Raw genomic sequence first — 72,089 nt, 5'->3', positions numbered from 1 at the left:
TTGAAAGTCTTGAACGAGGCGTACGTGTCGCACACTATCTCCCAAGACAAGTTTGAGGGGATTGTTAGTCACATCACGGCTAATGATCACCTCACTTTCACCGATGAAGAAATCCCCGCTGAGAGACCGAATCACAACAAGCCCTTGCACATCTCTGTAAAGTGCAAGGAATATCACATCGCTAAAGTCTTGGTGGATAATGGATCTTCCTTGAATGTGATGCCAAAAAGAACGTTTGATCAAGTGGCAATCAAGGGAATCCAAATGCGCCCGAGCAACATGATCTTCCGAGCTTTCGACGGTTCTAAAAGAGAAGTGGTGGGAGAAATCAATCTTCCAATCCAAATTGGACCCACCATCTTTAATGTCGAATTTCAAGTGATGGACATTACTCCCGCGTACAGCTGTCTCCTCGGCCGACCTTAGATTCATGATGCGAAAGCTGTTCCCTCTACGCTCCACCAGAAAGTCAAATTCATAGTGGGTGACAAGCTGGTGACTGTACAAGCCGAAGATGACATACTCATCAGCAAGCCATCTGCCATACCTTACGTGGATGCAGCAGAGGAAGCTCTAGAGACCACCTTCCAAGCATTGGAGATTGCCAATGTCGAAACGTTTCCCCGGGAAATGAAGAAGGTAGCCTACATGCTCACCAAGAACGGATACTTGCCTGGACAAGGACTTGGCAAGGATTCCCAAGGAATTCCCGAGCTACCCATTATTAAGGATAATCCAGGGAAACAAGGGTTAGGATACAACCCTAATAAAGATCAAAGGACGAAGAGGAACCAAGATCCTTCTCGACGTTCTTTAAGCCAGATCTTTAGGAAGGTCGGTTCACAAGCGTCAAGGCCGGTCGTCGTCATCAAGTGCTCTTCTTCTTCCAATAGGGATGTATAGACCTGATGACTGTTAGAGATCACTCCTCGGGGACAGCCCGACCCCCGAGCCTCGATAGGGCACATGTTTCCGCTAGAATTATAATAAAATCGTTCTTTATTAGTTCTTATTGCTTCTTTTCTTGCTTGCAATAAATTTCTAGACCACATTATTTTTAACCCTGTTTGAATAAGCATGAATGAGGTTAAAATCGTCTTAATAACAATAAACCCGCATCATTTTTATGTGGAAGTGTGTGTGACAACTTGGAGCACCTTTCCTTGGCCTCGACAAGTGCCATCATGGATAAAAAAGAAATCCTTTAAGGACAAAATCCTAAAAACAAAAAAGCTCGGCAGGAAACCCAAAAAGGGGGCTGCGCAAAAATAAGAGCAAAGAACCCGCTAGGAATCCCACGAAAGGGTGACCTAGGCAAAAATTAGGGTTGCAAAAATGAACAAAAACAAAGGTCCGCTGAGACGCCACAAAGGGGTGTTTTAGGCAAAAATAAGGATAATCAAAAAGCAAAAGAAATCCATGATGGTACCATGAGTTGAATTCAAAAAGAAAGGTTCAAGGGAAACTATCTAAGTTGTCGAATCACAACGTCAATAACAAGACTTTCTTAACTTCATAAGTGTTTAATCAAACAAGCCTAAACACATGAGCCTACCTTGGCCAGCCATTCTTACAAAAACTGTTTTCAAAACAATAATAATCCCCTCTAAAACACAAACTTTTGAACAAAAATATCTTTCCTTTCTTTTCTCTTGTCCCAAAACGATTTTAGAATAATCTAGTGGAAACATAGAGATATAGTGGTCAATAGAAAGGTTGATACGTCTTCTAAAGGAAGGGAAGGATCACTGGGTTGATGACACCAATCTTGATATAACACGCATCATTCCTCGGTTACAGAAATCGGCAGCGCACAGCCCGTCTAGAGGAATGGCAAAAATCCAAGCAAAGAAACGCATCGGTTAATTCTTTTGAAAAATAAATCAAATAGAATTAGGTGCATCATACCGCATACATGCATACAGATGATAGGTGTGCTGGAAGATCACTTATTCTCTGTTTATCGAAAAAAAAAATGAACTTCAGAAAAAACAATGCGCCCGTACCATGTTCAGTACGCCCGTACTAAAATTAGGGTTATGAACAAATTTTCAACTCAATACGGGCATACTGAAATGAATACGGCCGTATTGGCCATAACGTCCACACCAATACGGGCGTATTGAATTCAATACGGCCCGTATTGACCCATTCTTTTGTACATCAACAGTAAGATCAGTACGGCCGTACTGAATTCAGTACGGGCCGTACTGACCTAATTTTTTCTATAAATACGTCCCTCCTCCTCTCATTCATCACAACATCTTCATTCCTCTGCATACTTTATCTGTGAGTGTGTTTGAGATCCCCCCGATTCCGAAAAATGGCCGAGTCTTCAAGGAAGAGGCAGAGGGTCCCTGCGCAACTTGAAATGACCGCGCGGCACCAAGAGAGGTTGGATTTCCTCGACTCATTCGTCTTCCAGCCGTCGAGGGTGCTCGACTTCAGCATCCTTTGGGCGATAGAATGGGAAGATGAGGTCAGAGGCTACATCGATGCCATAGGATGGGGGTTCCTCCTTGATCCCCACCCTAAGATCTATCCGACCGCGACAAAGGAATTTCTGGCTACCGTCGGTGTCACAGAGTCGACGAACAGCTATGGTGCAACGGTCTACTCTGTGGACTTCTGGATGAAGGGAGGATACCGCTCCCTGACACTGGATGAATTCAACGTCCAGGCTGGTTTCTTTCGGTGAGCCGATCAGTTGGAATATCGGGACGCCGTCTGTGAGTGCCCTGATAATCTGACCCCGACCGAGATGTGGAGAGAGGTCACGGGTCAGATGGATTATCACGCTGGAGTGAAGGGTACCCGGCTCCCGACTGCGCTCCGGATTTGCCACAAGCTGATCACCGGCTCCATCCACGCCAGACTGAAGAGTCCAGAGTCAGTAACGCGGCAGGATCTGCTAGCTCTTTACTGCATGGCCACCGGGCAGAAGGCCAACCCCGGATTCTTTTTTCTCGAGCATGTAAAGAATCTGGGGGCAAGAGAGGGCAGCGACGCTTAGCGAGGATACATTTTGGTCTCTACGCTCCTTTCACGACTCGCCGAGACTTGGGGGTGCCCTGATGGCGTAGATGCGGGGGAGTTGGCGCCCAAGCCTATCAATGCTGCCACCCTGCTCAATATGAAGATCATTACTAAGGCAGGGAGGCAATATGTACGTGCGACCACCCACGACACCTTCAGTGAGCTTTTCGAGAACATCGAGCTCCCGGGTGACGCGGACCCGCAGATAGAGGCCGACACTTCACAGCAAGACAGGGCCTACTTTGATGCTCATTTCGACGCGTTGCAGCAGAGCATCGACGCCCGATTCGACAATGCGCAGCACAGCATTGACGCCCTGAGACAAGATTTTGACAACCTGTCAGTCTGGCTGCATCGTCGCTTCCCAGACCCTCCACAGGATCCGCCAGTAGAGGAATGAAGACCAGCCATTTGCTGTGTTTTCCTGCTTTTTGTTTATTTTGATTGATCGGGCTGTGCCCCACTCTTGTTATCATCATTGTACAAATTTCATTCCGTTTGATTAATGAAATTTTCCACTTTCGAGTTCAAAATTCTTTAGCACTTTAATTTCTGTACAAAAAAAGCCGAAAAAGTCGAAATCGACAAAAAAGGCAAAAAATTCAGAAAATCCAACAATCGTACAGAATAACTGAGCCTGGAGAGGCTTGCCGAAATAATACTCCCCAGAGACATCTCAACTTGCACTCTTGGGCCGAATTCCCAGTGAAAGCTATCAGAGCAAGATCAGCAAGATTCCCCAATGGAAGCATGATCATCCAAACAAAATATCCGAGTCAAAGGACTTAGACTTCCTCAGTGGAAGATAGCTTTCCAACTCGAGCGACGAGTGAAGCTAAGCCTGAAGAGGCTTTCTAAATAATACTATGGGATACATAAGATCCTCAATCCCCATTCGCCTACTCAGAGGCACTCCTTCAAAAAGAGAAAATCCGAAAAGATTAATAACCATTCCCCAAGCGGAATTCGGTATTCAGCTAAACACCGAACGTCAAGATAATCCGCCTAACAGAAGAGGCCAATCAAGATCAATACGACAGAATCCCCCAGCGGATAACAGCCTACGCAGAGGCAACAAAACCAGAAAATCAAAAAAAGTCACCCGAATAAGGATAACCGGGATACTCCACCAACGTCGAAAGGACGTCAGCCAATCATAAGGCATCGCTCACCTCAGAAAGAGCATCTTTGTGTCTGCATCCCCAAGGAATCAGAATTTCCCCAGTGGGCACCAACTACGCAATGGAAAGTTGGGACACAAGAACCTATGAGTAACTGCACATCCCCTAGACGGATCCCTACGTTATCCAGCCCTCAGCGGCACCAAAATCAAAAACAACCGTCGAAGCAGCATCGTGGATTGTGGAGACAAAATCATCACAAATCCCTGGAGAGGGCAAACTCACGCTACCAAAGTGACCAGAAGCACGGAGGTATGCAACCCTGGTGAGGGAAAACCGCAGACCCTGGAGAGGGCAAACTCACGCTACCGAGGTCGTCAGAAACACCGAGGTATGCACGAGCCTGGAGAGGCGACGACTAATACTCAGCTACCGACGTCGTCAGAAACACGGAGGTATGCAGCTGCCAACGTCGTCAGAAATACGGAGGCATGCAGACCCTGGAGAGGGCAAACTCACGCTACCGAGGTCGTCAGAAACACCGAGGTATGCACGAGCCTGGAGAGGCGACGACTAATACTCAGCTACCGACGTCGTTAGAAACACGGAGGTATGCAGCTGCCAACGTCGTCAGAAACACGGAGGCATGCAGACCCTGGAGAGGGTAAACTCACGCTACCGAAGTCGTCAGAAACACCGAGGTATGCACGAGCCTGGAGAGGCGACGACTAATACTCAGCTACCGACGTCGTCAGAAACACGGAGGTATGCAGCTGCCAACATCGTCAGAAACACGGAGGCATGCAGACCCTGGAGAGGGCAAACTCACGCTACCGAGGTTGTCAGAAACACCGAGGTATGCACGAGCCTGGAGAGGTGACGACTAATACTCAGCGACCGACGTCGTCAGAAACACGGAGGTATGCAGCTGCCAACGTTGTCAGAAACACGGAGGCATGCAGACCCTGAAGAGGGCAAACTCACGCTACCGAGGTCGTCAGAAACACCGAGGTATGCACGAGCCTGGAGAGGACAAACTCAACCTGGAGAGGCTACTCAACAATTTTCTCACCTGAAGACACTACAAGTCGGAAGGATGGCTTACTCCCCGGAAATTGGGTCAACTCCTTTACTTGTCAACCGGTACACCAAAAAAAAGAGTCGTTCGACTAAGTAAAGGGGGGGCAGCTGTAGACCCCTAAAATTGTCCGGGTCGGAAATAAGACTCAAAGACTCTCGAAGACCGAAGGAAAGTCAGCCGGAAGGACTCCTGGAAGACCCTAGGATGATTCTTTGTAGGTCTAGAAGTCTTAGAGTAGCTTAGAATAAGGGTGTGTGAGGATTGGAGCTCAATACACCCTCCTAGAGGTTCAGTACGGCCGTACTGAGCCATTTAAACTACAATACGGCCGTAATGAAGTTTTTGAACTTCAGTACGGCCGTATTAAATTCAATACGGCCGTACTGTAGTTCAAAAACTCAGTACGGGCCGTATTGACCCCCTAGGCCGTATTGCGCCTCAATCCTATAAATAGGACGTCATTGGCTCGTCCTTCCACACATTTTGGAGCATTTCTCCACTCTCTGGCTGAGTATTCTTGGGTTTTTGAGCTATTCTCTGCCCTAGAAATCTCTCCGAAAGCTGATCCGACTAAGTTCTTGAGTTCATGAGCCTTTAGCTTGAGACTCGAACAAGTCGAAGGGAAATCTCTTTGATTTCCATAGTAAATATTATTTTTAGGGAAAGGAGCGAGCGAACGTGTAGTGGGAAGGAGCGCCAAAAAGCCTCCTAACTCCTTTTTGAGTATATAAAAGCCCGCTTCGAAGGTTTCTTTCCAAATCCTTTCTTTTACCGCTTTTTGATTGTTGCATTGCACGTTTAAAGCTTTCATCATGTAAATAGTTTACCTATAATCGTTCTAATAAATAGGGGTAGTTTAGTAATTTTACGCTTTTATTTATGAAATAATCCGTCATAAGGAACCCGAAAGGGGCGTTGTGGGGTGCTAACACCTTCCCCACACGTAATCGACTCCCTTACCCAACTCTGGTTGTAATGGCCAAGGTTGATTTGCGAAAATCAATTGCCTTATGTCTTTTTCCAACGTTTTGAGTAAAACATTGGTGGCGACTCCAAGAACCCCTTTTTTTGCGAAAACCACTAATCCATGGAGGGTCCCGTTTGGGATTAACATGGGTTGGTGAGAATCATTTAACAAAATTGATAGTCCGATGAGGTATCAGTTTGAGAATAAGTCGTTCTAACAATCCATCATTTTTCAAAACTAAAAGAAGAGTCCGACCATCGTCGCGAAAGCCAACATCCGTTTCGGCGGGTGGCGACAATGTTGTGCATTTGTGTTGGTTATTAGTCTGCCTAGGTGTAGCAAGTAAGTCAAATGAAGAATTAGAGAGAACCAATGAACAGTAAACCAATTACATGTTATGTTGTGAATTTGTGTTGGTTATTAGTCTCCCCAGGTGCAGCAAGTAAGTCAGTTGAAGAATTAGAGAGAACCAATGAACAGTAAACCAATTACATGTTATGTTGTGCATTTGTGTTGGTTATTAGTCTCCCAAGTGTAGCAAATAAGTCAGTTGAAGAATTAGAGAGAACCAAAGAACAGTAAAGCAATTACATGTTATGTGGTGCATTTATGTTGGTTATTAGTCTCCATAGGTGTAGCAAGTAAGTCAGTTGAAGAATTAGAGAGAACCAATGAACAGTAAACCAATTACATGTTATGTTGTGCATTTGTGTTGGTTATTAGTCTCCCCAGGTGTAGCAAGTAAGTCAGTTGAAGAGTTAGAGAGAACTAATGAACATTAAACCAATTACATGTTATGTTGTGCATTTGTGTTGGTTATTAGTCTCCCCAGGTGTAGCAAGTAAGTTAGTTGAAGAATTGGAGAGAACCAATGAACATTAAACCAATTACATGTTATGTTGTGCATTTGTGTTGGTTATTAGTCTCCCCAGGTGTAGCAAGTAAGTTAGTTGAAGAATTGGAGAGAACCAATGAACATTAAACCAATTACATGTGATGTTGTGCATTTGTGTTGGTTATTAGTCTCCCTAGGTGTAACAAGTAAGTCAGTTGAAGAATTAGAGAGAACCAATGAACAGTAAACCAATTACATGTTATGTTGTGCATTTGTGTTGGTTATTAGTCTCCCCAGGTGTAGCAAGAAAGTCAGTTGAAGAGTTAGAGAGAACTAATGAACATTAAACCAATTACATGTTATGTTGTGCATTTGTGTTGGTTATTAGTCTCCCCAGGTGTAGCAAGTAAGTTAGTTGAAGAATTGGAGAGAACCAATGAACATTAAACCAATTACATGTTATGTTGTGCATTTGTGTTGGTTATTAGTCTCCCCAGGTGTAGCAAGTAAGTTAGTTGAAGAATTGGAGAGAACCAATGAACATTAAACCAATTACATGTGATGTTGTGCATTTGTGTTGGTTATTAGTCTCCCTAGGTGTAACAAGTAAGTCAGTTGAAGAATTAGAGAGAACCAATGAACATTAAACCAATTACATGTTATGTTGTGCATTTGTGTTGATTATTAGTCTCCCAAGGTGTAGCAACTAAGTTAGATGAACAATTAGAGAGAACCAACGAACAGTAAACCAATTACATGTTATGTTGTGCATTTTTGTTGGTTATTAGTCTGCCCATGTGTAGCAAGTAAGTCATTTGAAGAATTAGAGGGAACCAATGAACAGTAAACCAATTACATGTTATGTTGTGCATTTGTGTTGGTTATTAGTCTGCCCAGGTGTAGCAAGTAAGTCAGTTAAAGAATTAAATAGAACCAATGAACAGTAAACCAATTACATGTTATGTTGTGCATTTGTGTTTGTTATTAGTCTCCCCAGGTGTGACAAGTAAGTCAGTTCAAGAATTAAATAGAACCAATGAACAGGAAACCAATTACATGTTATGTTGTGCATTTGTGTTGGTTATTAGTCTCCCCAGCTGTAGCAAGTAACTCAGTTGAAGATATAGAGAAAACCAATGAACAGTAAACCAATTACATGTTATGTTGTGCATTTGTGTTGGTTATTAGTCTCCCCAGGTGTAGCAAGTAAGTTAGTTGAAGAATTAGAGAGAACCAATGAACAGTAAACCAATTACATGTTATGTTGTGCATTTGTGTTGGTTATTAGTCTCCCCAGGTGTAGCAAGTAAGTTAGTTGAAGAATTGGAGAAAACCAATGAACATTAAACCAATTACATGTTATGTTGTGCATTTGTGTTGGTTATTAGTCTCCCCAGGTGTAGCAAGTATGTCAGATGAAGAATTAGAGAGAACCAATGAACAGTAAACTAATTACATGTTATGTTGTCCATTTGGGTTGGTTATTAGTCTCCCCAGGTGTAGCAAGTAAGTCAGATGAAGAATTAGAGAGAACCAATGAACAGGAAACCAATTACATGTTATGGTGTGCATTTTTGTTGGTTATTAGTCTGCACATGCGTACCAAGTAAGTCAGTTGAAGATTTAGAGAGAACCAATGAACAGTAAACCAATTACATGTTATGTTGTGCATTTGTGTTGGTTATTAGTCTGCCCAGGTGTAGCAAGTAAGTCAGTTGAAGAATTGGAGAAAACCAATGAACATTAAACCAATTACATGTTATGTTGTGCATTTGTGTTGGTTATTAGTCTCCCCAGGTGTAGCAAGTATGTCAGATGAAGAATTAGAGAGAACCAATGAACAGTAAACCAATTACATGTTATGTTGTCCATTTGGGTTGGTTATTAGTCTCCCAGGAGTAGAAAGTAAGTCAGTTGAAGAATTAGAGGGAACCAATGAACAGTAAACCAATTACATGTTATGTTGTGCATTTGTGTTGGTTATTAGTCTGCCCAGGTGTAGCAAGTAAGTCAGTTAAAGAATTAAATAGAACCAATGAACAGTAAACCAATTATATGTTATGTTGTGCATTTGTGTTTGTTATTAGTCTCCCCAGGTGTGACAAGTAAGTCAGTTCAAGAATTAAATAGAACCAATGAACAGGAAACCAATTACATGTTATGTTGTGCATTTGTGTTGGTTATTAGTCTCCCCAGGTGTAGCAAGTATGTCAGATGAAGAATTAGAGAGAACCAATGAACAGTAAACCAATTACATGTTATGTTGTCCATTTGGGTTGGTTATTAGTCTCCCCAGGTGTAGCAAGTAAGTCAGATGAAGAATTAGAGAGAACCAATGAACAGGAAACCAATTACATGTTATGGTGTGCATTTTTGTTGGTTATTTGTCTGCCCATGCGTACCAAGTAAGTCAGTTGAAGATTTAGAGAGAACCAATGAACAGTAAACCAATTACATGTTATGTTGTGCATTTGTGTTGGTTATTAGTCTGCCCAGGTGTAGCAAGTAAGTCAGTTGAAGAATTAGAGATATCCAATGAACAGTAAACCAATTACATGTTGTGTTGTGCATTTGTGTTGGTTATCAGTCTCCCCAGGTGTAGCAAGTAAGTCAGTTGAAGAGTTAGAAAGAATCGATGAACAGTAAACCAATTGCATGTTATGTTGTGCATTTGTGTTGGTTATTAGTCTCCCCAGGTGTAGCAAGTAAGTCAGTTGAAAAATTAGAGATATCCAATGAACAGTAAACCAATTACATGTTGTGTTGTGCATTTGTGTTGGTTATCAGTCTCCCCAGGTGTAGCAAGAAAGTCAGTTGAAGAATTAGAAAGAACCGATGAACAGTAAACCAATTGCATGTTATGTTGTGCATTTGTGTTGGTTATTAGTCTCCCCAGGTGTAGCAAATAAGTCAATTGAAGAATTAGAGATAACCAATGAACAGTAAACTAATTACATTTTGTGTTGTGCATTTGTGTTGGTTATTCGTCTCCCCAGGTATAGCAAGTAAGTCAGTTAAAGAATTAGAGAGAACCAATGAACAGTAAACCAATTACATGTTGTGTTGTGCATTTGTGTTGGTTATTAGTCTTCCCAGGTGTAGCAAGTAAGTCAGTTGAAGAATTAGAGAGAACCAATGAACAGTAAACCAATTACATGTTATGTTGTACATTTGTGTTGGTTATTAGTCTTCCCAGGTGTAGCAAGTAAGTCAGTTGAAGAAGTAGAGAGAACCAATGAACAGTAAACCACTTACATGTTATGTTGTGCATTTGTGTTGGTTCTTAGTCTCCCCAGGTGTAGCAAGTAAGTCAGTTGAAGAATTAGAGAGAACCAATGAACAGTAAACCAATTACATGTTGTGTTGTGCATTTGTGTTGGTTATTAGTCTCTCCAGGTGTAGCAAGTAAGTCAGTTGAAGAATTAGAGCGAACCAATGAACAATAAAACAATTACTTGTTGTGTTGTGCTTTTGTGTTGGTTATTAGTCTCCCCTGGAGTAGCAAGTATGTCAGTTGAAGAATTAGAGAGAACGAATAAATAGTAAACCAATTACTTGTTGTGTTGTGCATTTGTGTTGGTTATTAGTCTCCCATAGAGTAGCAAGTACGTTAGTTGAAGAATTAGAGAGAACGAATAAACAGTAAACCAATTACTTGTTGTGTTGTGCATTTGTGTTGGTTATTTGTCTCCCCAGGTGTAGCAAGTAAGTCAGTTGAAGAATTAGAGAGAACCAATGAACAGTAAACCAATTACATGTTGTGTTGTGCATTTGTGTTCGTTATTAGTCTCCCCAGGTGTAGCAAGTAAGTCAGTTGAAGAATTAGAGATAACCAATGAACAGTAAACCAATTACATGTTGTGTTGTGCATTTGTGTTGGTTATCAGTCTCCCCAGGTGTAGCAAGTAAGTCAGTTGAAGAATTAGAAAGAACCGATGAACAGTAAACCAATTGCATGTTATGTTGTGCATTTGTGTTGGTTATTAGTCTCCCCAGGTGTAGCAAATAAGTCAGTTGTAGAATTAGAGATAACCAATGAATAGTAAACTAATTACTTTTTGTGTTGTGCATTTGTGTTGGTTATTCGTCTCCCCAGGTATAGCAAGTAAGTCAGTTAAAGAATTAGAGAGAACCAATGAACAGTAAACGAATTACATGTTGTGTTCTGCATTTGTGTTGGCTATCAGTCTCCCCAGGTGTACCAAGTAAGTCAGTTGAAGAATTAGAGATAACCAATGAACAGTAAACCAATTACATGTTGTGTTGTGCATTTGTGTTGGATATTAGTCTCCCCAGGTGTAGCAAGTAAGTCAGTTGAAGAATTAGAGAAAACCAACGAACAATAAACCAATTACTTGTTGTGTTGTGCATTTGTGTTGGTTATTAGTCGCCCCTGGAGTAGCAAGAAGGTCAGTTGAAGAATTAGAGAGAACGAATAAACAGAAAACCAATTACTTGTTGTGTTGTGCATTTGTGTTGGTTATTAGTCTCCCCAGGTGTAGGAAGTAAGTCAGTTCAAGAATTAAAGAGAACCAATGAACAGTAAACCAATTACTTGTTGTGTTGTGCATTTGTGTTGGTTATTAGTCTCCCTAGGTGTAGCAAGTAAGTCAGTTGAAGAATTAGAGAGAACTAACGAACAGTAAACCAATTACATGTTGTGTTGTGCATTTGTGCTGGTTATTAGTCTTCCCAGGTGAAGCAAGTAAGTCAGTTGAAGAATTAGAGAGAACCAATGAACAGTAAACCAATTACATGTTATGTTGTACATTTGTGTTGGTTATTAGTCTTCCCAGGTGTAGCAAGTAAGTCAGTTGAAGAAGTAGAGAGAACCAATGAACAGTAAACCACTTACATGTTATGTTGTGCATTTGTGTTGGTTCTTAGTCTCCCCAGGTGTAGCAAGTAAGTCATTTGAAGAATTAGAGAGAACCAATGAACAGTAAACCAATTACTTGTTGTGTTGTGCATTTGTGTTGGTTATTAGTCTCCCCTGGAGTAGCAAGTATGTCAGTTGAAGAATTAGAGAGAACGAATAAACAGTAAACCAATTACTTGTTGTGTTGTGCATTTGTGTTGGTTATTAGTCTCCCCTGGAGTAGCAAGTATGTTAGTTGAAGAATTAGAGAGAACGAATAAACAGTAAACCAATTACATGTTGTGTTGTGCATTTGTGTTGGTTATTAGTCTCCCCAGGTGTAGCAAGTAAGTCAGTTGAAGAATTAGAGAGAACCAATGAACAGTAAACCAGTTACATGTTGTGTTATGAAATTTTGTTGGTTATTAGTCTGCACATGCGTACCAAGTAAGTCAGTTGAAGATTTAGAGAGAACCAATGAACAGTAAACCAATTACATGTTATGTTGTGCATTTGTGTTGGCTATCAGTCTCCCCAGGTGTACCAAGTAAGTCAGTTGAAGAATTAGAGATAACCAATGAACAGTAAACCAATTACATGTTGTGTTGTGCATTTGTGTTGGATATTAGTCTCCCCAGGTGTAGCAAGTAAGTCAGTTGAAGAATTAGAGAAAACCAACGAACAATAAACCAATTACTTGTTGTGTTGTGCATTTGTGTTGGTTATTAGTCGCCCCTGGAGTAGCAAGAAGGTCAGTTGAAGAATTAGAGAGAACGAATAAACAGAAAACCAATTACTTGTTGTGTTGTGCATTTGTGTTGGTTATTAGTCTCCCCAGGTGTAGGAAGTAAGTCAGTTCAAGAATTAAAGAGAACCAATGAACAGTAAACCAATTACTTGTTGTGTTGTGCATTTGTGTTGGTTATTAGTCTCCCTAGGTGTAGCAAGTAAGTCAGTTGAAGAATTAGAGAGAACTAACGAACAGTAAACCAATTACATGTTGTGTTGTGCATTTGTGCTGGTTATTAGTCTTCCCAGGTGAAGCAAGTAAGTCAGTTGAAGAATTAGAGAGAACCAATGAACAGTAAACCAATTACATGTTATGTTGTACATTTGTGTTGGTTATTAGTCTTCCCAGGTGTAGCAAGTAAGTCAGTTGAAGAAGTAGAGAGAACCAATGAACAGTAAACCACTTACATGTTATGTTGTGCATTTGTGTTGGTTCTTAGTCTCCCCAGGTGTAGCAAGTAAGTCATTTGAAGAATTAGAGAGAACCAATGAACAGTAAACCAATTACTTGTTGTGTTGTGCATTTGTGTTGGTTATTAGTCTCCCCTGGAGTAGCAAGTATGTTAGTTGAAGAATTAGAGAGAACGAATAAACAGTAAACCAATTACATGTTGTGTTGTGCATTTGTGTTGGTTATTAGTCTCCCCAGGTGTAGCAAGTAAGTCAGTTGAAGAATTAGAGAGAACCAATGAACAGTAAACCAGTTACATGTTGTGTTGTGCATTTGTGTTGGTTATTAGTCTCCCCAGGTGTAGCAAGTAAGTCAATTGAAGAATTAGAGATAACCAATGAACAGTAAACCAATTACATGTTGTGTTGTGCATTTGTGTTGGATATTAGTCTCCCCTGGAGTAGAAAATAAGTCAGTTGAAGAATTAGAGATAACCAATGAACAGTAAACTAATTACATTTTGTGTTGTGCATTTGTGTTGGTTATTCGTCTCCCCAGGTATAGCAAGTAAGTCAGTTAAAGAATTTGATGTGAATCAAGAAGAAGCAATAATGGACTAGGAATTTAAGTAGTTTGGGACTGAATAATTAATAAGTTCATTATCTTATTTTTAATGTAATTTTCGTTTTATTTTATTTTATTAAATAAATATGATAGGTTGCCTTGCCTTTTAGGTTGCTAAGGGGAAATAAATGCTAGTGGGAATTTATTGCTTAGTTAGTGGGCTAGTGAAGAGTCAATATTAAGTGTTAGTGGGAATTTATGTCATCTTGCCCATCTAAGCTTATAAATAGGAATCATTTGTAAAAGTTTGGGGAAAAAATGAATTATTCAGAATTTGGATATTTTTCCAATTGAGAGGATTTTCTCTCTCTAGGTTCTTAGGAACTACTTTTGATTCTTATCCTTGAATTTCCTAATTCAAAGTGGCGAATCTTCCTCAACTTATCAATCTTTAGGGATTGTGGCGTTGTTCTTCCATTTCTTACCTCAATCCATATTTTTTTCTTTTAATTTCTTAATTATGAGCTTTCCAACCTAGATAGATCCGTAAAACGAATCCATCCCTCTGGGTTCATATCATTTGGTATCAGAGCTTCGGCTCTGGGTTTGGAATGGAAATGGAAATTTACTATACAAGATGTTTGGTTGACGACTCTCTATTCTTGGTTGCAGTAGATGAATTTAATTTCAGAAATGTCGTGAGCAGCAGGGCGGTTGAGAAATTATGTCTGCCCACTACAAATGGACAAGCAATGATTAAATTCTCTATTGGAACATATGAAGATGAAGTTCTTTGTGATATTGCCCCCATGGAGACATGCCATATGTTATTAGGGAGGCCATGGTTGTATAATAAAATTATAAATCCTGAACGACCTTCTATTTCTTTTGTGCATGGTGGACGAAGGATTAAGTTGATATGTCTATCATCCGACGATGTACATGAGGATCAACTGAAATTGAAAATAAAGATAGAAAAAGAAAGAGAAGAGAAGAGGAGAGTAGAAGATGAGATACATAGAGAGGAAGATGACAAATCCCTAAAAAAATATGGATTGAGGTAAGAAATGGAAGAACAACCCAGTGATCAAGATTTCTGTAACCGAGGAATGATGCGTGTTATATCAAGATTGGTGTCATCAACCCAGTGATCCTTCCCTTCCTTTAGAAGACGTATCAACCTTTCTATTGACCACTATATCTCTATGTTTCCACTAGATTATTCTAAAATCGTTTTGGGACAAGAGAAAAGAAAGGAAAGATATTTTTGTTCAAAAGTTTGTGTTTTAGAGGGGATTATTATTGTTTTGAAAACAGTTTTTGTAAGAATGGCTGGCCAAGGTAGGCTCATGTGTTTAGGCTTGTTTGATTAAACACTTATGAAGTTAAGAAAGTCTTGTTATTGACGTTGTGATTCGACAACTTAGATAGTTTCCCTTGAACCTTTCTTTTTGAATTCAGCTCATGGTACCATCATGGATTTCTTTTGCTTTTTGATTGTCCTTATTTTTGCCTAAAACACCCCTTTGTGGCGTCTCAGCGGACCTTTGTTTTTGTTCATTTTTGCAACCCTAATTTTTGCCTAGGTCACCCTTTCGTGGGATTCCTAGCGGGTTCTTTGCTCTTATTTTTGCGCAGCCCCCTTTTTGGGTTTCCTGCCGAGCTTTTTTGTTTTTAGGATTTTGTCCTTAAAGGATTTCTTTTTTATCCATGATGGCACTTGTCGAGGCCAAGGAAAGGTGCTCCAAGTTGTCACACACACTTCCACATAAAAATGATGCGGGTTTATTGTTATTAAGACGATTTTAACCTCATTCATGCTTATTCAAACAGGGTTAAAAATAATGTGGTCTAGAAATTTATTGCAAGCAAGAAAAGAAGCAATAAGAACTAATAAAGAACGATTTTATTATAATTCTAGCGGAAACATGTGCCCTATCGAGGCTCGGGGGTCGGGCTGTCCCCGAGGAGTGATCTCTAACAGTCATCAGGTCTATACATCCCTATTGGAAGAAGAAGAGCACTTGATGACGACGACCGGCCTTGACGCTTGTGAACTGACCTTCCTAAAGATCTGGCTTAAAGAACATCGAGAAGGATCTTGGTTCCTCTTCGTCCTTTGATCTTTATTAGGGTTGTATCCTAACCCTTGTTTCCCTGGATTATCCTTAATAATGGGTAGCTCGGGAATTCCTTGGGAATCCTTGCCAAGTCCTTGTCCAGGCAAGTATCCGTTCTTGGTGAGCATGTAGGCTACCTTCTTCATTTCCCGGGGAAACGTTTCGACATTGGCAATCTCCAATGCTTGGAAGGTGGTCTCTAGAGCTTCCTCTGCTGCATCCACGTAAGGTATGGCAGATGGCTTGCTGATGAGTATGTCATCTTCGGCTTGTACAGTCACCAGCTTGTCACCCACTATGAATTTGACTTTCTGGTGGAGCGTAGAGGGAACAGCTTTCGCATCATGAATCTAAGGTCGGCCGAGGAGACAGCTGTACGCGGGAGTAATGTCCATCACTTGAAATTCGACATTAAAGATGGTGGGTCCAATTTGGATTGGAAGATTGATTTCTCCCACCACTTCTCTTTTAGAACCGTCGAAAGCTCGGAAGATCATGTTGCTCGGGCGCATTTGGATTCCCTTGATTGCCACTTGATCAAACGTTCTTTTTGGCATCACATTCAAGGAAGATCCATTATCCACCAAGACTTTAGCGATGTGATATTCCTTGCACTTTACAGAGATGTGCAAGGGCTTGTTGTGATTCGGTCTCTCAGCGGGGATTTCTTCATCGGTGAAAGTGAGGTGATCATTAGCCGTGATGTGACTAACAATCCCCTCAAACTTGTCTTGGGAGATAGTGTGCGACACGTACGCCTCGTTCAAGACTTTCAACAGAGCTTGCCGATGCGGTTCGGAGCTTAGGATCAACGACAACAGAGTAATCTTTGCTGGCGTCCTATGATGTTGATCCACGATGGAGTACTCGCTCTGTCGGATATATTTTAACAGCTCGTCAGTCTCCTCCTCGGATTCTTTATTTTCCTCGGTTTTCTCTTTTTCTTTTTCCTTTCCTTTATTCTTGGGAGCTTTATCATGAAGATCTTTGGGAGTGTAGATCCTGCCACTCCTAGTCATGCCCCCAAGTCCAGCGATGTTAGAGATATCGCTGTCGGTAGAAGAATGGATGTCGTATATCCATGGCACAGCTTTATTCGATTCGTAGGGAAAAGGTCTTGGAGCAGTGATCTTCAACGGTGTCGGACCTTCCCCTTTATTCGTCTTGATTACCAACAACGGAGTTGATGTGCGTTCGCTTGGCGCGGTTGTTGGCTTACAAATAACAAACGGCGTGTGATCCATTCTGAACATACGCATCAATTAATCCTTTCTTTTTATTAATGTTATTAATGAATTACTAGGAGAGATGTATGCAAATGAATGACTATGAAATGCAAAGGCAATTGAAAGATTTCATAGATCTCAAAAATTCGATTTATTAATCAAAGAAAGTGTACAACTCATTATACAATGCTTCAAAGCAAATTTTTACAAAATGAGAAAAGCCGATAGAAACCCACAGGCGGGTTCATGTTTCTTCTCCATTCAACTTCGGCTTCCTCTACATGACGGGCCATTGCTTCGGCTTGCGTATGGACCGCTTGGCTCATATGCGAAGAAAGCATCCATAGCGGCATGGTCCACTGTGTTAGCGTGAAAGGGGAATAGGACTGTCCCAAACACGGCTAACGCTAGAGTCTTGTTGAAAGCTAACCAATCTCCCTCACCAACTAAGGAAGAAAGGTGATCCTCAATCATAGCGAGCTTCCAACCTTTGATACTGCCGTTCCCCACTAAGGCAGATGATCGCGATGGTAGTTTGACTTGAGTAGCGACCCTCTCCATGGCCACATAATTACCATGAAAAACATAGAGCCCTGCTGATTTGGGCCATCGCAGCATGAGCTTGTACTCCTCGAGAGTAGGAACTAAGTCAAACTGGGGGAACTCGAAGCAATGCAAATCGAGACTCCAAAAGTGAACCAATGCTCTCAGAAAGGCCGGATCCACACATATCTTCATCAAATCGAGGACTCGTCCATATGATTTCTCGAACTCAACACGAGCCTCATGTGGCATCAAAGAACAGAGGTGGTCCAACCTCTCGGCACGGTATAACAAGAAGTCCACTTTCTTCAACTGCCCTTGCACTCCCCTAGATCCCTCCATGATCTTCGATAAGAATGCATGATATGAGATGATGGCGTTGAATATGCATGCATTGTGTTTATTCAACTAAGCATTATCATGTTTTCAGGATGCTCCTAAGATGATGCATGATATTGCTTGGTTTGGATAAATAACTTTTTTTTGGGTATTTTGTTTTTTGTATTTTTTTGGGTGAAAAGGGAAACTACCTACATGAATGTGATGAGGGTAGATGTTAACACCATGTAATGAAGATTCTTATTCCTATTTATTCTTATTCTAAAAGGGGAATGTTGTATGTTTAAAGAATGCAATGTATGCTCAAACAATGTCACATAAACAATGCACAAACAATTCACTCATCCACGAACAGTCACGAGCGAATCACGAGGTAGGGGTATCCTGCAGACAAGTGCATATTCAAGGAGGTTCTAACTGTTCTCACCGGTCTAAGGCCCCCAAGGTGCCCCCATTATAGGGACCCAATCCCTCTCGTCGTAAGTCGATGGAAAGCTCCAACGCACTATCGGACTTGAGTTCATGGTTTTCACCTTGAGTGATGCTTTCCAACAACGGTCTACGGGCACCTATAGACCCATTCGACAACCGGCCGTACTAACATCTACTCCCTATGGCTTTCCACTCATGCCCCCGGGTATAGAGGGAACTGTTGTGTGCAAAGGTTCGTGTGCAGTTTATATTTCAAACAATTGCGAAAATTTAAACATCCAACAGTTATTAAAGCCAATTAGGAAAAACATATTATCATACAAGCGAGGGGTAATGAAGTAATTTTAAACTATCATTTTAGAAATAATCCATCACTAAATGGGACTGACTCTCGAGGCTTCCCCAGTGGAGTCGCCATCTGTCGCCACCCGCCGAAACGGACGTTGGCATTCGCGATGATGGTCGGACTCTTCTTTTAATTTTGAAAAATGATGGATTGTTAGAACGACTTATTCTCAAACTGAGACCTCATCGGACTAACAATTTTGTTAAATGATTCTCACCAACCCATGTTAATCCCAAACTGGACCCTCCATGAATTAGTGGTTTTCGCAAAAAAAGGGGTTCTTGGAGTCGCCACCAATGTTTTACTCAAAACATTGGAAAAAGACATAAGGCAATTGATTTTCGCAAATCAACCTTGGCCATTACAACCAGAGTTGGGTAAGGGAGTCGATTACGTGTGTCCCCGAGGAGTGATCTCTAACAGTCATCAGGTCTATACATCCCTATTGGAAGAAGAAGAGCACTTGATGACGACGACCGGCCTTGACGCTTGTGAACCGACCTTCCTAAAGATCTGGCTTAAAGAAATTCTGAATAATTCTGAAAAATATCCAACACAAATGCACAACAAAACATGTAATTGGTTTACTGTTCGTTGGTTCTCTCTAATTCTTCAATTGACTTACTTGTTACACCTAGGGAGACTAATAACCAATACAAATGCACAACATAACATGTAATTGGTTTATTGTTCATTGGTTCTCTGATATGAACCCAGAGGGATGGATTCGTTTTACGGATCTATCTAGGTTGGAAAGCTCATAATTAAGAAATTAAAAGAAAAAAATATGGATTGAGGTAAGAAATGGAAGAACAACGCCACAATCCCTAATGATTGATAAGTTGAGGAAGATTCGCCACTTTGAATTAGGAAATTCAAGGATAAGAATCAAAAGTAGTTCCTAAGAACCTAGAGAGAGAAAATCTTCTCAATTGGAAAAATATCCAAATTCTGAATAATTCATTTTTTCCCCAAACTTTTACAAATGGTTCCTATTTATAAGCTTAGATGGGCAAGATGACATAAATTCCCACTAACACTTAATATTGACTCTTCACTAGCCCACTAACTAAGCAATAAATTCCCACTAGCATTTATTTCCCCTTAGAAACCTAAAAGGCAAGGCAACCTATCATATTTATTTAATAAAATAAAATAAAACGAAAATTACATTAAAAATAAGATAATGAACTTATTAATTATTCAGTCCCAAACTACTTAAATTCCTAGTCCATTATTGCTTCTTCTTGATTCACATCAGAATTAGAGAGAACCAATGAACAGTAAACCAATTACATGTTATGTTGTGCATTTGTGTTGGTTATTAGTCTCCCCAGGTGTAGCAAGTAAGTTAGTTGAAGAATTGGAGAAAATCAATGAACATTAAACCAATTACATGTTATGTTGTGCATTTGTGTTGGTTATTAGTCTCCCCAGGTGTAGCAAGTATGTCAGATGAAGAATTAGAGAGAACCAATGAACAGTAAACCAATTACATGTTATGTTGTCCATTTGGGTTGGTTATTAGTCTCCCAGGAGTAGCAAGTAAGTCAGTTGAAGAATTAGAGGGAACCAATGAACAGTAAACCAATTACATGTTATGTTGTGCATTTGTGTTGGTTATTAGTCTGCCCAGGTGTAGCAAGTAAGTCAGTTAAAGAATTAAATAGAACCAATGAACAGTAAACCAATTACATGTTATGTTGTGCATTTGTGTTTGTTATTAGTCTCCCCAGGTGTGACAAGTAAGTCAGTTCAAGAATTAAATAGAACCAATGAACAGGAAACCAATTACATGTTATGTTGTGCATTTGTGTTGGTTATTAGTCTCCCCAGCTGTAGCAAGTAACTCAATTGAATATATAGAGAAAACCAATGAACAGTAAACCAATTACATGTTATGTTGTGCATTTGTGTTGGTTATTAGTCTCCGCAGGTGTAGCAAGTAAGTGAGTTGAAGAATTAGAGAGAACCAATGAACAGTAAACCCATTACATGTTATGTTGTGCATTTAATGTTGGTTATTAGTCTCCCCAGGTGTAGCAAGTAAGTTAGTTGAAGAATTGGAGAAAACCAATGAACATTAAACCAATTACATGTTATGTTGTGCATTTGTGTTGGTTATTAGTCTCCCCAGGTGTAGCAAGTATGTCAGATGAAGAATTAGAGAGAACCAATGAACAATAAACCAATTACATGTTATGTTGTCCATTTGGGTTGGTTATTAGTCTCCCCAGGTGTAGCAAGTAAGTCAGATGAAGAATTAGAGAGAACCAATGAACAGGAAACCAATTACATGTTATGGTGTGCATTTTTGTTGGTTATTAGTCTGCACATGCGTACCAAGTAAGTCAGTTGAAGATTTAGAGAGAGCCAATGAACAGTAAACCAATTACATGTTATGTTGTGCATTTGTGTTGGTTATTAGTCTGCCCAGGTGTAGCAAGTAAGTCAAATGAAGAATTAGAGAGAACCATTTAACAGTAAACCAATTACATGTTATGTTATGAAATTGTGTTGGTTATTAGTCTCCCCAGGTGTGGCAAGTAAGTTAGTTGAAGAATTGGAGAGAACCAATGAACATTAAACCAATTACATGTGATGTTGTGCATTTGTGTTGGTTATTAGTCTCCCTAGGTGTAACAAGTAAGTCAGTTGAAGAATTAGAGAGAACCAATGAACATTAAACCAATTGCATGTTATGTTGTGCATTTGTGTTGATTATTCGTCTCCCAGGAGTAGCAAGTAAGTCAGTTGAAGAATTAGAGGGAACCAATGAACAGTAAACCAATTACATGTTATGTTGTGCATTTGTGTTGGTTATTAGTCTGCCCAGGTGTAGCAAGTAAGTCAGTTAAAGAATTAAATAGAACCAATGAACAGTAAACCAATTACATGTTATGTTGTGCATTTGTGTTTGTTATTAGTCTCCCCAGGTGTGACAAGTAAGTCAGTTCAAGAATTAAATAGAACCAATGAACAGGAAACCAATTACATGTTATGTTGTGCATTTGTGTTGGTTATTAGTCTCCCCAGCTGTAGCAAGTAACTCAATTGAATATATAGAGAAAACCAATGAACAGTAAACCAATTACATGTTATGTTGTGCATTTGTGTTGGTTATTAGTCTCCGCAGGTGTAGCAAGTAAGTGAGTTGAAGAATTAGAGAGAACCAATGAACAGTAAACCAATTACATGTTATGTTGTGCATTTAATGTTGGTTATTAGTCTCCCCAGGTGTAGCAAGTAAGTTAGTTGAAGAATTGGAGAAAACCAATGAACATTAAACCAATTACATGTTATGTTGTGCATTTGTGTTGGTTATTAGTCTCCCCAGGTGTAGCAAGTATGTCAGATGAAGAATTAGAGAGAACCAATGAACAGTAAACCAATTACATGTTATGTTGTCCATTTGGGTTGGTTATTAGTCTCCCCAGGTGTAGCAAGTAAATCAGATGAAGAATTAGAGAGAACCAATGAACAGGAAACCAATTACATGTTATGGTGTGCATTTTTGTTGGTTATTTGTCTACCCATGCGTACCAAGTAAGTCAGTTGAAGATTTAGAGAGAACCAATGAACAGTAAACCAATTACATGTTGTGTTGTGCATTTGTGTTGGTTATCAGTCTCCCCAAGTGTAGCAAGTAAGTCAGTTGAAGAATTAGAAAGAATCGATGAACAGTAAACCAATTGCATGTTATGTTGTGCATTTGCGTTGGTTATTAGTCTCCCCAGGTGTAGCAAGTAAGTCAGTTGAAAAATTAGAGATATCCAATGAACATTAAACCAATTACATGTTGTGTTGTGCATTTGTGTTGGTTATCAGTCTCCCCAGGTGTAGCAAGAAAGTCAGTTGAAGAATTAGAAAGAACCGATGAACAGTAAACCAATTGCATGTTATGTTGTGCATTTGTGTTGGTTATTAGTCTCCCCAGGTGTAGCAAATAAGTCAATTGAAGAATTAGAGATAACCAATGAACAGTAAACTAATTATATTTTGTTTTGTGCATTTGTGTTGGTTATTCGTCTCCCCAGGTATAGCAAGTAAGTCAGTTAAAGAATTAAAGAGAACTAATGAACAGTAAACCAATTACATGTTGTGTTGTGCATTTGTGCTGGTTATTAGTCTTCCCAGGTGAAGCAAGTAAGTCAGTTGAAGAATTAGAGAGAACCAATGATCAGTAAACCAATTACATGTTATGTTGTACATTTGTGTTGGTTATTAGTCTTCCCAGGTGTAGCAAGTAAGTCAGTTGAAGAAGTAGAGAGAACCAATGAACAGTAAACCACTTACATGTTATGTTGGGCATTTGTGTTGGTTCTTAGTCTCCCCAGGTGTAGCAAGTAAGTCATTTGAAGAATTAGAGAGAACCAATGAACAGTAAACCAATTACATGTTGTGTTGTGCATTTGTGTTGGTTCTTAGTCTCCCCAGGTGTAGCAAGTAAGTCATTTGAAGAATTAGAGAGAACCAATGAACAGTAAACCAATTACTTGTTGTGTTGTGCATTTGTGTTGGTTATTAGTCTCCCCAGGTGTAGCAAGTAAGTCAGTTGAAGAATTAGAGAGAACCATTGAATAGTAAACCAATTACATGTTGTGTTGTGCATTTGTGTTCGTTATTAGTCTCCCCAGGTGTAGCAAGTAAGTCAGTTGAAGAATTAGAGATAACCAATGAACAGTAAACCAATTACATGTTGTGTTGTGCATTTGTGTTGGTTATCAGTCTCCCCAGGTGTAGCAAGTAAGTCAGTTGAAGAATTAGAAAGAACCGATGAACAGTAAGCCAATTGCATGTTATGTTGTGCATTTGTGTTGGTTATTAGTCTCCCCAGATGTAGCAAATAAGTCAGTTGAAGAATTAGAGATAACCAATGAACAGTAAACTAATTACTTTTTGTGTTGTGCATTTGTGTTGGTTATTCGTCTCCCTAGGTATAGCAAGTAAGTCAGTTAAAGAATTAGAGAGACCCAATGAAAAGTAAACGAATTACATGTTGTGTTGTGCATTTGTGTTGGCTATCAGTCTCCCCAGGTGTACCAAGTAAGTCAGTTGAAGAATTAGAGATAACCAATCAACAGTAAACCAATTACATGTTGTGTTGTGCATTTATGTTGGATATTAGTCTCCCCAGGTGTAGCAAGTAAGTCAGTTGAAGAATTAGAGAAAACCAACGAACAATAAACCAATTACTTGTTGTGTTGTGCATTTGTGTTGGTTATTAGTCGCCCCTGGAGTAGCAAGAAGGTCAGTTGAAGAATTAGAGAGAACGAATAAACAGTAAACCAACTACTTGTTGTGTTGTGCATTTGTGTTGGTTATTAGTCTCCCCAGGTGTAGGAAGTAAGTCAGTTCAAGAATTAAAGAGAACCAATGAACAATAAACCAATTACTTGTTGTGTTGTGCATTTGTGTTGGTTATTAGTCTCCCTAGGTGTAGCAAGTAAGTCAGTTGAAGAATTAGAGAGAACTAATGAACAGTAAACCAATTACATGTTGTGTTGTGCATTTGTGCTGGTTATTAGTCTTCCCAGGTGAAGCAAGTAAGTCAGTTGAAGAATTAGAGAGAACCAATGAACAGTAAACCAATTACATGTTATGTTGTACATTTGTGTTGGTTATTAGTCTTCCCAGGTGTAGCAAGTAAGTCAGTTGAAGAAGTAGAGAGAACCAATGAACAGTAAACCACTTACATGTTATGTTGTGCATTTGTGTTGGTTCTTAGTCTCCCCAGGTGTAGCAAGTAAGTCATTTGAAGAATTAGAGAGAACCAATGAACAGTAAACCAATTACATGTTGTGTTGTGCATTTGTGTTGGATATCAGTCTCCCCAGGTGTAGCAAGTAAGTCAGTTGAAGAAGTAGAGAGAACCAATGAACAGCAAACCACTTACATGTTATGTTGTGCATTTGTGTTGGTTATTAGTCGCCCCTGGAGTAGCAAGAAGGTCGGTTGAAGAATTAGAGAGAACGAATAAACAGTAAACCAACTACTTGTTGTGTTGTGCATTTGTGTTGGTTATTAGTCTCCCCAGGTGTAGGAAGTAAGTCAGTTCAAGAATTAAAGAGAACCAATGAACAATAAACCAATTACTTGTTGTGTTGTGCATTTGTGTTGGTTATTAGTCTCCCCAGCTGTAGCAAGTAACTCAATTGAATATATAGAGAAAACCAATGAACAGTAAACCAATTACATGTTATGTTGTGCATTTGTGTTGGTTATTAGTCTCCGCAGGTGTAGCAAGTAAGTGAGTTGAAGAATTAGAGAGAACCAATGAACAGTAAACCAATTACATGTTATGTTGTGCATTTAATGTTGGTTATTAGTCTCCCCAGGTGTAGCAAGTAAGTTAGTTGAAGAATTGGAGAAAACCAATGAACATTAAACCAATTACATGTTATGTTGTGCATTTGTGTTGGTTATTAGTCTCCCCAGGTGTAGCAAGTATGTCAGATGAAGAATTAGAGAGAACCAATGAACAGTAAACCAATTACATGTTATGTTGTCCATTTGGGTTGGTTATTAGTCTCCCCAGGTGTAGCAAGTAAGTCAGATGAAGAATTAGAGAGAACCAATGAACAGGAAACCAATTACATGTTATGGTGTGCATTTTTGTTGGTTATTTGTCTACCCATGCGTACCAAGTAAGTCAGTTGAAGATTTAGAGAGAACCAATGAACAGTAAACCAATTACATGTTGTGTTGTGCATTTGTGTTGGTTATCAGTCTCCCCAAGTGTAGCAAGTAAGTCAGTTGAAGAATTAGAAAGAATCGATGAACAGTAAACCAATTGCATGTTATGTTGTGCATTTGTGTTGGTTATTAGTCTCCCCAGGTGTAGCAAGTAAGTCAGTTGAAAAATTAGAGATATCCAATGAACATTAAACCAATTACATGTTGTGTTGTGCATTTGTGTTGGTTATCAGTCTCCCCAGGTGTAGCAAGAAAGTCAGTTGAAGAATTAGAAAGAACCGATGAACAGTAAACCAATTGCATGTTATGTTGTGCATTTGTGTTGGTTATTAGTCTCCCCAGGTGTAGCAAATAAGTCAATTGAAGAATTAGAGATAACCAATGAACAGTAAACTAATTATATTTTGTTTTGTGCATTTGTGTTGGTTATTCGTCTCCCCAGGTATAGCAAGTAAGTCAGTTAAAGAATTAGAGAGAACTAATGAACAGTAAACCAATTACATGTTGTGTTGTGCATTTGTGCTGGTTATTAGTCTTCCCAGGTGAAGCAAGTAAGTCAGTTGAAGAATTAGAGAGAACCAATGATCAGTAAACCAATTACATGTTATGTTGTACATTTGTGTTGGTTATTAGTCTTCCCAGGTGTAGCAAGTAAGTCAGTTGAAGAAGTAGAGAGAACCAATGAACAGTAAACCACTTACATGTTATGTTGTGCATTTGTGTTGGTTCTTAGTCTCCCCAGGTGTAGCAAGTAAGTCATTTGAAGAATTAGAGAGAACCAATGAACAGTAAACCAATTACATGTTGTGTTGTGCATTTGTGTTGGTTCTTAGTCTCCCCAGGTGTAGCAAGTAAGTCATTTGAAGAATTAGAGAGAACCAATGAACAGTAAACCAATTACTTGTTGTGTTGTGCATTTGTGTTGGTTATTAGTCTCCCCTGGAGTAGCAAGTATGTCAGTTGAAGAATTAGAGAGAACGAATAAACAGTAAACCAATTACTTGTTGTGTTGTGCATTTGTGTTGGTTATTAGTCTCCCCTGGAGTAGCAAGTATGTTAGTTGAAGAATTAGAGAGAACGAATAAACAGTAAACCAATTACATGTTGTGTTGTGCATTTGTGTTGGTTATTAGTCTCCCCAGGTGTAGCAAGTAAGTCAGTTGAAGAATTAGAGAGAACCAATGAACAGTAAACCAGTTACATGTTGTGTTGTGCATTTGTGTTGGTTATTAGTCTCCCCAGGTGTAGCAAGTAAGTCAATTGAAGAATTAGAGATAACCAATGAACAGTAAACCAATTACATGTTGTGTTGTGCATTTGTGTTGGATATTAGTCTCCCCTGGAGTAGAAAATAAGTCAGTTGAAGAATTAGAGATAACCAATGAACAGTAAACTAATTACATTTTGTGTTGTGCATTTGTGTTGGTTATTCGTCTCCCCAGGTATAGCAAGTAAGTCAGTTAAAGAATTAGAGAGAACCAATGAACAGTAAACCAATTACATGTTATGTTGTGCATTTGTGTTGGTTATTAGTCTCCCCAGGTGTAGCAAGTAAGTTAGTTGAAGAATTGGAGAAAATCAATGAACATTAAACCAATTACATGTTATGTTGTGCATTTGTGTTGGTTATTAGTCTCCCCAGGTGTAGCAAGTATGTCAGATGAAGAATTAGAGAGAACCAATGAACAGTAAACCAATTACATGTTATGTTGTCCATTTGGGTTGGTTATTAGTCTCCCCAGGTGTAGCAAGTAAGTCAGATGAAGAATTAGAGAGAACCAATGAACAGGAAACCAATTACATGTTATGGTGTGCATTTTTGTTGGTTATTAGTCTGCACATGCGTACCAAGTAAGTCAGTTGAAGATTTAGAGAGAGCCAATGAACAGTAAACCAATTACATGTTATGTTGTGCATTTGTGTTGGTTATTAGTCTGCCCAGGTGTAGCAAGTAAGTGAAATGTAGAATTAGAGAGAACCATTTAACAGTAAACCAATTACATGTTATGTTATGAAATGGTGTTGGTTATTAGTCTCCCCAGGTGTGGCAAGTAAGTTAGTTGAAGAATTGGAGAGAACCAATGAACATTAAACCAATTACATGTGATGTTGTGCATTTGTGTTGGTTATTAGTCTCCCTAGGTGTAACAAGTAAGTTAGTTGAAGAATTAGAGAGAACCAATGAACATTAAACCAATTGCATGTTATGTTGTGCTTTTGTGTTGATTATTAGTCTCCCAGGAGTAGCAAGTAAGTCAGTTGAAGAATTAGAGGGAACCAATGAACAGTAAACCAATTACATGTTATGTTGTGCATTTGTGTTGGTTATTAGTCTGCCCAGGTGTAGCAAGTAAGTCAGTTAAAGAATTAAATAGAACCAATGAACAGTAAACCAATTACATGTTATGTTGTGCATTTGTGTTTGTTATTAGTCTCCCCAGGTGTGACAAGTAAGTCAGTTCAAGAATTAAATAGAACCAATGAACAGGAAACCAATTACATGTTATGTTGTGCATTTGTGTTGGTTATTAGTCTCCCCAGCTGTAGCAAGTAACTCAATTGAATATATAGAGAAAACCAATGAACAGTAAACCAATTACATGTTATGTTGTGCATTTGTGTTGGTTATTAGTCTCCGCAGGTGTAGCAAGTAAGTGAGTTGAAGAATTAGAGAGAACCAATGAACAGTAAACCAATTACATGTTATGTTGTGCATTTAATGTTGGTTATTAGTCTCTCCAGGTGTAGCAAGTAAGTTAGTTGAAGAATTGGAGAAAACCAATGAACATTAAACCAATTACATGTTATGTTGTGCATTTGTGTTGGTTATTAGTCTCCCCAGGTGTAGCAAGTATGTCAGATGAAGAATTAGAGAGAACCAATGAACAGTAAACCAATTACATGTTATGTTGTCCATTTGGGTTGGTTATTAGTCTCCCCAGGTGTAGCAAGTAAGTCAGATGAAGAATTAGAGAGAACCAATGAACAGGAAACCAATTACATGTTATGGTGTGCATTTTTGTTGGTTATTTGTCTGCCCATGCGTACCAAGTAAGTCAGTTGAAGATTTAGAGAGAACCAATGAACAGTAAACCAATTACATGTTATGTTGTGCATTTGTGTTGGTTATTAGTCTGCCCAGGTGTAGCATGTAAGTCAGTTGAAGAATTAGAGATATCCAATGAACAGTAAACCAATTACATGTTGTGTTGTGCATTTGTGTTGGTTATCAGTCTCCCCAGGTGTAGCAAGTAAGTCAGTTGAAGAATTAGAAAGAATCGATGAACAGTAAACCAATTGCATGTTATGTTGTGCATTTGTGTTGGTTATTAGTCTCCCCAGGTGTAGCAAGTAAGTCAGTTGAAAAATTAGAGATATCCAATGAACAGTAAACCAATTACATGTTGTGTTGTGCATTTGTGTTGGTTATCAGTCTCCCCAGGTGTAGCAAGAAAGTCAGTTGAAGAATTAGAAAGAACCGATGAACAGTAAACCAATTGCATGTTATGTTGTCCATTTGTGTTGGTTATTAGTCTCCCCAGGTGTAGCAAATAAGTCAATTGAAGAATTAGAGATAACCAATGAACAGTAAACTAATTACATTTTGTGTTGTGAATTTGTGTTGGTTATTCGTCTCCCCAGGTATAGCAAGTAAGTCAGTTAAAGAATTAGAGAGAACCAATGAACAGTAAACCAATTACATGTTGTGTTGTGCATTTGTGTTGGTTATTAGTCTTCCCAGGTGTAGCAAGTAAGTCAGTCGAAGAATTAGAGAGAACCAATGAACAGTAAACCAATTACATGTTATGTTGTACATTTGTGTTGGTTATTAGTCTTCCCAGGTGTAGCAAGTAAGTCAGTTGAAGAAGTAGAGAGAACCAATGAACAGTAAACCACTTACATGTTATGTTGTGCATTTGTGTTGGTTCTTAGTCTCCCCAGGTGTAGCAAGTAAGTCAGTTGAAGAATTAGAGAGAACCAATAAACAGTAAACCAATTACATGTTGTGTTGTGCATTTGTGTTGGTTATTAGTCTCTCCAGGTGTAGCAAGTAAGTCAGTTGAAGAATTAGAGCGAACCAATGAACAATAAACCAATTACTTGTTGTGTTGTGCTTTTGTGTTGGTTATTAGTCTCCCCTGGAGTAGCAAGTATGTCAGTTGAAGAATTAGAGAGAACGAATAAATAGTAAACCAATTACTTGTTGTGTTGTGCATTTGTGTTGGTTATTAGTCTCCCCTAGAGTAGCAAGTATGTTAGTTGAAGAATTAGAGAGAACGAATAAACAGTAAACCAATTACTTGTTGTGTTGTGCATTTGTGTTGGTTATTAGTCTCCCAGGTGTAGCAAGTAAGTCAGTTGAAGAATTAGAGAGAACCATTGAATAGTAAACCAATTACATGTTGTGTTGTGCATTTGTGTTCGTTATTAGTCTCCCCAGGTGTAGCAAGTAAGTCAGTTGAAGAATTAGAGATAACCAATGAACAGTAAACCAATTACATGTTGTGTTGTGCATTTGTGTTGGTTATCAGTCTCCCCAGGTGTAGCAAGTAAGTCAGTTGAAGAATTAGAAAGAACCGATGAACAGTAACCCAATTGCATGTTATGTTGTGCATTTGTGTTGGTTATTAGTCTCCCCAGATGTAGCAAATAAGTCAGTTGAAGAATTAGAGATAACCAATGAACAGTAAACTAATTACTTTTTGTGTTGTGCATTTGTGTTGGTTATTCGTCTCCCTAGGTATAGCAAGTAAGTCAGTTAAAGAATTAGAGAGACCCAATGAACAGTAAACGAATTACATGTTGTGTTGTGCATTTGTGTTGGCTATCAGTCTCCCCAGGTGTACCAAGTAAGTCAGTTGAAGAATTAGAGATAACCAATCAACAGTAAACCAATTACATGTTGTGTTGTGCATTTATGTTGGATATTAGTCTCCCCAGGTGTAGCAAGTAAGTCAGTTGAAGAATTAGAGAAAACCAACGAACAATAAACCAATTACTTGTTGTGTTGTGCATTTGTGTTGGTTATTAGTCGCCCCTGGAGTAGCAAGAAGGTCAGTTGAAGAATTAGAGAGAACGAATAAACAGTAAACCAACTACTTGTTGTGTTGTGCATTTGTGTTGGTTATTAGTCTCCCCAGGTGTAGGAAGTAAGTCAGTTCAAGAATTAAAGAGAACCAATGAACAATAAACCAATTACTTGTTGTGTTGTGCATTTGTGTTGGTTATTAGTCTCCCTAGGTGTAGCAAGTAAGTCAGTTGAAGAATTAGAGAGAACTAATGAACAGTAAACCAATTACATGTTGTGTTGTGCATTTGTGCTAGTTATTAGTCTTCCCAGGTGAAGCAAGTAAGTCAGTTGAAGAATTAGAGAGAACCAATGAACAGTAAACCAATTACATGTTATGTTGTACATTTGTGTTGGTTATTAGTCTTCCCAGGTGTAGCAAGTAAGTCAGTTGAAGAAGTAGAGAGAACCAATGAACAGTAAACCACTTACATGTTATGTTGTGCATTTGTGTTGGTTCTTAGTCTCCCCAGGTGTAGCAAGTAAGTCATTTGAAGAATTAGAGAGAACCAATGAACAGTAAACCAATTACATGTTGTGTTGTGCATTTGTGTTGGATATCAGTCTCCCCAGGTGTAGCAAGTAAGTCAGTTGAAGAAGTAGAGAGAACCAATGAACAGCAAACCACTTACATGTTATGTTGTGCATTTGTGTTGGTTATTAGTCGCCCCTGGAGTAGCAAGAAGGTCAGTTGAAGAATTAGAGAGAACGAATAAACAGTAAACCAACTACTTGTTGTGTTGTGCATTTGTGTTGGTTATTAGTCTCCCCAGGTGTAGGAAGTAAGTCAGTTCAAGAATTAAAGAGAACCAATGAACAATAAACCAATTACTTGTTGTGTTGTGCATTTGTGTTGGTTATTAGTCTCCCTAGGTGTAGCAAGTAAGTCAGTTGAAGAATTAGAGAGAACTAATGAACAGTAAACCAATTACATGTTGTGTTGTGCATTTGTGCTGGTTATTAGTCTTCCCAGGTGAAGCAAGTAAGTCAGTTGAAGAATTAGAGAGAACCAATGAACAGTAAACCAATTACATGTTGTGTTGTACATTTGTGTTGGTTATTAGTCTTCCCAGGTGTAGCAAGTAAGTCAGTTGAAGAAGTAGAGAGAACCAATGAACAGTAAACCACTTACATGTTATGTTGTGCATTTGTGTTGGTTATTAGTCTCCCCTGGAGTAGCAAGTATGTCAGTTGAAGAATTAGAGAGAACGAATAAACAGTAAACCAATTACTTGTTGTGTTGTGCATTTGTGTTGGTTATTAGTCTCCCCTAGAGTAGCAAGTATGTTAGTTGAAGAATTAGAGAGAACGAATAAACAGTAAACCAATTACTTGTTGTGTTGTGCATTTGTGTTCGTTATTAATCTCCCCAGGTGTACCAAGTAAGTCAGTTGAAGAATTAGAGATAACCAATGAACAGTAAACCAATTACATGTTGTGTTGTGCATTTGTGTTGGTTATCAGTCTCCCCAGGTGTAGCAAGTAAGTCAGTTGAAGAATTAGAAAGAACCGATGAACAGTAAACCAATTGCATGTTATGTTGTGCATTTGTGTTGGTTATTAGTCTCCCCAGGTGTAGCAAATAAGTCAGTTGAAGAATTAGAGATAACCAATGAACAGTAAACTAATTACTTTTTGTGTTGTGCATTTGTGTTGGTTATTCGTCTCCCCAGGTATAGCAAGTAAGTCAGTTAAAGAATTAGAGAGACCCAATGAACAGTAAACGAATTACATGTTGTGTTGTGCATTTGTGTTGGTTATTCGTCTCCCCAGGTGTAACAAGTATGTCAGTTGAAGAATTAGAGAGAACCAATGAACAGTAAATCAATTACATGTTGTGTTGTGCATTTGTGCTGGTTATTGGTCTCCCCAGGTGTAGCAAGTAAGTCAGTTGATGAATTAGAAAGAACCAATGAACAATAAACCAATTACATGTTATGTCGTGCATTTGTGTTGGTTATTAGTCTCCCCAAGGGTAGCAAGTAAGTCAGTTGAAGAATTAGAGAGAACCAACGAACAGTAAACCAACTACATGTTATGTTGTGCATTTGTGTTGGTTTTTAGTCTCCCCAGGTGTAGCAAGTAAGTCAGTTGAAGAATTAGAGAGAACCAATGAACAATAAACCAATTACATGTTATGTCGTGCATTTGTGTTGGTTATTAGTCTCCCCAGGTGTAGTAAGTAAGTCAGTTGAAGAATTAGAGAAAACCAATGAACAGTAAACCAATTACTTGTTGTGTTGTGCATTTGTGTTGGTTATTAGTCTCCCTTGGAGTAGCAAGTATGTCAGTTGAAGAATTAGAGAGAACCAATGAACAATAAACCAATTACATGTTGTGTTGTGCATTTGTGTTGGTTATTAGTCTCCCCAGGTGTAGCAAGTAAGTCAGTTGAAGAATTAGAGAGAACCAATGAACAATAAACCAATCACTTGTTGTGTTGTGCATTTGTGTTGGTTATTAGTCTCCCCTGGAGTAGCAAGTAAGTCAGTTTAAGAATTAGAGAGATCGAATAAACAGTAAACCAATTACTTGTTGTGTTGTGCATTTGTGTTGGTTATTAGTCTCCCCAGGTGTAGCAAGTAAGTCAGTTGAAGAATTAGAGAGAACCAATGAAAAGTAAACCAATTACTTGTTGTGTTGTGCATTTGTGTTGGTTATTAGTCTCCCCAGGTGTAGCAAGTAAGTCGTTGAAGAATTCGAGAGAACCAATGAATAGTAAACCAATTACATGTTGTGTTGTGCATTTGTGTTGGTTATTAGTCTCCCCAGGTGTACCAAGTAAGTCAGTTGAAGAATTAGAGATAACCAATGAACAGCAAACCAATTACATGTTGTGTTGTGCATTTGTGTTGGTTATCAGTCTCCCCAGGTGTAGCAAGTAAGTCGTTGAAGAATTCGAGAGAACCAATGAATAGTAAACCAATTACATGTTGTGTTGTGCATTTGTGTTGGTTATTAGTCTCCCCAGGTGTACCAAGTAAGTCAGTTGAAGAATTAGAGATAACCAATGAACAGCAAACCAATTACATGTTGTGTTGTGCATTTGTGTTGGTTATCAGTCTCCCCAGGTGTAGCAAGTAAGTCAGTTGAAGAATTAGAAAGAACCGATGAACAGTAAACCAATTGCATGTTATGTTGTGCATTTGTGTTGGTTATTAGTCTCCCCAGGTGTAGCAAATATGTCAGTTGAAGAATTAGAGAGAACCAATGAACAGTAAACTAATTACATGTTGTGTTGTGCATTTGTGTTGGTTATTCGTCTCCCCAGGTATAGCAAGTAAGTCAGTTGAACAATTAGAGAGACCCAATGAACAGTAAACCAATTACATGTTGTGTCGTGCATTTGTGTTGGTTATTCGTCTCCCCAGGTGTAGTAAGTAAGTCAGTTGAAGAATTAGAGAGAACCAATGAACAGTAAACCAATTACATGTTGTGTTGTGCATTTGTGCTAGTTATTAGTCTCCCCAGGTGTAGCAAGTAAGTCAGTTGATGAATTAGAAAGAACCAATGAACAGTAAACCAATTGCATGTTATGTTGTGCATTTTTATTTGTTATTAGTCTCCCCAGGTGTAGCAAGTAAGTTAGTTGATGAATTAGAAAGAACCAATGAACAGTAAACCAATTGCATGTTATGTTGTGCATTTATGTTGGTTATTAGTCTCCCCAGGAGTAGAAAGTAAGTCAGTTGAAGAATTAGAGAGAACCAATGAACAGTAAACCAATTACATGTTGTGTTGTGCATTTGTGTTGGTTATTAGTCTCCCCAGGTGTAGCAAGTAAGTCAGTTGATGAATTAGAAAGAACCAATGAACAGTAAACCAATTGCATGTTATGTTGTGCATTTGTATTTGTTATTAGTCTCCCCAGGTGTAGCAAGTAAGTTAGTTGATGAATTAGAAAGAACCAATGAATAGTAAACTAATAACATGTTATGTTGTGCATTTGTGTTGGTTATTAGTCTCCCCAGGTGTAGCAAGTAAGTCAGTTGAAGAATTAGAGAGAACCAATGAACAGTAAACCAATTACATGTTATGTTGTGCATTTATGATGGTTATTTGTCTCGCCAGGTGTAGCAAGTAAGTCAGTTGAAGAATTAGAGAGAACCAATGAACTATAAACAAATTACATGTTATGTTGTGCATTTTTGTTGGTTATTAGTCTCCCAAGGTATAGCAAGTAAATCAGTTGAAGAATTAGAGAAAACCAATGAACAGTAAACCAATTACATGTTATGTTGTGCATTTGTGTTGGTTATTAGCCTCCCCAAGTGTTTCAAGTAAGTCAGTTGAAGAATTAGAGAGAACCAATGAATAGTAAACGAATTACATGTTGAGTTGTGCATTTGTGTCGGTTATTAGTCTCCCAAGGTACAGCAAGTAAGTCAGTTGAAGAATTAGAGAGACCCAATGAACAGTAAACCAATTACATGTTGTGTTGTGCATTTGTGTTGGTTATTAGTCTCCCCAGGTGTAGCAAGTAAGTTAGTTGAAGAATTAAAGAGAACCAATGAATAGTAAACTAATTACATGTTATGTCATGCGTTTGTGTTGGCTATTAGTCTCCCTAGCTGTAGCAAGTAAGTAAGTTGAAGAATTAGAGAGAACCAATGAACAATAAACCAATTACATGTTATGTCGTGCATTTGTGTTGGTTATTAGTCTCCCCAGGTGTAGCAAGTAAGTCAGTTGAAGAATTAGAGAGAACCAACGAACAGTAAACCGATTACATGTTATGTCGTGCATTTGTGTTGGTTTTTAGTCTCCCCAGGTGTAGCAAGTAAGTCAGTTGAAGAATTAGAGAGAACTAATGAACAGTAAACCAATTACATGTTATGTCGTGCATTTGTGTTGGTTATTAGTCTCCCCAGGTGTAACAAGTACTTCAGTTGAAGAATTAGAGAGAACCAATGAACAATAAACCAATTACATGTTATGTCGTGCATTTGCGTTGGTTATTAGTCTCCCAAGGTGTAGCAAGTAAGTCAGTTGAAGAATTAGAGAGAACCAACGAACAGTAAACCGATTACATGTTATGTCGTGCATTTGTGTTGGTTTTTAGTCTCCCCAGGTGTAGCAAGTAAGTCAGTTGAAGAATTAGAGAGAACCACTGAACAATAAACCAATTACATGTTATGTCGTGCATTTGTGTTGGTTATTAGTCTCCCCAGGTGTAGCAAGTAAGTCAGTTGAAGAATTAGAGAGAACCAACGAACAGTAAACCGATTACATGTTATGTCGTGCATTTGTGTTGGTTTTTAGTCTCCCCAGGTGTAGCAAGTAAGTCAGTTGAAGAATTAGAGAGAACCAATGAACAATAAACCAATTACATGTTATGTCGTGCATTTGTGTTGGCTATTAATCTCCCCAAGTGTAGCAAGTAAGTCAGTTGAAGAATTCGAGAGAACCAATGAACAGTAAACTAATTACATGTTATGTCGTCGATTTGTGTTGGTTATTAGTCTCCCCAGGTGTAGCAAGTAAGTCAGTTGAAGAATTAGAGAGAACCAATGAACACTAAACTAATTACATGTTATGTCGCGCATTTGTGTTGGTTATTAGTCTTCCCAGGAGTAGCAAGTAAGTCAGTTGTAGAATTAGAGAGAACCAATGAACTGTAAACCAATAACATGTTATGTCGCGCATTTGTGTTGGTTATTAGTCTCCGCAGGTGTAGCAAGTAAGTTAGTTGAAGAATTAGAGAGAACCAATGAACAGTAATCCAATTACATGTTATGTCATGCGTTTGTGTTGGCTAATAGTCTCCCTAGGTGTAGCAAGTAAGTAAGTTGAAGAATTAGAGAGAACCAGTGAACAGTAAACCAATTACATGTTATGTCGTGCGTTTGTGTTGGTTATTAGTCTCCCCAGGTGTAGCAAGTAAGTCAGTTGAAGAATTAGAGAGAACCAATGAACAATAAACCAATTACATGTTATGTCGTGCATTTGTGTTGGTTATTAGTCTCCCCAGGTGTAGCAAGTAAGTCAGTTGAAGAATTAGAGAGAACTAATGAACAGTAAACCAATTACATGTTATGTCGTGCATTTGTGTTGGTTATTAGTCTCCCCAGGTGTAACAAGTACTTCAGTTGAAGAATTAGAGAGAACCAATGAACAATAAACCAATTACATGTTATGTCGTGCATTTGTGTTGGTTATTAGTCTCCCCAGATGTAGCAAGTAAGTCAGTTGAAGAATTTGAGAGAACCAATGAACAGTAAACCAATTACATGTTGTGTTGTGCATTTGTGTTGGATATTAGTCTCCCCTGGAGTAGCAAATAAGTCAGTTGAAGAATTAGAGATAACCAATGAACAGTAAACTAAATACATTTTGTGTTGTGCATTTGTGTTGGTTATTCGTCTCCCCAGGTATAGCAAGTAAGTCAGTTAAAGAATTAGAGAGACCCAATGAACAGTAAACGAATTACATGTTGTGTTGTGCATTTGTGTTGGCTATCAGTCTCCCCAGGTGTTGCAAGTAAGTCAGTTGAAGAATTAGAGATAACCAATGAACAGTAAACCAATTACATGTTGTGTTGTGCATTTGTGTTGGATATCAGTCTCCCCAGGTGTAGCAAGTAAGTCAGTTGAAGAAGTAGAGAGAACCAATGAACAGCAAACCACTTACATGTTATGTTGTGCATTTGTGTTGGTTCTTAGTCTCCCCAGGTGTAGCAAGTAAGTCATTTGAAGAATTAGAGAGAACCAATGAACAGTAAACCAATTACATGTTGTGTTGTGCATTTGTGTTGGTTATTAGTCTCCCTAGGTGTAGTAAGTAAGTCAGTTGAAGAATTAGAGAGAACCAATGAACAGTAAACCAATTACTTGTTGTGTTGTGCATTTGTGTTGGTTATTAGTCTCCCCTGGAGTAGCAAGAATGTCAGTTGAAGAATTAGAGAGAACGAATAAACAGTAAACCAATTACTTGTTGTGTTGTGCATTTGTGTTGGTTATTAGTCTCCCCTGGAGTAGCAAGTATGTTAGTTGAAGAATTAGAGAGAACGAATAAACAGTAAACCAATTACATGTTGTGTTGTGCATTTGTGTTGGTTATTAGTCTCCCCAGGTGTAGCAAGTAAGTCAGTTGAAGAATTAGAGAGAACCAATGAACAGTAAACCAGTTACATGTTGTGTTGTGCATTTGTGTTGGTTATTAGTCTCCCCAGGTGTAGCAAGTAAGTCAATTGAAGAATTAGAGATAACCAATGAACAGTAAACCAATTACATGTTGTGTTGTGCATTTGTGTTGGATATTAGTCTCCCCTGGAGTAGCAAATAAGTCAGTTGAAGAATTAGAGATAACCAATGAACAGTAAACTAAATACATTTTGTGTTGTGCATTTGTGTTGGTTATTCGTCTCCCCAGGTATATCAAGTAAGTCAGTTAAAGAATTAGAGAGAACCAATGAACAGTAAATCAATTACATGTTGTGTTGTGCATTTGTGTTGGTTATTAGTCTTCCTAGGTGTTGCAAGTAAGTCAGTTGAAGAATTAGAGAGAACCAATGAACAGTAAACCAATTACATGTTGTGTTGTACATTTGTGTTGGTTATTAGTCTTCCCAGGTGTAGCAAGTAAGTCAGTTGAAGAAGAAGAGAGAACCAATGAACAGTAAACCACTTACATGTTATGTTGTGCATTTGTGTTGGTTCTTAGTCTCCCCAGGTGTAGCAAGTAAGTCAGTTGAAGAATTAGAGATAACCAATGAACAGTAAACCAATTACATGTTGTGTTGTGCATTTGTGTTGGATATCAGTCTCCCCAGGTGTAGCAAGTAAGTCAGTTGAAGAATTAGAAAGAACCAATCAACAGTAAACCAATTGCATGTTATGTTGTGCATTTGTGTTGGTTATTAGCCTCCCCAGGTGTAGCAAGTAAGTCACTTGAAGAATTAGAGAGAACCAATGAACAATAAACAAATTACATGTGATGTTGTGCCTTTATGTTGGTTATTAGTCTCCCCAGGTGTAACAAGTATGTCAGTTGAAGAATTAGAGAGAACCAATGAACAGTAAATCAATTACATGTTGTGTTGTGCATTTGTGCTGGTTATTGGTCTCCCCAGGTGTAGCAAGTAAGTCAGTTGATGAATTAGAAAGAACCAATGAACAATAAACCAATTACATGTTATGTCGTGCATTTGTGTTGGTTATTAGTCTCCCCAAGGGTAGCAAGTAAGTCAGTTGAAGAATTAGAGAGAACCAACGAACAGTAAACCAATTACATGTTATGTTGTGCATTTGTGTTGGTTTTTAGTCTCCCCAGGTGTAGCAAGTAAGTCAGTTGAAGAATTAGAGAGAACCAATGAACAATAAACCAATTACATGTTATGTCGTGCATTTGTGTTGGTTATTAGTCTCCCCAGGTGTAGTAAGTAAGTCAGTTGAAGAATTAGAGAAAACCAATGAACAGTAAACCAATTACTTGTTGTGTTGTGCATTTGTGTTGGTTATTAGTCTCCCTTGGAGTAGCAAGTATGTCAGTTGAAGAATTAGAGAGAACCAATGAACAATAAACCAATTACATGTTGTGTTGTGCATTTGTGTTGGTTATTAGTCTCCCCAGGTGTAGCAAGTAAGTCAGTTGAAGAATTAGAGAGAACCAATGAACAATAAACCAATCACTTGTTGTGTTGTGCATTTGTGTTGGTTATTAGTCTCCCCTGGAGTAGCAAGTAAGTCAGTTTAAGAATTAGAGAGATCGAATAAACAGTAAACCAATTACTTGTTGTGTTGTGCATTTGTGTTGGTTATTAGTCTCCCCAGGTGTAGCAAGTAAGTCAGTTGAAGAATTAGAGAGAACCAATGAAAAGTAAACCAATTACTTGTTGTGTTGTGCATTTGTGTTGGTTATTAGTCTCCCCAGGTGTAGCAAGTAAGTCGTTGAAGAATTCGAGAGAACCAATGAATAGTAAACCAATTACATGTTGTGTTGTGCATTTGTGTTGGTTATTAGTCTCCCCAGGTGTACCAAGTAAGTCAGTTGAAGAATTAGAGATAACCAATGAACAGCAAACCAATTACATGTTGTGTTGTGCATTTGTGTTGGTTATCAGTCTCCCCAGGTGTAGCAAGTAAGTCAGTTGAAGAATTAGAAAGAACCGATGAACAGTAAACCAATTGCATGTTATGTTGTGCATTTGTGTTGGTTATTAGTCTCCCCAGGTGTAGCAAATATGTCAGTTGAAGAATTAGAGAGAACCAATGAACAGTAAACTAATTACATGTTGTGTTGTGCATTTGTGTTGGTTATTCGTCTCCCCAGGTATAGCAAGTAAGTCAGTTGAACAATTAGAGAGACCCAATGAACAGTAAACCAATTACATGTTGTGTCGTGCATTTGTGTTGGTTATTCGTTTCCCCAGGTGTAGTAAGTAAGTCAGTTGAAGAATTAGAGAGAACCAATGAACAGTAAACCAATTACATGTTGTGTTGTGCATTTGTGCTAGTTATTAGTCTCCCCAGGTGTAGCAAGTAAGTCAGTTGATGAATTAGAAAGAACCAATGAACAGTAAACCAATTGCATGTTATGTTGTGCATTTTTATTTGTTATTAGTCTCCCCAGGTGTAGCAAGTAAGTTAGTTGATGAATTAGAAAGAACCAATGAACAGTAAACCAATTGCATGTTATGTTGTGCATTTATGTTGGTTATTAGTCTCCCCAGGAGTAGAAAGTAAGTCAGTTGAAGAATTAGAGAGAACCAATGAACAGTAAACCAATTACATGTTGTGTTGTGCATTTGTGTTGGTTATTAGTCTCCCCAGGTGTAGCAAGTAAGTCAGTTGATGAATTAGAAAGAACCAATGAACAGTAAACCAATTGCATGTTATGTTGTGCATTTGTATTTGTTATTAGTCTCCCCAGGTGTAGCAAGTAAGTTAGTTGATGAATTAGAAAGAACCAATGAATAGTAAACTAATAACATGTTATGTTGTGCATTTGTGTTGGTTATTAGTCTCCCCAGGTGTAGCAAGTAAGTCAGTTGAAGAATTAGAGAGAACCAATGAACAGTAAACCAATTACATGTTATGTTGTGCATTTATGATGGTTATTTGTCTCGCCAGGTGTAGCAAGTAAGTCAGTTGAAGAATTAGAGAGAACCAATGAACTATAAACAAATTACATGTTATGTTGTGCATTTTTGTTGGTTATTAGTCTCCCAAGGTATAGCAAGTAAATCAGTTGAAGAATTAGAGAAAACCAATGAACAGTAAACCAATTACATGTTATGTTGTGCATTTGTGTTGGTTATTAGCCTCCCCAAGTGTTTCAAGTAAGTCAGTTGAAGAATTAGAGAGAACCAATGAATAGTAAACTAATTACATGTTGAGTTGTGCATTTGTGTCGGTTATTAGTCTCCCAAGGTACAGCAAGTAAGTCAGTTGAAGAATTAGAGAGACCCAATGAACAGTAAACCAATTACATGTTGTGTTGTGCATTTGTGTTGGTTATTAGTCTCCCCAGGTGTAGCAAGTAAGTTAGTTGAAGAATTAAAGAGAACCAATGAATAGTAAACTAATTACATGTTATGTCATGCGTTTGTGTTGGCTATTAGTCTCCCTAGGTGTAGCAAGTAAGTAAGTTGAAGAATTAGAGAGAACCAATGAACAATAAACCAATTACATGTTATGTCGTGGATTTGTGTTGGTTATTAGTCTCCCCAGGTGTAGCAAGTAAGTCAGTTGAAGAATTAGAGAGAACCAACGAACAGTAAACCGATTACATGTTATGTCGTGCATTTGTGTTGGTTTTTAGTCTCCCCAGGTGTAGCAAGTAAGTCAGTTGAAGAATTAGAGAGAACTAATGAACAGTAAACCAATTACATGTTATGTCGTGCATTTGTGTTGGTTATTAGTCTCCCCAGGTGTAACAAGTACTTCAGTTGAAGAATTAGAGAGAACCAATGAACAATAAACCAATTACATGTTATGTCGTGCATTTGCGTTGGTTATTAGTCTCCCAAGGTGTAGCAAGTAAGTCAGTTGAAGAATTAGAGAGAACCAACGAACAGTAAACCGATTGCATGTTATGTCGTGCATTTGTGTTGGTTTTTAGTCTCCCCAGGTGTAGCAAGTAAGTCAGTTGAAGAATTAGAGAGAACCAATGAACAATAAACCAATTACATGTTATGTCGTGCATTTGTGTTGTTTATTAGTCTCCCCAGGTGTAGCAAGTAAGTCAGTTGAAGAATTAGAGAGAACCAACGAACAGTAAACCGATTACATGTTATGTCGTGCATTTGTGTTGGTTTTTAGTCTCCCCAGGTGTAGCAAGTAAGTCAGTTGAAGAATTAGAGAGAACCAATGAACAATAAACCAATTACATGTTATGTCGTGCATTTGTGTTGGCTATTAATCTCCCCAGGTGTAGCAAGTAAGTCAGTTGAAGAATTCGAGAGAACCAATGAACAGTAAACTAATTACATGTTATGTCGTCGATTTGTGTTGGTTATTAGTCTCCCCAGGTGTAGCAAGTAAGTCAGTTGAAGAATTAGAGAGAACCAATGAACACTAAACCAATTACATGTTATGTCGCGCATTTGTGTTGGTTATTAGTCTTCCCAGGAGTAGCAAGTAAGTCAGTTGTAGAATTAGAGAGAACCAATGAACTGTAAACCAATAACATGTTATGTCGCGCATTTGTGTTGGTTATTAGTCTCCGCAGGTGTAGCAAGTAAGTTAGTTGAAGAATTAGAGAGAACCAATGAACAGTAATCCAATTACATGTTATGTCATGCGTTTGTGTTGGCTATTAGTCTCCCTAGGTGTAGCAAGTAAGTAAGTTGAAGAATTAGAGAGAACCAGTGAACAGTAAACCAATTACATGTTATGTCGTGCGTTTGTGTTGGTTATTAGTCTCCCCAGGTGTAGCAAGTAAGTCAGTTGAAGAATTAGAGAGAACCAATGAACAATAAACCAATTACATGTTATGTCGTGCATTTGTGTTGGTTATTAGTCTCCCCAGGTGTAGCAAGTAAGTCAGTTGAAGAATTAGAGAGAACTAATGAACAGTAAACCAATTACATGTTATGTCGTGCATTTGTGTTGGTTATTAGTCTCCCCAGGTGTAACAAGTACTTCAGTTGAAGAATTAGAGAGAACCAATGAACAATAAACCAATTACATGTTATGTCGTGCATTTGTGTTGGTTATTAGTCTCCCCAGATGTAGCAAGTAAGTCAGTTGAAGAATTTGAGAGAACCAATGAACAGTAAACCAATTACATGTTATGTTGTGCATTTGTGTTGGTTATTAGACTCCCCAGGTGTAGCAAGTAAGTCAGTTGAAGAATTAGAGAGAACCAACGAACAGTAAACCGATTACATGCTATGTTGTGCATTTGTGTTGGTTGTTAGTCTCCCCAGGTGTAGCAAGTAAGTCAGTTGAAGAATTAAAGAGAACCAATGAATAGTAAACTAATTACATGTTATGTCATGCGTTTGTGTTGGCTATTAGTCTCCCTAGGTGTATCAAGTAAGTAAGTTGAAGAATTAGAGAGAACCAATGAACAATAAACCAATTATATGTTATGTCGTGCATTTGTGTTGGTTATTAGTCTCCCCAGGGGTAGCAAGTAAGTCAGTTGAAGAATTAGAGAGAACCAATGAACACTAAACCAATTGCATGTTATGTTGTGCATTTTTATTTGTTATTAGTCTCCCCAGGTGTAGCAAGTAAGTTAGTTGATAAATTAGAAAGAACCAATGAACAGTAAACCAATTGCATGTTATGTTGTGCATTTATGTTGGTTATTAGTCTCCCCAGGAGTAGAAAGTAAGTCAGTTGAAGAATTAGAAAGAACCGATGAACAGTAAACCAATTGCATGTTATGTTGTGCATTTGTGTTGGTTATTAGTCTCCCCAGGTGTAGCAAATATGTCAGTTGAAGAATTAGAGAGAACCAATGAACAGTAAACTAATTACATGTTGTGTTGTGCATTTGTGTTGGTTATTCGTCTCCCCAGGTATAGCAAGTAAGTCAGTTGAACAATTAGAGAGACCCAATGAACAGTAAACCAATTACATGTTGTGTCGTGCATTTGTGTTGGTTATTCGTCTCCCCAGGTGTAGTAAGTAAGTCAGTTGAAGAATTAGAGAGAACCAATGAACAGTAAACCAATTACATGTTGTGTTGTGCATTTGTGCTGGTTATTAGTCTCCCCAGGTGTAGCAAGTAAGTCAGTTGATGAATTAGAAAGAACCAATGAACAGTAAACCAATTGCATGTTATGTTGTGCATTTTTATTTGTTATTAGTGTCCCCAGGTGTAGCAAGTAAGTTAGTTGATGAATTAGAAAGAACCAATGAACAGTAAACCAATTGCATGTTATGTTGTGCATTTATGTTGGTTATTAGTCTCCCCAGGAGTAGAAAGTAAGTCAGTTGAAGAATTAGAGAGAACCAATGAACAGTAAACCAATTACATGTTGTGTTGTGCATTTGTGTTGGTTATTAGTCTCCCCAGGTGTAGCAAGTAAGTCAGTTGATGAATTAGAAAGAACCAATGAACAGTAAACCAATTGCATGTTATGTTGTGCATTTGTATTTGTTATTAGTCTCCCCAGGTGTAGCAAGTAAGTTAGTTGATGAATTAGAAAGAACCAATGAATAGTAAACCAATAACATGTTATGTTGTGCATTTGTGTTGGTTATTAGTCTCCCCAGGTGTAGCAAGTAAGTCAGTTGAAGAATTAGAGAGAACCAATGAACAGTAAACCAATTACATGTTATGTTGTGCATTTATGATGGTTATTTGTCTCGCCAGGTGTAGCAAGTAAGTCAGTTGAAGAATTAGAGAGAACCAATGAACTATAAACAAATTACATGTTATGTTGTGCATTTTTGTTGGTTATTAGTCTCCCTAGGTATAGCAAGTAAATCAGTTGAAGAATTAGAGAAAACCAATGAACAGTAAACCAATTACATGTTATGTTGTGCATTTGTGTTGGTTATTAGCCTCCCCAAGTGTTTCAAGTAAGTCAGTTGAAGAATTAGAGAGAACCAATGAATAGTAAACTAATTACATGTTGAGTTGTGCATTTGTTTAGGTTATTAGTCTCCCAAGGTACAGCAAGTAAGTCAGTTGAAGAATTAGAGAGACCCAATGAACAGTAAACCAATTACATGTTATGTTGTGCATTTGTGTTGGTTATTAGACTCCCCAGGTGTAGCAAGTAAGTCAGTTGAAGAATTAGAGAGAACCAACGAACAGTAAACCGATTACATGCTATGTTGTGCATTTGTGTTGGTTGTTAGTCTCCCCAGGTGTAGCAAGTAAGTCAGTTGAAGAATTAAAGAGAACCAATGAATAGTAAACTAATTACATGTTATGTCATGCGTTTGTGTTGGCTATTAGTCTCCCTAGGTGTATCAAGTAAGTAAGTTGAAGAATTAGAGAGAACCAATGAACAATAAACCAATTACATGTTATGTCGTGCATTTGTGTTGGTTATTAGTCTCCCCAGGGGTAGCAAGTAAGTCAGTTGATGAATTAGAAAGAACCAATGAACAGTAAACCAATTGCATGTTATGTTGTGCATTTTTATTTGTTATTAGTCTCCCCAGGTGTAGCAAGTAAGTTAGTTGATGAATTAGAAAGAACCAATGAACAGTAAACCAATTGCATGTTATGTTGTGCATTTATGTTGGTTATTAGTCTCCCCAGGAGTAGAAAGTAAGTCAGTTGAAGAATTAGAAAGAACCGATGAACAGTAAACCAATTGCATGTTATGTTGTGCATTTGTGTTGGTTATTAGTCTCCCCAGGTGTAGCAAATATGTCAGTTGAAGAATTAGAGAGAACCAATGAACAGTAAACTAATTACATGTTGTGTTGTGCATTTGTGTTGGTTATTCGTCTCCCCAGGTATAGCAAGTAAGTCAGTTGAACAATTAGAGAGACCCAATGAACAGTAAACCAATTACATGTTGTGTCGTGCATTTGTGTTGGTTATTCGTCTCCCCAGGTGTAGTAAGTAAGTCAGTTGAAGAATTAGAGAGAACCAATGAACAGTAAACCAATTACATGTTGTGTTGTGCATTTGTGCTGGTTATTAGTCTCCCCAGGTGTAGCAAGTAAGTCAGTTGATGAATTAGAAAGAACCAATGAACAGTAAACCAATTGCATGTTATGTTGTGCATTTTTATTTGTTATTAGTCTCCCCAGGTGTAGCAAGTAAGTTAGTTGATGAATTAGAAAGAACCAATGAACAGTAAACCAATTGCATGTTATGTTGTGCATTTATGTTGGTTTTTAGTCTCCCCAGGAGTAGAAAGTAAGTCAGTTGAAGAATTAGAGAGAACCAATGAACAGTAAACCAATTACATGTTGTGTTGTGCATTTGTGTTGGTTATTAGTCTCCCCAGGTGTAGCAAGTAAGTCAGTTGATGAATTAGAAAGAACCAATGAACAGTAAACCAATTGCATGTTATGTTGTGCATTTGTATTTGTTATTAGTCTCCCCAGGTGTAGCAAGTAAGTTAGTTGATGAATTAGAAAGAACCAATGAATAGTAAACCAATAACATGTTATGTTGTGCATTTGTGTTGGTTATTAGTCTCCCCAGGTGTAGCAAGTAAGTCAGTTGAAGAATTAGAGAGAACCAATGAACAGTAAACCAATTACATGTTATGTTGTGCATTTATGATGGTTATTTGTCTCGCCAGGTGTAGCAAGTAAGTCAGTTGAAGAATTAGAGAGAACCAATGAACTATAAACAAATTACATGTTATGTTGTGCATTTTTGTTGGTTATTAGTCTCCCTAGGTATAGCAAGTAAATCAGTTGAAGAATTAGAGAAAACCAATGAACAGTAAACCAATTACATGTTATGTTGTGCATTTGTGTTGGTTATTAGCCTCCCCAAGTGTTTCAAGTAAGTCAGTTGAAGAATTAGAGAGAACCAATGAATAGTAAACTAATTACATGTTGAGTTGTGCATTTGTGTCGGTTATTAGTCTCCCAAGGTACAACAAGTAAGTCAGTTGAAGAATTAGAGAGACCCAATGAACAGTAAACCAATTACATGTTATGTTGTGCATTTGTGTTGGTTATTAGACTCCCCAGGTGTAGCAAGTAAGTCAGTTGAAGAATTAGAGAGAACCAACGAACAGTAAACCGATTACATTCTATGTTGTGCATTTGTGTTGGTTGTTAGTCTCCCCAGGTGTAGCAAGTAAGTCAGTTGAAGAATTAAAGAGAACCAATGAATAGTAAACTAATTACATGTTATGTCATGCGTTTGTGTTGGCTATTAGTCTCCCTAGGTGTATCAAGTAAGTAAGTTGAAGAATTAGAGAGAACCAATGAACAATAAACCAATTACATGTTATGTCGTGCATTTGTGTTGGTTATTAGTCTCCCCAGGGGTAGCAAGTAAGTCAGTTGATGAATTAGAAAGAACCAATGAACAGTAAACCAATTGCATGTTATGTTGTGCATTTTTATTTGTTATTAGTCTCCCCAGGTGTAGCAAGTAAGTTAGTTGATGAATTAGAAAGAACCAATGAACAGTAAACCAATTGCATGTTATGTTGTGCCTTTATGTTGGTTATTAGTCTCACCAGGAGTAGAAAGTAAGTCAGTTGAAGAATTAGAAAGAACCGATGAACAGTAAACCAATTGCATGTTATGTTGTGCATTTGTGTTGGTTATTAGTCTCCCCAGGTGTAGCAAATATGTCAGTTGAAGAATTAGAGAGAACCAATGAACAGTAAACTAATTACATGTTGTGTTGTGCATTTGTGTTGGTTATTCGTCTCCCCAGGTATAGCAAGTAAGTCAGTTGAACAATTAGAGAGACCCAATGAACAGTAAACCAATTACATGTTGTGTCGTGCATTTGTGTTGGTTATTCGTCTCCCCAGGTGCAGTAAGTAAGTCAGTTGAAGAATTAGAGAGAACCAATGAACAGTAAACCAATTACATGTTGTGTTGTGCATTTGTGCTGGTTATTAGTCTCCCCAGGTGTAGCAAGTAAGTCAGTTGATGAATTAGAAAGAACCAATGAACAGTAAACCGATTGCATGTTATGTTGTGCATTTTTATTTGTTATTAGTCTCCCCAGGTGTAGCAAGTAAGTTAGTTGATGAATTAGAAAGAACCAATGAACAGTAAACCAATTGCATGTTATGTTGTGCATTTATGTTGGTTATTAGTCTCCCCAGGAGTAGAAAATAAGTCAGTTGAAGAATTAGAGAGAACCAATGAACAGTAAACCAATTACATGTTGTGTTGTGCATTTGTGTTGGTTATTAGTCTCCCCAGGTGTAGCAAGTAAGTCAGTTGATGAATTAGAAAGAACCAATGAACAGTAAACCAATTGCATGTTATGTTGTGCATTTGTATTTGTTATTAGTCTCCCCAGGTGTAGCAAGTAAGTTAGTTGATGAATTAGAAAGAACCAATGAATAGTAAACCAATAACATGTTATGTTGTGCATTTGTGTTGGTTATTAGTCTCCCCAGGTGTAGCAAGTAAGTCAGTTGAAGAATTAGAGAGAACCAATGAACAGTAAACCAATTACATGTTATGTTGTGCATTTATGATGGTTATTTGTCTCGCCAGGTGTAGCAAGTAAGTCAGTTGAAGAATTAGAGAGAACCAATGAACTATAAACAAATTACATGTTATGTTGTGCATTTTTGTTGGTTATTAGTCTCCCTAGGTATAGCAAGTAAATCAGTTGAAGAATTAGAGAAAACCAATGAACAGTAAACCAATTACATGTTATGTTGTGCATTTGTGTTGGTTATTAGCCTCCCCAAGTGTTTCAAGTAAGTCAGTTGAAGAATTAGAGAGAACCAATGAATAGTAAACTAATTACATGTTGAGTTGTGCATTTGTGTCGGTTATTAGTCTCCCAAGGTACAGCAAGTAAGTCAGTTGAAGAATTAGAGAGACCCAATGAACAGTAAACCAATTACATGTTGTGTTGTGCATTTGTGTTGGTTATTAGTCTCCCCAGGTGTAGCAAGTAAGTTAGTTGAAGAATTAAAGAGAACCAATGAATAGTAAACTAATTACATGTTATGTCATGCGTTTGTGTTGGCTATTAGTCTCCCTAGGTGTAGCAAGTAAGTAAGTTGAAGAATTTGAGAGAACCAATGAACAATAAACCAATTACATGTTATGTCGTGCATTTGTGTTGGTTATTAGTCTCCCCAGGTGTAGCAAGTAAGTCAGTTGAAGAATTAGAGAGAACCAACGAACAGTAAACCGATTACATGTTATGTCGTGCATTTGTGTTGGTTTTTAGTCTGCCCAGGTGTAGCAAGTAAGTCAGTTGAAGAATTAGAAAGAACCAATGAACAATAAACCAATTACATGTTATGTCGTGCATTTGTGTTGGCTATTAGTCTCCCCAGGTGTAGCAAGTAAGTCAGTTGAAGAATTAGAGAGAACCAATGAACAGTAAACCAATTACATGTTATGTTGTGCATTTATGATGGTTATTTGTCTCGCCAGGTGTAGCAAGTAAGTCAGTTGAAGAATTAGAGAGAACCAATGAACTATAAACAAATTACATGTTATGTTGTGCATTTTTGTTGGTTATTAGTCTCCCTAGGTATAGCAAGTAAATCAGTTGAAGAATTAGAGAAAACCAATGAACAGTAAACCAATTACATGTTATGTTGTGCATTTGTGTTGGTTATTAGCCTCCCCAAGTGTTTCAAGTAAGTCAGTTGAAGAATTAGAGAGAACCAATGAATAGTAAACTAATTACATGTTGAGTTGTGCATTTGTGTCGGTTATTAGTCTCCCAAGGTACAGCAAGTAAGTCAGTTGAAGAATTAGAGAGACCCAATGAACAGTAAACCAATTACATGTTATGTCGTGCATTTGTGTTGGTTATTAGTCTCCCCAGGTGTAGCAAGTAAGTCAGTTGAAGAATTAGAGAGAACTAATGAACAGTAAACCAATTACATGTTATGTCGTGCATTTGTGTTGGTTATTAGTCTCCCCAGGTGTAACAAGTACTTCAGTTGAAGAATTTGAGAGAACCAATGAACAATAAACCAATTACATGTTATGTCGTGCATTTGTGTTGGTTATTAGTCTCCCCAGATGTAGCAAGTAAGTCAGTTGAAGAATTAGAGAGAACCAATGAACAGTAAACCAATTACATGTTATGTTGTGCATTTGTGTTGGTTATTAGACTCCCCAGGTGTAGCAAGTAAGTCAGTTGAAGAATTAGAGAGAACCAACGAACAGTAAACCGATTACATGCTATGTTGTGCATTTGTGTTGGTTGTTAGTCTCCCCAGGTGTAGCAAGTAAGTCAGTTGAAGAATTAAAGAGAACCAATGAATAGTAAACTAATTACATGTTATGTCATGCGTTTGTGTTGGCTATTAGTCTCCCTAGGTGTATCAAGTAAGTAAGTTGAAGAATTAGAGAGAACCAATGAACAATAAACCAGTTGCATGTTATGTCGTGCATTTGTGTTGGTTATTAGTCTCCCCAGGGGTACCAAGTAAGTCAGTTGAAGAATTAGAGAGAACCAATGAACAGTAAACCAATTACATGTTATGTCGTGCATTTGTGTTGGTTTTTAGTCTCCCCAGGTGTAGCAAGTAAGTCAGTTGAAGAATTAGAGAGAACCAATGAACAATAAACCAATTACATGTTATGTCGTGCATTTGTGTTGGTTATTAGTCTCCCCAGGTGTAGTAAGTAAGTCAGTTGAAGAATTAGAGAGAACCAATGAACCGTAAACCAATTACTTGTTGTGTTGTGCATTTGTGTTGGTTATTAGTCTCCCCTGGAGTAGCAAGTATGTCAGTTGAAGAATTAGAGAGAACGAATAAATAGTAAACCAATTACTTGTTGTGTTGTGCATTTGTGTTGGTTATTAGTCTCCCCTAGAGTAGCAAGTATGTTAGTTGAAGAATTAGAGAGAACGAATAAACAGTAAACCAATTACATGTTGTGTTGTGCATTTGTGTTGGTTATTAGTCTCCCCAGGTGTAGCAAGTAAGACAGTTGAAGAATTAGAGAGAACCAATGAACAGTAAACCAGTTACATGTTGTGTTGTGCATTTGTGTTGGTTATTAGTCTCCCCAGGTGTAGCAAGTATGTCAATTGAAGAATTAGAGATAACCAATGAACAGTAAACCAATTACATGTTGTGTTGTGCATTTGTGTTGGATATTAGTCTCCCCTGGAGTAGCAAATAAGTCAGTTGAAGAATTAGAGAGAACCAATGAACCGTAAACCAATTACTTGTTGTGTTGTGCATTTGTGTTGGTTATTAGTCTCCCCTGGAGTAGCAAGTATGTCAGTTGAAGAATTAGAGAGAACGAATAAACAGTAAACCAATTACTTGTTGTGTTGTGCATTTGTGTTGGTTATTAGTCGCCCCTGGAGTAGCAAAAAGGTCAGTTGAAGAATTAGAGGGAACGAATAAACAGTAAACCAATTACTTGTTGTGTTGTGCATTTGTGTTGGTTATTAGTCTCCCCAGGTGTAGGAAGTAAGTCAGTTCAAGAATTAAAGAGAACCAATGAACAGTAAACCAATTACTTGTTGTGTTGTGCATTTGTGTTGGTTATTAGTCTCCCTAGGTGTAGCAAGTAAGTCAGTTGAAGAATTAGAGAGAACTAATGAACAGTAAACCAATTACTTGTTGTGTTGTGCATTTGTGCTGGTTATTAGTCTTCCCAGGTGAAGCAAGTAAGTCAGTTGAAGAATTAGAGAGAACCAATGAACAGTAAACCAATTACATGTTATGTTGTACATTTGTGTTGGTTAGTCTTCCCAGGTGTAGCAAGTAAGTCAGTTGAAGAAGTAGAGAGAACCAATGAACAGTAAACCACTTACATGTTATGTTGTGCATTTGTGTTGGTTCTTAGTCTCCCCAGGTGTAGCAAGTAAGTCATTTGAAGAATTAGAGAGAACCAATGAACAGTAAACCAATTACATGTTGTGTTGTGTATTTGTGTTGGTTATTAGTCTCCCCTGGAGTAGCAAGTATGTCAGTTGAAGAATTAGAGAGAACGAATAAACAGTAAACCAATTACTTGTTGTGTTGTGCATTTGTGTTGGTTATTAGTCTCCCCAGGTGTAGCAAGTAAGACAGTTGAAGAATTAGAGAGAACCAATGAACAGTAAACCAGTTACATGTTGTGTTGTGCATTTGTGTTGGTTATTAGTCTCCCCAGGTGTAGCAAGTAAGTCAATTGAAGAATTAGAGATAACCAATGAACAGTAAACCAATTACATGTTGTGTTGTGCATTTGTGTTGCATATTAGTCTCCCCTGGAGTAGCAAATAAGTCAGTTGAAGAATTAGAGATAACCAATGAACAGTAAACCAATTACATGTTGTGTTGTGCATTTGTGTTAGTTATTAGTCTTCCTAGGTGTTGCAAGTAAGTCAGTTGAAGAATTAGAGAGAACCAATGAACAGTAAACCAATTACATGTTGTGTTGTACATTTGTATTGGTTATTAGTCTTCCCAGGTGTAGCAAGTAAGTCAGTTGAAGAAGAAGAGAGAACCAATGAACAGTAAACCACTTACATGTTATGTTGTGCATTTGTGTTGGTTCTTAGTCTCCCCAGGTGTAGCAAGTAAGTCAGTTGAAGAATTAGAGAGAACCAATGAACAGTAAACCAATTACATGTTGTGTTGTGCATTTGTGTTGGTTATTAGTCTCCCCAGGTGTAGCAAGTAAGTCAGTTGAAAAATTAGAGAGAACCAATGAACAATAAACCAATTACTTGTTGTGTTGTGCATTTGTGTTGGTTATTAGTCTCCCCTGGAGTAGCAAGTATGTCAGTTGAAGAATTAGGGAGAACGAATAAACAGTAAACCAATTACTTGTTGTGTTGTGCATTTGTGTTGGTTATTAGTCTCCCCTAGAGTAGCAAGTATGTTCGTTGAAGAATTAGAGAGAACGAATAAACAGTAAACCAATTACTTGTTGAGTTGTGCATTTGTGTTGGTTATTAGTCTCCCCTAGAGTAGCAAGTATGTCAGTTGAAGAATTAGATAGAACGAATAAACAGTAAACCAATTACTTGTTGTGTTGTGCATTTGTGTTGGTTATTAGTCTCCCCTAGAGTAGCAAGTATGTTAGTTGAAGAATTAGAGAGAACGAATAAACAGTAAACCAATTACATGTTGTGTTGTGCATTTGTATTGGTTATTAGTCTCCCCAGGTGTAGCAAGTAAGACAGTTGAAGAATTAGAGAGAACCAATGAACAGTAAACCAGTTACATGTTGTGTTGTGCATTTGTGTTGGTTATTAGTCTCCCCAGGTGTAGCAAGTAAGTCAATTGAAGAATTAGAGATAACCAATGAACAGTAAACCAATTACATGTTGTGTTGTGCATTTGTGTTGGATATTAGTCTCCCCTGGAGTAGCAAATAAGTCAGTTGAAGAATTAGAGAGAACCAATGAACCGTAAACCAATTACTTGTTGTGTTGTGCATTTGTGTTGGTTATTAGTCTCCCCTTGAGTAGCAAGTATGTCAGTTGAAGAATTAGAGAGAACGAATAAACAGTAAACCAATTACTTGTTGTGTTGTGCATTTGTGTTGGTTATTAGTCGCCCCTGGAGTAGCAAGAAGGTCAGTTGAAGAATTAGAGGGAACGAATAAACAGTAAACCAATTACTTGTTGTGTTGTGCATTTGTGTTGGTTATTAGTCTCCCCAGGTGTAGGAAGTAAGTCAGTTCAAGAATTAAAGAGAACCAATGAACAGTAAACCAATTACTTGTTGTGTTGTGCATTTGTGTTGGTTATTAGTCTCCCTAGGTGTAGCAAGTAAGTCAGTTGAAGAATTAGAGAGAACTAATGAACAGTAAACCAATTACTTGTTGTGTTGTGCATTTGTGCTGGTTATTAGTCTTCCCAGGTGAAGCAAGTAAGTCATTTGAAGAATTAGAGAGAACCAATGAACAGTAAACCAATTACATGTTGTGTTGTGTATTTGTGTTGGTTATTAGTCTCCCCTGGAGTAGCAAGTATGTCAGTTGAAGAATTAGAGAGAACGAATAAACAGTAAACCAATTACTTGTTGTGTTGTGCAATTGTGTTGGTTATTAGTCTCCCCTAGAGTAGCAAGTATGTTAGTTGAAGAATTAGAGAGAACGAATAAACAGTAAACCAATTACTTGTTGTGTTGTGCATTTGTGTTGGTTATTAATCTCCCCAGGTGTAGCAAGTAAGTCAGTTGAAGAATTAGAGATAACCAATGAACAGTAAACCAATTACATGTTGTGTTGTGCATTTGTGCTGGTTATTAGTCTTCCCAGGTGAAGCAAGTAAGTCAGTTGAAGAATTAGAGAGAACCAATGAACAGTAAACCAATTACATGTTATGTTGTACATTTGTGTTGGTTAGTCTTCCCAGGTGTAGCAAGTAAGTCAGTTGAAGAAGTAGAGAGAACCAATGAACAGTAAACCACTTACATGTTATGTTGTGCATTTGTGTTGGTTCTTAGTCTCCCCAGGTGTAGCAAGTAAGTCATTTGAAGAATTAGAGAGAACCAATGAACAGTAAACCAATTACATGTTGTGTTGTGTATTTGTGTTGGTTATTAGTCTCCCCTGGAGTAGCAAGTATGTCAGTTGAAGAATTAGAGAGAACGAATAAACAGTAAACCAATTACTTGTTGTGTTGTGCAATTGTGTTGGTTATTAGTCTCCCCTAGAGTAGCAAGTATGTTAGTTGAAGAATTAGAGAGAACGAATAAACAGTAAACCAATTACATGTTGTGTTGTGCATTTGTGTTGGTTATTAGTCTCCCCAGGTGTAGCAAGTAAGACAGTTGAAGAATTAGAGAGAACCAATGAACAGTAAACCAGTTACATGTTGTGTTGTGCATTTGTGTTGGTTATTAGTCTCCCCAGGTGTAGCAAGTAAGTCAATTGAAGAATTAGAGATAACCAATGAACAGTAAACCAATTACATGTTGTGTTGTGCATTTGTGTTGGATATTAGTCTCCCCTGGAGTAGCAAATAAGTCAGTTGAAGAATTAGAGATAACCAATGAACAGTAAACCAATTACATGTTGTGTTGTGCATTTGTGTTAGTTATTAGTCTTCCTAGGTGTTGCAAGTAAGTCAGTTGAAGAATTAGAGAGAACCAATGAACAGTAAACCAATTACATGTTGTGTTGTACATTTGTATTGGTTATTAGTCTTCCCAGGTGTAGCAAGTAAGTCAGTTGAAGAAGAAGAGAGAACCAATGAACAGTAAACCACTTACATGTTATGTTGTGCATTTGTGTTGGTTCTTAGTCTCCCCAGGTGTAGCAAGTAAGTCAGTTGAAGAATTAGAGAGAACCAATGAACAGTAAACCAATTACATGTTGTGTTGTGCATTTGTGTTGGTTATTAGTCTCCCCAGGTGTAGCAAGTAAGTCAGATGAAAAATTAGAGAGAACCAATGAACAATAAACCAATTACTTGTTGTGTTGTGCATTTGTGTTGGTTATTAGTCTCCCCTGGAGTAGCAAGTATGTCAGTTGAAGAATTAGGGAGAACGAATAAACAGTAAACCAATTACTTGTTGTGTTGTGCATTTGTGTTGGTTATTAGTCTCCCCTAGAGTAGCAAGTATGTTAGTTGAAGAATTAGAGAGAACGAATAAACAGTAAACCAATTACTTGTTGTGTTGTGCATTTGTGTTGGTTATTAATCTCCCCAGGTGTAGCAAGTAAGTCAGTTGAAGAATTAGAGATAACCAATGAACAGTAAACCAATTACATGTTGTGTTGTGCATTTGTGCTGGTTATTAGTCTTCCCAGGTGAAGCAAGTAAGTCAGTTGAAGAATTAGAGAGAACCAATGAACAGTAAACCAATTACATGTTATGTTGTACATTTGTGTTGGTTATTAGTCTTCCCAGGTGTAGCAAGTAAGTCAGTTGAAGAAGTAGAGAGAACCAATGAACAGTAAACCACTTACATGTTATGTTGTGCATTTGTGTTGGTTCTTAGTCTCCCCAGGTGTAGCAAGTAAGTCATTTGAAGAATTAGAGAGAACCAATGAACAGTAAACCAATTACATGTTGTGTTGTGCATTTGTGTTGGTTATTAGTCTCCCCAGGTGTAGTAAGTAAGTCAGTTGAAGAATTAGAGAGAACCAATGAACAGTAAACCAATTACTTGTTGTGTTGTGCATTTGTGTTGGTTATTAGTCTCCCCTGGAGTAGCAAGTATGTCAGTTGAAGAATTAGAGAGAACGAATAAACAGTAAACCAATTACTTGTTGTGTTGTGCATTTGTGTTGGTTATTAGTCTCCCCTGGAGTAGCAAGTATGTTAGTTGAAGAATTAGAGAGAACGAATAAACAGTAAACCAATTACATGTTGTGTTGTACATTTGTATTGGTTATTAGTCTTCCCAGGTGTAGCAAGTAAGTCAGTTGAAGAAGAAGAGAGAACCAATGAACAGTAAACCACTTACATGTTATGTTGTGCATTTGTGTTGGTTCTTAGTCTCCCCAGGTGTAGCAAGTAAGTCAGTTGAAGAATTAGAGAGAACCAATGAACAGTAAACCAATTACATGTTGTGTTGTGCATTTGTGTTGGTTATTAGTCTCCCCAGGTGTAGCAAGTAAGTCAGTTGAAAAATTAGAGAGAACCAATGAACAATAAACCAATTACTTGTTGTGTTGTGCATTTGTGTTGGTTATTAGTCTCCCCTGGAGTAGCAAGTATGTCAGTTGAAGAATTAGGGAGAACGAATAAACAGTAAACCAATTACTTGTTGTGTTGTGCATTTGTGTTGGTTATTAGTCTCCCCTAGAGTAGCAAGTATGTTAGTTGAAGAATTAGAGAGAACGAATAAACAGTAAACCAATTACTTGTTGTGTTGTGCATTTGTGTTGGTTATTAATCTCCCCAGGTGTAGCAAGTAAGTCAGTTGAAGAATTAGAGATAACCAATGAACAGTAAACCAATTACATGTTGTGTTGTGCATTTGTGCTGGTTATTAGTCTTCCCAGGTGAAGCAAGTAAGTCAGTTGAAGAATTAGAGAGAACCAATGAACAGTAAACCAATTACATGTTATGTTGTACATTTGTGTTGGTTATTAGTCTTCCCAGGTGTAGCAAGTAAGTCAGTTGAAGAAGTAGAGAGAACCAATGAACAGTAAACCACTTACATGTTATGTTGTGCATTTGTGTTGGTTCTTAGTCTCCCCAAGTGTAGCAAGTAAGTCATTTGAAGAATTAGAGAGAACCAATGAACAGTAAACCAATTACATGTTGTGTTGTGCATTTGTGTTGGTTATTAGTCTCCCCAGGTGTAGTAAGTAAGTCAGTTGAAGAATTAGAGAGAACCAATGAACAGTAAACCAATTACTTGTTGTGTTGTGCATTTGTGTTGGTTATTAGTCTCCCCTGGAGTAGCAAGTATGTCAGTTGAAGAATTAGAGAGAACGAATAAATAGTAAACCAATTACTTGTTGTGTTGTGCATTTGTGTTGGTTATTAGTCTCCCCTGGAGTAGCAAGTATGTTAGTTGAAGAATTAGAGAGAACGAATAAACAGTAAACCAATTACATGTTGTGTTGTGCATTTGTGCTGGTTATTAGTCTTCCCAGGTGAAGCAAGTAAGTCAGTTGAAGAATTAGAGAGAACCAATGAACAGTAAACCAATTACATGTTATGTTGTACATTTGTGTTGGTTAGTCTTCCCAGGTGTAGCAAGTAAGTCAGTTGAAGAAGTAGAGAGAACCAATGAACAGTAAACCACTTACATGTTATGTTGTGCATTTGTGTTGGTTCTTAGTCTCCCCAGGTGTAGCAAGTAAGTCATTTGAAGAATTAGAGAGAACCAATGAACAGTAAACCAATTACATGTTGTGTTGTGTATTTGTGTTGGTTATTAGTCTCCCCTGGAGAAGCAAGTATGTCAGTTGAAGAATTAGAGAGAACGAATAAACAGTAAACCAATTACTTGTTTTGTTGTGCATTTGTGTTGGTTATTAGTCTCCCCAGGTGTAGCAAGTAAGACAGTTGAAGAATTAGAGAGAACCAATGAACAGTAAACCAGTTACATGTTGTGTTGTGCATTTGTGTTGGTTATTAGTCTCCCCAGGTGTAGCAAGTAAGTCAATTGAAGAATTAGAGATAACCAATGAACAGTAAACCAATTACATGTTGTGTTGTGCATTTGTGTTGGATATTAGTCTCCCCTGGAGTAGCAAATAAGTCAGTTGAAGAATTAGAGATAACCAATGAACAGTAAACCAATTACATGTTGTGTTGTGCATTTGTGTTAGTTATTAGTCTTCCTAGGTGTTGCAAGTAAGTCAGTTGAAGAATTAGAGAGAACCAATGAACAGTAAACCAATTACATGTTGTGTTGTACATTTGTATTGGTTATTAGTCTTCCCAGGTGTAGCAAGTAAGTCAGTTGAAGAAGAAGAGAGAACCAATGAACAGTAAACCACTTACATGTTATGTTGTGCATTTGTGTTGGTTCTTAGTCTCCCCAGGTGTAGCAAGTAAGTCAGTTGAAGAATTAGAGAGAACCAATGAACAGTAAACCAATTACATGTTGTGTTGTGCATTTGTGTTGGTTATTAGTCTCCCCAGGTGTAGCAAGTAAGTCAGTTGAAAAATTAGAGAGAACCAATGAACAATAAACCAATTACTTGTTGTGTTGTGCATTTGTGTTGGTTATTAGTCTCCCCTGGAGTAGCAAGTATGTCAGTTGAAGAATTAGGGAGAACGAATAAACAGTAAACCAATTACTTGTTGTGTTGTGCATTTGTGTTGGTTATTAGTCTCCCCTAGAGTAGCAAGTATGTTAGTTGAAGAATTAGAGAGAACGAATAAACAGTAAACCAATTACTTGTTGTGTTGTGCATTTGTGTTGGTTATTAATCTCCCCAGGTGTAGCAAGTAAGTCAGTTGAAGAATTAGAGATAACCAATGAACAGTAAACCAATTACATGTTGTGTTGTGCATTTGTGCTGGTTATTAGTCTTCCCAGGTGAAGCAAGTAAGTCAGTTGAAGAATTAGAGAGAACCAATGAACAGTAAACCAATTACATGTTATGTTGTACATTTGTGTTGGTTATTAGTCTTCCCAGGTGTAGCAAGTAAGTCAGTTGAAGAAGTAGAGAGAACCAATGAACAGTAAACCACTTACATGTTATGTTGTGCATTTGTGTTGGTTCTTAGTCTCCCCAAGTGTAGCAAGTAAGTCATTTGAAGAATTAGAGAGAACCAATGAACAGTAAACCAATTACATGTTGTGTTGTGCATTTGTGTTGGTTATTAGTCTCCCCAGGTGTAGTAAGTAAGTCAGTTGAAGAATTAGAGAGAACCAATGAACAGTAAACCAATTACTTGTTGTGTTGTGCATTTGTGTTGGTTATTAGTCTCCCCTGGAGTAGCAAGTATGTCAGTTGAAGAATTAGAGAGAACGAATAAATAGTAAACCAATTACTTGTTGTGTTGTGCATTTGTGTTGGTTATTAGTCTCCCCTGGAGTAGCAAGTATGTTAGTTGAAGAATTAGAGAGAACGAATAAACAGTAAACCAATTACATGTTGTGTTGTGCATTTGTGCTGGTTATTAGTCTTCCCAGGTGAAGCAAGTAAGTCAGTTGAAGAATTAGAGAGAACCAATGAACAGTAAACCAATTACATGTTATGTTGTACATTTGTGTTGGTTAGTCTTCCCAGGTGTAGCAAGTAAGTCAGTTGAAGAAGTAGAGAGAACCAATGAACAGTAAACCACTTACATGTTATGTTGTGCATTTGTGTTGGTTCTTAGTCTCCCCAGGTGTAGCAAGTAAGTCATTTGAAGAATTAGAGAGAACCAATGAACAGTAAACCAATTACATGTTGTGTTGTGTATTTGTGTTGGTTATTAGTCTCCCCTGGAGAAGCAAGTATGTCAGTTGAAGAATTAGAGAGAACGAATAAACAGTAAACCAATTACTTGTTTTGTTGTGCATTTGTGTTGGTTATTAGTCTCCCCAGGTGTAGCAAGTAAGACAGTTGAAGAATTAGAGAGAACCAATGAACAGTAAACCAGTTACATGTTGTGTTGTGCATTTGTGTTGGTTATTAGTCTCCCCAGGTGTAGCAAGTAAGTCAATTGAAGAATTAGAGATAACCAATGAACAGTAAACCAATTACATGTTGTGTTGTGCATTTGTGTTGGATATTAGTCTCCCCTGGAGTAGCAAATAAGTCAGTTGAAGAATTAGAGATAACCAATGAACAGTAAACCAATTACATGTTGTGTTGTGCATTTGTGTTAGTTATTAGTCTTCCTAGGTGTTGCAAGTAAGTCAGTTGAAGAATTAGAGAGAACCAATGAACAGTAAACCAATTACATGTTGTGTTGTACATTTGTATTGGTTATTAGTCTTCCCAGGTGTAGCAAGTAAGTCAGTTGAAGAAGAAGAGAGAACCAATGAACAGTAAACCACTTACATGTTATGTTGTGCATTTGTGTTGGTTCTTAGTCTCCCCAGGTGTAGCAAGTAAGTCAGTTGAAGAATTAGAGAGAACCAATGAACAGTAAACCAATTACATGTTGTGTTGTGCATTTGTGTTGGTTATTAGTCTCCCCAGGTGTAGCAAGTAAGTCAGTTGAAAAATTAGAGAGAACCAATGAACAATAAACCAATTACTTGTTGTGTTGTGCATTTGTGTTGGTTATTAGTCTCCCCTGGAGTAGCAAGTATGTCAGTTGAAGAATTAGGGAGAACGAATAAACAGTAAACCAATTACTTGTTGTGTTGTGCATTTGTGTTGGTTATTAGTCTCCCCTAGAGTAGCAAGTATGTTAGTTGAAGAATTAGAGAGAACGAATAAACAGTAAACCAATTACATGTTGTGTTGTGCATTTGTGTTGGTTATTAGTCTCCCCAGGTGTAGCAAGTAAGACAGTTGAAGAATTAGAGAGAACCAATGAACAGTAAACCAGTTACATGTTGTGTTGTGCATTTGTGTTGGTTATTAGTCTCCCCAGGTGTAGCAAGTAAGTCAATTGAAGAATTAGAGATAACCAATGAACAGTAAACCAATTACATGTTGTGTTGTGCATTTGTGTTGGATATTAGTCTCCCCTGGAGTAGCAAATAAGTCAGTTGAAGAATTAGAGAGAACCAATGAACCGTAAACCAATTACTTGTTGTGTTGTGCATTTGTGTTGGTTATTAGTCTCCCCTTGAGTAGCAAGTATGTCAGTTGAAGAATTAGAGAGAACGAATAAACAGTAAACCAATTACTTGTTGTGTTGTGCATTTGTGTTGGTTATTAGTCGCCCCTGGAGTAACAAGAAGGTCAGTTGAAGAATTAGAGGGAACGAATAAACAGTAAACCAATTACTTGTTGTGTTGTGCATTTGTGTTGGTTATTAGTCTCCCCAGGTGTAGGAAGTAAGTCAGTTCAAGAATTAAAGAGAACCAATGAACAGTAAACCAATTACTTGTTGTGTTGTGCATTTGTGTTGGTTATTAGTCTCCCTAGGTGTAGCAAGTAAGTCAGTTGAAGAATTAGAGAGAACTAATGAACAGTAAACCAATTACTTGTTGTGTTGTGCATTTGTGCTGGTTATTAGTCTTCCCAGGTGAAGCAAGTAAGTCAGTTGAAGAATTAGAGAGAACCAATGAACAGTAAACCAATTACATGTTATGTTGTACATTTGTGTTGGTTAGTCTTCCCAGGTGTAGCAAGTAAGTCAGTTGAAGAAGTAGAGAGAACCAATGAACAGTAAACCACTTACATGTTATGTTGTGCATTTGTGTTGGTTCTTAGTCTCCCCAGGTGTAGCAAGTAAGTCATTTGAAGAATTAGAGAGAACCAATGAACAGTAAACCAATTACATGTTGTGTTGTGTATTTGTGTTGGTTATTAGTCTCCCCTGGAGTAGCAAGTATGTCAGTTGAAGAATTAGAGAGAACGAATAAACAGTAAACCAATTACTTGTTGTGTTGTGCATTTGTGTTGGTTATTAGTCTCCCCAGGTGTAGCAAGTAAGACAGTTGAAGAATTAGAGAGAACCAATGAACAGTAAACCAGTTACATGTTGTGTTGTGCATTTGTGTTGGTTATTAGTCTCCCCAGGTGTAGCAAGTAAGTCAATTGAAGAATTAGAGATAACCAATGAACAGTAAACCAATTACATGTTGTGTTGTGCATTTGTGTTGGATATTAGTCTCCCCTGGAGTAGCAAATAAGTCAGTTGAAGAATTAGAGATAACCAATGAACAGTAAACCAATTACATGTTGTGTTGTGCATTTGTGTTAGTTATTAGTCTTCCTAGGTGTTGCAAGTAAGTCAGTTGAAGAATTAGAGAGAACCAATGAACAGTAAACCAATTACATGTTGTGTTGTGTATTTGTGTTGGTTATTAGTCTCCCCTGGAGTAGCAAGTATGTCAGTTGAAGAATTAGAGAGAACGAATAAACAGTAAACCAATTACTTGTTGTGTTGTGCATTTGTGTTGGTTATTAGTCTCCCCTAGAGTAGCAAGTATGTTAGTTGAAGAATTAGAGAGAACGAATAAACAGTAAACCAATTACATGTTGTGTTGTGCATTTGTGTTGGTTATTAGTCTCCCCAGGTGTAGCAAGTAAGACAGTTGAAGAATTAGAGAGAACCAATGAACAGTAAACCAGTTACATGTTGTGTTGTGCATTTGTGTTGGTTATTAGTCTCGCCAGGTGTAGCAAGTAAGTCAATAGAAGAATTAGAGATAACCAATGAACAGTAAACCAATTACATGTTGTGTTGTGCATTTGTGTTGGATATTAGTCTCCCCTGGAGTAGCAAATAAGTCAGTTGAAGAATTAGAGATAACCAATGAACAGTAAACCAATTACATGTTGTGTTGTGCATTTGTGTTAGTTATTAGTCTTCCTAGGTGTTGCAAGTAAGTCAGTTGAAGAATTAGAGAGAACCAATGAACAGTAAACCAATTACATGTTGTGTTGTACATTTGTATTGGTTATTAGTCTTCCCAGGTGTAGCAAGTAAGTCAGTTGAAGAAGAAGAGAGAACCAATGAACAGTAAACCACTTACATGTTATGTTGTGCATTTGTGTTGGTTCTTAGTCTCCCCAGGTGTAGCAAGTAAGTCAGTTGAAGAATTAGAGAGAACCAATGAACAGTAAACCAATTACATGTTGTGTTGTGCATTTGTGTTGGTTCTTAGTCTTCCCAGGTGTAGCAAGTAAGTCAGTTGAAAAATTAGAGAGAACCAATGAACAATAAACCAATTACTTGTTGTGTTGTGCATTTGTGTTGGTTATTAGTCTCCCCTGGAGTAGCAAGTATGTCAGTTGAAGAATTAGGGAGAACGAATAAACAGTAAACCAATTACTTGTTGTGTTGTGCATTTGTGTTGGTTATTAGTCTCCCCTAGAGTAGCAAGTATGTTAGTTGAAGAATTAGAGAGAACGAATAAACAGTAAACCAATTACTTGTTGTGTTGTGCATTTGTGTTGGTTATTAATCTCCCCAGGTGTAGCAAGTAAGTCAGTTGAAGAATTAGAGATAACCAATGAACAGTAAACCAATTACATGTTGTGTTGTGCATTTGTGCTGGTTATTAGTCTTCCCAGGTGAAGCAAGTAAGTCAGTTGAAGAATTAGAGAGAACCAATGAACAGTAAACCAATTACATGTTATGTTGTACATTTGTGTTGGTTATTAGTCTTCCCAGGTGTAGCAAGTAAGTCAGTTGAAGAAGAGAGAACCAATGAACAGTAAACCACTTACATGTTATGTTGTGCATTTGTGTTGGTTCTTAGTCTCCCCAGGTGTAGCAAGTAAGTCAGTTGAAGAATTAGAGAGAACCAATGAACAGTAAACCAATTACATGTTGTGTTGTGCATTTGTGTTGGTTATTAGTCTCCCCAGGTGTAGCAAGTAAGTCAGTTGAAAAATTAGAGAGAACCAATGAACAATAAACCAATTACTTGTTGTGTTATGCATTTGTGTTGGTTATTAGTCTCCCCTGTAGTAGCAAGTATGTCGGTTGAAGAATTAGAGAGAACGAATAAACAGTAAACCAATTACTTGTTGTGTTTTGCATTTGTGTTGGTTATTAGTCTCCCCTAGAGTAGCAAGTATGTTAGTTGAAGAATTAGAGAGATCGAATAAACAGTAAACCAATTACTTGTTGTGTTGTGCATTTGTGTTGGTTATTAATCTCCCCAGGTGTAGCAAGTGAGTCAGTTGAAGAATTAGAGATAACCAATGAACAGTAAACCAATTACATGTTGTGTTGTGCATTTGTGTTGGTTATCAGTCTCCCCAGGTGTAGCAAGTAAGTCAGTTGAAGAATTAGAAAGAACCGATGAACAGTAAACCAATTGCATGTTATGTTGTGCATTTGTGTTGGCTATTAGTCTCCTCAGGTGTAGCAAGTAAGTCAGTTGAAGAATTAGAGATAACCAATGAACAGTAAACAAATTACTTTTTGTGTTGTGCATTTGTGTTGGTTATTCGTCTCCCCAGGTATAGCAAGTAAGTCAGTTAAAGAATTAGAGAGACCCAATGAACAGTAAACGAATTACATGTTGTGTTGTGCATTTGTGTTGGCTATCAGTCTCCCCAGGTGTAGCAAGTAAGTCAGTTGAAGAATTAGAGATAACCAATGAACAGTAAACCAATTACATGTTGTGTTGTGCATTTGTGTTGGATATCAGTCTCCCCAGGTGTAGCAAGTAAGTCAGTTGAAGAATTAGAAAGAACCAATCAACAGTAAACCAATTGCATGTTATGTTGTGCATTTGTGTTGGTTATTAGTCTCCCTAGGTGTAGCAAGTAAGTCACTTGAAGAATTAGAGAGAACCAATGAACAATAAACAAATTACATGTGATGTTGTGCCTTTATGTTGGTTATTAGTCTCCCCAGGTGTAGCAAGTATGTCAGTTGAAGAATTAGAGAGAACCAATGAACAGTAAATCAATTACATGTTGTGTTGTGCATTTGTGCTGGTTATTAGTCTCCCCAGGTGTAGGTAGTAAGTCAGTTGAAAAATTAGAGAGAACCAATGAACAATAAACCAATTACTTGTTGTGTTGTGCATTTGTGTTGGTTATTAGTCTCCCCTAGAGTAGCAAGTATGTTAGTTGAAGAATTAGAGAGAACGAATAAACAGTAAACCAATTACATGTTGTGTTGTGCATTTGTGTTGGTTATTAGTCTCCCCAGGTGTAGCAAGTAAGACAGTTGAAGAATTAGAGAAAACCAATGAACAGTAAACCAGTTACATGTTGTGTTGTGCATTTGTGTTGGTTATTAGTCTCCCCAGGTGTAGCAAGTAAGTCAATTGAAGAATTAGAGATAACCAATGAACAGTAAACCAATTACATGTTGTGTTGTGCATTTGTGTTGGATATTAGTCTCCCCTGGAGTAGCAAATAAGTCAGTTGAAGAATTAGAGATATCCAATGAACAGTAAACCAATTACATGTTGTGTTGTGCATTTGTGTTAGTTATTAGTCTTCCTAGGTGTTGCAAGTAAGTCAGTTGAAGAATTAGAGAGAACCAATGAACAGTAAACCAATTACATGTTGTGTTGTACATTTGTATTGGTTATTAGTCTTCCCAGGTGTAGCAAGTAAGTCAGTTGAAGAAGAAGAGAGAACCAATGAACAGTAAACCACTTACATGTTATGTTGTGCATTTGTGTTGGTTCTTAGTCTCCCCAGGTGTAGCAAGTAAGTCAGTTGAAGAATTAGAGAGAACCAATGAACAGTAAACCAATTACATGTTGTGTTGTGCATTTGTGTTGGTTATTAGTCTCCCCAGGTGTAGCAAGTAAGTCAGATGAAAAATTAGAGAGAACCAATGAACAATAAACCAATTACTTGTTGTGTTGTGCATTTGTGTTGGTTATTAGTCTCCCCTGGAGTAGCAAGTATGTCAGTTGAAGAATTAGGGAGAACGAATAAACAGTAAACCAATTAGTTGTTGTGTTGTGCATTTGTGTTGGTTATTAGTCTCCCCTAGAGTAGCAAGTATGTTAGTTGAAGAATTAGAGAGAACGAATAAACAGTAAACCAATTACTTGTTGTGTTGTGCATTTGTGTTGGTTATTAATCTCCCCAGGTGTAGCAAGTAAGTCAGTTGAAGAATTAGAGATAACCAATGAACAGTAAACCAATTACATGTTGTGTTGTGCATTTGTGCCGGTTATTAGTCTTCCCAGGTGAAGCAAGTAAGTCAGTTGAAGAATTAGAGAGAACCAATGAACAGTAAACCAATTACATGTTATGTTGTACATTTGTGTTGGTTATTAGTCTTCCCAGGTGTAGCAAGTAAGTCAGTTGAAGAAGTAGAGAGAACCAATGAACAGTAAACCACTTACATGTTATGTTGTGCATTTGTGTTGGTTCTTAGTCTCCCCAGGTGTAGCAAGTAAGTCATTTGAAGAATTAGAGAGAACCAATGAACAGTAAACCAATTACATGTTGTGTTGTGCATTTGTGTTGGTTATTAGTCTCCCCAGGTGTAGTAAGTAAGTCAGTTGAAGAATTAGAGAGAACCAATGAACAGTAAACCAATTACTTGTTGTGTTGTGCATTTGTGTTGGTTATTAGTCTCCCCTGGAGTAGCAAGTATGTCAGTTGAAGAATTAGAGAGAACGAATAAACAGTAAACCAATTACTTGTTGTGTTGTGCATTTGTGTTGGTTATTAGTCTCCCCTGGAGTAGCAAGTATGTTAGTTGAAGAATTAGAGAGAACGAATAAACAGTAAACCAATTACATGTTGTGTTGTACATTTGTATTGGTTATTAGTCTTCCCAGGTGTAGCAAGTAAGTCAGTTGAAGAAGAAGAGAGAACCAATGAACAGTAAACCACTTACTTGTTATGTTGTGCATTTGTGTTGGTTCTTAGTCTCCCCAAGTGTAGCAAGTAAGTCAGTTGAAGAATTAGAGAGAACCAATGAACAGTAAACCAATTACATGTTGTGTTGTGCATTTGTGTTGGTTATTAGTCTTCCCAGGTGTAGCAAGTAAGTCAGTTGAAAAATTAGAGAGAACCAATGAACAATAAACCAATTACTTGTTGTGTTGTGCATCTGTGTTGGTTATTAGTCTCCCCTGGAGTAGCAAGTATGTCAGTTGAAGAATTAGGGAGAACGAATAAACAGTAAACCAATTACTTGTTGTGTTGTGCATTTGTGTTGGTTATTAGTCTCCCCTAGAGTAGCAAGTATGTTAGTTGAAGAATTAGAGAGAACGAATAAACAGTAAACCAATTACTTGTTGTGTTGTGCATTTGTGTTGGTTATTAATCTCCCCAGGTGTAGCAAGTAAGTCAGTTGAAGAATTAGAGATAACCAATGAACAGTAAACCAATTACATGTTGTGTTGTGCATTTGTGCTGGTTATTAGTCTTCCCAGGTGAAGCAAGTAAGTCAGTTGAAGAATTAGAGAGAACCAATGAACAGTAAACCAATTACATGTTATGTTGTACATTTGTGTTGGTTATTAGTCTTCCCAGGTGTAGCAAGTAAGTCAGTTGAAGAAGTAGAGAGAACCAATGAACAGTAAACCACTTACATGTTATGTTGTGCATTTGTGTTGGTTCTTAGTCTCCCCAAGTGTAGCAAGTAAGTCATTTGAAGAATTAGAGAGAACCAATGAACAGTAAACCAATTACATGTTGTGTTGTGCATTTGTGTTGGTTATTAGTCTCCCCAGGTGTAGTAAGTAAGTCAGTTGAAGAATTAGAGAGAACCAATGAACAGTAAACCAATTACTTGTTGTGTTGTGCATTTGTGTTGGTTATTAGTCTCCCCTGGAGTAGCAAGTATGTCAGTTGAAGAATTAGAGAGAACGAATAAATAGTAAACCAATTACTTGTTGTGTTGTCCATTTGTGTTGGTTATTAGTCTCCCCTGGAGTAGCAAGTATGTTAGTTGAAGAATTAGAGAGAACGAATAAACAGTAAACCAATTACATGTTGTGTTGTGCATTTGTGCTGGTTATTAGTCTTCCCAGGTGAAGCAAGTAAGTCAGTTGAAGAATTAGAGAGAACCAATGAACAGTAAACCAATTACATGTTATGTTGTACATTTGTGTTGGTTAGTCTTCCCAGGTGTAGCAAGTAAGTCAGTTGAAGAAGTAGAGAGAACCAATGAACAGTAAACCACTTACATGTTATGTTGTGCATTTGTGTTGGTTCTTAGTCTCCCCAGGTGTAGCAAGTAAGTCATTTGAAGAATTAGAGAGAACCAATGAACAGTAAACCAATTACATGTTGTGTTGTGTATTTGTGTTGGTTATTAGTCTCCCCTGGAGTAGCAAGTATGTCAGTTGAAGAATTAGAGAGAACGAATAAACAGTAAACCAATTACTTGTTGTGTTGTGCATTTGTGTTGGTTATTAGTCTCCCCAGGTGTAGCAAGTAAGACAGTTGAAGAATTAGAGAGAACCAATGAACAGTAAACCAGTTACATGTTGTGTTGTGCATTTGTGTTGGTTATTAGTCTCCCCAGGTGTAGCAAGTAAGTCAATTGAAGAATTAGAGATAACCAATGAACAGTAAACCAATTACATGTTGTGTTGTGCATTTGTGTTGGATATTAGTCTCCCCTGGAGTAGCAAATAAGTCAGTTGAAGAATTAGAGATAACCAATGAACAGTAAACCAATTACATGTTGTGTTGTGCATTTGTGTTAGTTATTAGTCTTCCTAGGTGTTGCAAGTAAGTCAGTTGAAGAATTAGAGAGAACCAATAAACAGTAAACCAATTACATGTTGTGTTGTACATTTGTATTGGTTATTAGTCTTCCCAGGTGTAGCAAGTAAGTCAGTTGAAGAAGAAGAGAGAACCAATGAACAGTAAACCACTTACATGTTATGTTGTGCATTTGTGTTGGTTCTTAGTCTCCCCAGGTGTAGCAAGTAAGTCAGTTGAAGAATTAGAGAGAACCAATGAACAGTAAACCAATTACATGTTGTGTTGTGCATTTGTGTTGGTTATTAGTCTCCCCAGGTGTAGCAAGTAAGTCAGTTGAAAAATTAGAGAGAACCAATGAACAATAAACCAATTACTTGTTGTGTTGTGCATTTGTGTTGGTTATTAGTCTCCCCTGGAGTAGCAAGTATGTCAGTTGAAGAATTAGGGAGAACGAATAAACAGTAAACCAATTACTTGTTGTGTTGTGCATTTGTGTTGGTTATTAGTCTCCCCTAGAGTAGCAAGTATGTTAGTTGAAGAATTAGAGAGAACGAATAAACAGTAAACCAATTACTTGTTGTGTTGTGCATTTGTGTTGGTTATTAGTCTCCCCCGGAGTAGCAAGTATGTCAGTTGAAGAATTAGAGAGAACGAATAAACAGTAAACCAATTACTTGTTGTGTTGTGCATTTGTGTTGGTTATTAGTCTCCCCTAGAGTAGCAAGTATGTTAGTTGAAGAATTAGAGAGAACGAATAAACAGTAAACCAATTACATGTTGTGTTGTGCATTTGTGTTGGTTATTAGTCTCCCCAGGTGTAGCAAGTAAGACAGTTGAAGAATTAGAGAGAACCAATGAACAGTAAACCAGTTACATGTTGTGTTGTGCATTTGTGTTGGTTATTAGTCTCCCCAGGTGTAGCAAGTAAGTCAATTGAAGAATTAGAGATAACCAATGAACAGTAAACCAATTACATGTTGTGTTGTGCATTTGTGTTGGATATTAGTCTCCCCTGGAGTAGCAAATAAGTCAGTTGAAGAATTAGAGAGAACCAATGAACCGTAAACCAATTACTTGTTGTGTTGTGCATTTGTGTTGGTTATTAGTCTCCCCTTGAGTAGCAAGTATGTCAGTTGAAGAATTAGAGAGAACGAATAAACAGTAAACTAATTACTTGTTGTGTTGTGCATTTGTGTTGGTTATTAGTCGCCCCTGGAGTAGCAAGAAGGTCAGTTGAAGAATTAGAGGGAACGAATAAACAGTAAACCAATTACTTGTTGTGTTGTGCATTTGTGTTGGTTATTAGTCTCCCCAGGTGTAGGAAGTAAGTCAGTTCAAGAATTAAAGAGAACCAATGAACAGTAAACCAATTACTTGTTGTGTTGTGCATTTGTGTTGGTTATTAGTCTCCCTAGGTGTAGCAAGTAAGTCAGTTGAAGAATTAGAGAGAACTAATGAACAGTAAACCAATTACTTGTTGTGTTGTGCATTTGTGCTGGTTATTAGTCTTCCCAGGTGAAGCAAGTAAGTCAGTTGAAGAATTAGAGAGAACCAATGAACAGTAAACCAATTACATGTTATGTTGTACATTTGTGTTGGTTAGTCTTCCCAGGTGTAGCAAGTAAGTCAGTTGAAGAAGTAGAGAGAACCAATGAACAGTAAACCACTTACATGTTATGTTGTGCATTTGTGTTGGTTCTTAGTCTCCCCAGGTGTAGCAAGTAAGTCATTTGAAGAATTAGAGAGAACCAATGAACAGTAAACCAATTACATGTTGTGTTGTGTATTTGTGTTGGTTATTAGTCTCCCCTGGAGTAGCAAGTATGTCAGTTGAAGAATTAGAGAGAACGAATAAACAGTAAACCAATTACTTGTTGTGTTGTGCATTTGTGTTGGTTATTAGTCTCCCCTAGAGTAGCAAGTATGTTAGTTGAAGAATTAGAGAGAACGAATAAACAGTAAACCAATTACATGTTGTGTTGTGCATTTGTGTTGGTTATTAGTCTCCCCAGGTGTAGCAAGTAAGACAGTTGAAGAATTAGAGAGAACCAATGAACAGTAAACCAGTTACATGTTGTGTTGTGCATTTGTGTTGGTTATTAGTCTCGCCAGGTGTAGCAAGTAAGTCAATTGAAGAATTAGAGATAACCAATGAACAGTAAACCAATTACATGTTGTGTTGTGCATTTGTGTTGGATATTAGTCTCCCCTGGAGTAGCAAATAAGTCAGTTGAAGAATTAGAGATAACCAATGAACAGTAAACCAATTACATGTTGTGTTGTGCATTTGTGTTAGTTATTAGTCTTCCTAGGTGTTGCAAGTAAGTCAGTTGAAGAATTAGAGAGAACCAATGAACAGTAAACCAATTACATGTTGTGTTGTACATTTGTATTGGTTATTAGTCTTCCCAGGTGTAGCAAGTAAGTCAGTTGAAGAAGAAGAGAGAACCAATGAACAGTAAACCACTTACATGTTATGTTGTGCATTTGTGTTGGTTCTTAGTCTCCCCAGGTGTAGCAAGTAAGTCAGTTGAAGAATTAGAGAGAACCAATGAACAGTAAACCAATTACATGTTGTGTTGTGCATTTGTGTTGGTTATTAGTCTCCCCAGGTGTAGCAAGTAAGTCAGTTGAAAAATTAGAGAGAACCAATGAACAATAAACCAATTACTTGTTGTGTTGTGCATTTGTGTTGGTTATTAGTCTCCCCTGGAGTAGCAAGTATGTCAGTTGAAGAATTAGGGAGAACGAATAAACAGTAAACCAATTACTTGTTGTGTTGTGCATTTGTGTTGGTTATTAGTCTCCCCTAGAGTAGCAAGTATGTTAGTTGAAGAATTAGAGAGAAAGAATAAACAGTAAACCAATTACTTGTTGTGTTGTGCATTTGTGTTGGTTATTAATCTCCCCAGGTGTAGCAAGTAAGTCAGTTGAAGAATTAGAGATAACCAATGAACAGTAAACCAATTACATGTTGTGTTGTGCATTTGTGCTGGTTATTAGTCTTCCCAGGTGAAGCAAGTAAGTCAGTTGAAGAATTAGAGAGAACCAATGAACAGTAAACCAATTACATGTTATGTTGTACATTTGTGTTGGTTATTAGTCTTCCCAGGTGTAGCAAGTAAGTCAGTTGAAGAAGTAGAGAGAACCAATGAACAGTAAACCACTTACATGTTATGTTGTGCATTTGTGTTGGTTCTTAGTCTCCCCAGGTGTAGCAAGTAAGTCATTTGAAGAATTCGAGAGAACCAATGAACAGTGAACCAATTACATGTTGTGTTGTGCATTTGTGTTGGTTATTAGTCTCCCCAGGTGAAGTAAGTAAGTCAGTTGAAGAATTAGAGAGAACCAATGAACAGTAAACCAATTACATGTTATGTTGTACATTTGTGTTGGTTATTAGTCTCCCCAGGTGTAGCAAGTAAGTCAGTTGAAGAAGAAGAGAGAACCAATGAACAGTAAACCACTTACATGTTATGTTGTGCATTTGTGTTGGTTCTTAGACTCCCCAGGTGTAGCAAGTAAGTCAGTTGAAGAATTAGAGAGAACCAATGAACAGTAAACCAATTACATGTTGTGTTGTGCATTTGTGTTGGTTATTAGTCTCCCCAGGTGTAGCAAGTAAGTCAGTTGAAAAATTAGAGAGAACCAATGAACAATAAACCAATTACTTGTTGTGTTGTGCATTTGTGTTGGTTATTAGTCTCCCCTGGAGTAGCAAGTATGTCAGTTGAAGAATTAGGGAGAACGAATAAACAGTAAACCAATTACTTGTTGTGTTGTGCATTTGTGTTGGTTATTAGTCTCCCCTAGAGTAGCAAGTATGTTAGTTGAAGAATTAGAGAGAAAGAATAAACAGTAAACCAATTACTTGTTGTGTTGTGCATTTGTGTTGGTTATTAATCTCCCCAGGTGTAGCAAGTAAGTCAGTTGAAGAATTAGAGATAACCAATGAACAGTAAACCAATTACATGTTGTGTTGTGCATTTGTGCTGGTTATTAGTCTTCCCAGGTGAAGCAAGTAAGTCAGTTGAAGAATTAGA

Source organism: Cajanus cajan, chromosome 9, assembly GCF_000230855.2.
Source record: "Cajanus cajan strain Asha chromosome 9, NIPB_CcT2T_4, whole genome shotgun sequence".
NCBI lineage: Eukaryota > Viridiplantae > Streptophyta > Magnoliopsida > Fabales > Fabaceae > Cajanus > Cajanus cajan.
Note: the sequence above shows the minus strand (reverse complement) of the source record.